Source organism: Lactuca virosa, chromosome 7 (genome assembly GCF_052849685.1).
Source record: "Lactuca virosa cultivar CGN04683 chromosome 7, Lactuca_virosa_CGN04683_v6, whole genome shotgun sequence".
Taxonomy (NCBI): domain Eukaryota; kingdom Viridiplantae; phylum Streptophyta; class Magnoliopsida; order Asterales; family Asteraceae; genus Lactuca; species Lactuca virosa.
Window position 1 is genome coordinate 135561887 of NC_136432.1, and position 72089 is coordinate 135633975.

Consider the following 72089-nt stretch of genomic DNA (forward strand, 5'->3'; position numbering starts at 1 on the left):
AGATTCTCTCCAATGAAGTTTAATCCAGGGTGATCACCAGAGGTGAGAAAATATGGTGACGACACATCAATTGTCTTCCCTGTGGGTGGTGGTGGTGTCGAACCTTCGCCAACAGCCATCGTTCAAACAAAGCTAGGTTTGAGTTCCCAGACTTTGCTCTGATACCATAATAAATTTAGAGAAGTAAAAAACGTGTTTTCATTATTTTCAATCAATTTACACAGGAGAATATATAACCAGGGTCTGAACACTAAACTGAAATCCTAGAATTCAGTAAACATTTAAACATGATAACTATTGAATAAATAAAGATAACTATAGGCAAGATAAAGATAATAACTATCCTTAATCGTAATACTTTTCTTTATTTAAATTATTTGTTTAAATTTAAAAGATAAAAAACATTTCCATTATAATATATCATTATTTTTCTTATTTTCTTATAAATTCAAAGTTCTCAAATATTTTGACTTTTATATTTAACTTTTTTTTTTTAAATTAATCTATGTAATACATGAGTCTCATAACTAGTGATCTCAACAAAAAACTGCACAAACTGATACAGGGGCAGGAGTGCACACAGAAAATGTTACTGAATTCCTTTATTCGACACACAAAAGAAACTACAACCTGATTGCAATTTATAGACTCTATTACATTGAAATCTGAATTAAAGTGCTTTAAAACGACCATAAACTATAATTGAAAACTTTTACTACCAGGTTAGCATAATATGGTAACCGATTATACCATAATAAATTTAGAGAAGTAAAAAACATGTTTTCATTATTTTCAATCAATTTACACAGGAGAATATATAACCAGGGTCTGAACACTAAACTGAAATCCTAGAATTCAGTAAACATTTAAACATGATAACTATTGAATAAATAAAGATAACTATAGGCAAGATAAAGATAATAACTATCCTTAATCGTAATACTTTTCTTTATTTAAATTATTTGTTTAAATTTAAAAGATAAAAAACATTTCCATTATAATATATCATTATTTTTCTTATTTTCTTATAAATTCAAAGTTCTCAAATATTTTGACTTTTATATTTAACTTTTTTTTTTAAATTAATCTATGTAATACATGAGTCTCATAACTAGTGATCTCAACAAAAAACTGCACAAACTGATACAGGGGCAGGAGTGCACACAGAAAATGTTACTGAATTCCTTTATTCGACACACAAAAGAAACTACAACCTGATTGCAATTTATAGACTCTATTACATTGAAATCTGAATTAAAGTGCTTTAAAACGACCATAAACTATAATTGAAAACTTTTACTACCAGGTTAGCATAATATGGTAACCGATTATTCTCTTTATTGTATTAAAATCAAATTCAAATCAGAATTAACTCCAACACTCTCCCCCCTAATTCTGAATAGGGTCTTCAAGCTTCTCAATTCCCAGAAGACTTTTCATCTCAGCAAACTTCACCTAGGGTAATGTTTTGGTCAAAGTATCTTCCCGTTGCTCTTCTCCACTTATATGCTCTACACTAATTAATCCATTTTTCACACACTCTCGGATGAAATGGTATCGAGTCTGAATGTGTTTGCTCCTACCATGGAATACAGGGTTCTTCATGAGCTCTATTGCAGATTTGTTGTCTACATACAACTTGACCTTTCTAACCTCCCAGCTGGTCAATTCCTTTAACAGGTTTCTCAACCACAATGCTTGACACGCCGCTGTTACTGCCATAAATTTTGACTCGCAAGAATACAGAGCCACAGTCCTCTGCTTTTGTGAACTCCATGTGACCAGATTTCCTGAGAGATAAAATGCCATTCTAGTTGTACCTTTTCCATCATCACGATCCATTCCATGACTACTATCACTATAACCCACCAAGTTTCCATCTCCTCCTTGTCTATACACAAGACCATGATTCATTGTACCATTTACATACCTCAAAATGTGTTTTATTGCCTTTAAAAGACTTTCTCTAGGCGACTCCATGTATCGACTGACCACCCCAACTGAGTAACTAAGATCTGGCCTTGTGTGTATCAGGTAACGTAAGCTCCCAATAAGACTCCGAAATTTTGTAGCATCCACCATTTCTTGATCTTCATTCTTGGCTAAGTTTAGTTTTGGTTCTATTGGATATTTTGCCTCATTGCAATCTGCCATACCTACTGCTGTTAGCAATTTCTTTGCATATCCCATTTAACTGATTGCTATACCTTTTTTACATTGTTTCACCTCAATTCCAAGATAGTAGGTTAGCATCCCCAAATCACTCATATCGAATACTTTCTCCATTTGGTTCTTGAATTCAACTATCTTTTCTTCACTCGTACCTGTCACAATCAAGTCATCTGCGTATACACCAACTATTAGTACCACTTTTGAGTTTTGAAGTCACGTGTGAAAACCCATATCCTTGAGTGTTTTGTCGAGCTTAACATTCCACGCTCTTGGAGACTGTCGTAGCCCATAGAGAGCTTTATTTAACTGGTAAACCTCATGTTCCTTGCCTGCAATAACAAAGTCGTCCGACTGTGAAACATATACCTCTTCTTTTAACTCTCCGTTTAAGAAAGCGGATTTCACATAAGATGGTGAACTTTCCAGCCTCTCATTGCTGCAAGAGCTAGGAGCACTCGAATTTTCTCCAATCGTGCAACGGGCGCAAAAACTTCATCAAAGTCAACCCCCTTTCGCTGCACATACCCCTTCGCGACCAACCGGGCTTTGTGTTTTAGTACTTTACCTTCCGCATCCTTCTTTAATTTAAATACCCACTTCAGTCCAATGGGTCTATGTCCATGTGGCAAATCTGTCAGATTCCACGTTTTATTTTTTTCAAGTGAGCTAAGTTCAGTTTTCATTGCTTCTAGCCAGTTTCGATCACCTTTTGCTTCCATATAGGTGGAGGGTTCTTCACCAACAAACATTAGATCTACTTCTTCAACTTCAATGGGGTGAGTTTCAGCATATATCTCAGTTAGAGATTGAAACCCACGCACAGGGGTATTATCAAACATAGAAGGGCTTATTCCTTTGATGTGTTCAAAAGATGAGTTTGAAAAATCAAACGTAAGAGGGGCCGAGTTTGTTTGATTACCTGTGCTCATGCTTGTTGGTGTCGCTGAAGGAGTAACCATCGGCGACTGGAAAGAAGGATTTGCTTCATCACCAGGGTTTTCATATGCTTCCTCTCCGTATGTTGGTGAATTAAAAACACTTCTTAAATACCCAGATTGTTCACCTTGCTTGCCATTTTGGGCTTCAGCCCAATTCCACTTAACTTTCTCTTCAAATATGACATCTCGACCCACCATTATCTTATTCTCTTTAGGGTTGAACAATCTATAAGCCTTGCTAACTGGCTCGACCCCAGATACACCACCTGGATACTTCGATCACTTAGCTTAATTAATTGATTTGCAGGCTTCTTCATGTGTGTAAGGCAACCAAACACTTTGACATGATGAAGTGTTGGTTTTTTTTCCTTTCCACCCTTCATACGGTGTCATGTCCTTTACTCCTTTCGTTGGCATTCAATTTAGAACATACACTGCGTGACAAAGAGCCTCCCCCCACAATCTTTCTAGCACACTCATAATCTTCAAGAATGATCTAGTTTCTTCAAGAACGGTCCGATTTCGACGCTCAACTACACCGTTCTGTTGGGGAGAATATGATGCAGTTAATTTCCCTTTGATGCCTTCTTTACTGCAAAATTCTGAGAAAACTTGGGAGGTGAATTCCCCTCCCCGATCTATCCTGAGTGCCTTCAACTTGTATGGACTCTCATTTTCAACCTGAGATTTAAACTTCTTAAAGGCTGCAAAGGCTTCGTCTTTTGATTTTAGCATATGTACCCACATGTATCTGCTAAAATCATCGACCATTAACATAAAGTATCTATTACCTGCCAAAGTTTGTGGTGTTATCAGACCACAAAGATCATCGTGAATTAGCTCGAGGGGTTTACTTGCTCGCCACATAGCTTCTTTTGGGAATGGTTGTCTGACTTGTTTCGCGACCAAATACCCATCGCAAACTTGTGTCGGGTGTTTTATCCTTGGCACACCTTCTACTAATCCTTTCTCAACCATAGATTCCATAACTCGAAAGTTTACGTGCCCCAAACTCGCATGCCATAGCCAAGCCTCATCATCAATACTAGTTGCCATACAAATCGGTTGTGAAGTATTGAGGGTGATCTTGTACAACCGGTTCTTGGACCGTTGTACCTTCATTATCAATCTTCTATGTTCATCATGTATTCGTAGATACTGATGCAACATCTCAATCTTGTATCCTTCTTTTGTCATCTGCCCTAGACTCAGGATGTTACAATGCGAAGTTGGAATGAAACAAGTATATGATCACCATTCTTACACTCAAACAAGATTGTACCTTTTCCTTCGATCTTCACTTTAGAACCATCACCAAAACACACCTGTCCGGTCACCTTCTCATCGAGTTCAACAAAGAAACTTCTCATGTCAATCATATGATTACTGGCACCATTATCCAAATACCAAAGGTCTTTATCACTGCTTTTCTGTCCCGGGAACACCTTGTCTTCATTTAGTAACACCATGTTGTTTGACTCTTCCCCAAAGACACTCAGAAGAAGTGCTTCTGGTTCATCATCGCGATTTTGAGTTTGAGTCAAGTTTACTTCATCCTTTCTTTCTTTTGGAGCTTTGCATTCTGATGCAAAGTGACCATATTCTTCACAGTTGTAACACTTGATATGACTTTTATCCCTTCCTTTTTGACGATTATTGTTTGAGTCATGAAACTTTATAAAGCTTTCACGACCACCTCTGCCCCATGTGCTTCTTCTACCCCGTCCACCACTTCGACCACCTATGTCATGATGTGATGTTCCGCGTCCCTTACCACTCGAGAAGGAACCCCCCTTTGAAGCCTTTTGACTGTTTTGACCTTTTGATCGGGTGAGCAACAAACTTCATTCCCGGGTTGTGTTATTGCTTCGAAGTTTCAGCCGATCCTCATAGGCATTGAGCCTTCCTACAGCTTCCTCGAATGGCATCTCATCCACATCAGTATACTGTTCTATGGATGCTACCTGTTGCAAGGTAGTTATCTGGGACAGAGTCAATTAACTTTCTTACGAGCACACTATCTTCAAGAGTTGTACCAAGATTGTTGTGCTTCGAGATCATCGCACCTAGCTTTCCTGCTAACTCATCTATAGACTCCCAGTCTTTCATCCGTAAGGCCTTCAACTCACTCTTGAGAGTGTGAAATCTTGCTTTCTGAACTCTATCAGCCCTGAGGAACCTTGTTTTTTAAAGAATCTCACACCTCCTTTGTTGTCTTCTTCTTTGCCACCTGTAACAAGATGTCTTCGGGTATTGCTTGGAAAAGATAAACCCGAGCCGACTTGTTCGTTTTCTCATCCACAGCTTCTCCCCCTGCTGGTTCAGTGATTCCCATACTCCCTGGGCATCCATTATAGCTTCCATTTTGATCGCCCACATGGTGTAGTTCATGCGAGTCAACATCGGACATTGAAATGGCACTCCACCATTCTCTCTTGTAACAAGTTGGCTGGATGACGACATGGATTCGTAGCGGATGTATTTGGTCATGAATCGAAGGCTCTGATACCAAGTGTTGGTAATCAGGCTACAAATGATCTCAACAAAAAATTGCACAAACTGATACAGGGGCAGGAGTGCACACAGAAAATGTTACTGAATTCCTTTATTCGACACACAAAACAAACTACAACCTAATTGCAATTTATAGACTCTGTTACATTGAAATCTGAATTAAAGTGCTTTAAAACTACCATAAACTATAACTGAAAACTTTTACTACCAGGTTAACCACAATATGGTAACCGATTATTCTCTTTATTGCATTAAACTCAAATTCAAATCAGAATTCACTCCAACAACCATATGACCATGTCATTATTAGCCGATTATATTTTAGGATATTATATATTTCAATATTGTATTGTTGTCAATATTTTATGGTATTATTTCCTATTATACCCCCACTGTATTTGGGGATCCGTTTGTATTTATCCCTATATAAATAGGGCATTGTTAATCAATTCAAGAGAGAGATTCAGATCCTATGTTCGCTGTTATGGTATCATAGCCATAAACCCTAAATTTGGCGGCTACCCTTTCATCCAAAGCTACGGCTTTGTCTCATCTGTTTCACTGTTAACTATCAAGAGCTCTTCTCTGTCATCGTCATGGCCAAAGATGATGCTGGATCGAGTGAAGTAAAGGCCACAACGTTACATCCTGCATACACTGTAACGAACATCCAAACCAAGATACGAACTCTGGATGGTGTCAAGGTCACGTACTCTTCATGGACAAAACTGTTCCGTCTTCATGCCAAAGCTTACAAAGTTCTTGATCATATCGATGGCACCCTAGCACCAAAGGAAACCGATCCCACTTATCTTCAATGGATGGAAATTGATGCCCTTGTCTTGCAATGGATTTACAGTACGTTGTCCGACGAACTCATGGTTCGAATTCTGGAAAACAACACTACTGCTCAAGATGCATGGAACAAACTCAAAACAAACTTTCTCAACAATAAGGGATCACGTGCTGCTGCCCTTGAACAAGAATTTTCTAATCTCACCTTGGCTGCCTGTTCATCGATGGAAGCCTACTGTCAAAAATTAAAAGATCTAGCAGACCAACCGGAAGATGTTGACAATCCTGTCACTGAAGCAAGACTTGTTTTGCAGATGGTTCGTGGGTTACCACCAGAATTTGATGTCGTCGGGGCGTATATCAATCAAAGCTCTCCATCATGGGAGACAGCTCGTAGCATGCTACAACTGGAACAACACCGACAAATAGCTCGACAAAATCAAACTCACACAGTCCTCGCTGCTTCTTCTGGTGACCGATCATCTCAAAACTCTACACCCGGTCAACATGGTCAGACTCACACCTTCAACAGCTACTGAGGTAGAGGTGCAGGCAGCCGCGGTCGAGGTCCACCTGGTCGTGGTCGTGGCAGAAGTTTCCGGGGTCGTGGAGGTCGAGGCCAACCAAATTGGAATCAAGTAAATCAATGGCGTCAACAACATTGGAACAACTCACAACCATGGAATCCACCGCCATCTCCATACCCCTCACATGGTCCGACCCAGCCTGCAAGCCATTGGGCTAATCACACATTCAGACCCAGCCTTAGAGTCGATCCAACATCACAACAGAGGCCCAACGCACCACCTCCAATACGACCAACTGTTCCGATTGCTGCTCCCAATCCCCAATTTGCTGGTTATTCTGACTATAATCCATCAGATTTGGCACAAACAATGCAACAAGTCCATCTTAACTCCAATGATCAGTCTTGGTACATGGACTCAGGCGCTTCGACCCATCTCACATCTGACCAGGGTAAGATCTCAAGTCCCATGACTACTTCTCCTGTAACCTCGATTTTTGTTGGAAATGGTTCTAGTATTCCAATTCATGGGTCTGGACATTCTTCTTACACCACCCAATCTCATTCATATGCCTTGAAAAATATTTTGTTTACTCCCTCCATTATTAAAAACCTTTTATCTGTTCGTAAATTCACTATCGATAATCAAGCTTCTGTTGAATTTGACCCATCTGGTTTTTCTATAAATGACCTCAAGACTGGAGCTCTTCTTTCTCGGCATGATAGCACGGGCGATCTTTACCCTTTCACGACACCATCCAATCCATCTGCTCTCCTTGCATCCTCTCACGATCGCTGGCATGCTCGCTTGGGTCATCCTGGCGCTCCTGTTTTAGATTTACTTCGTTCTACATTTTCAATTTCTTGTAATAAACCTACAACTTCAACTTTATGCTATGCTTGCCAACTATCTAAACATACTCGGTTGCCTTTTTATGATTCACAATCTATTACTTATGCACCCTTTGATATTATACATTGTGATCTTTGGACATCTCCAGTCTTAAGCAAATCTGGCTACAAATATTATATGGTCCTCATCGATAACTTCACTCATTATGTATGGGTCTACCCTCTCAAATACAAATCTGACACCTTTCTCAATTTTAAAAAATTTCATAAACTCATCCAAACTCAATTTAACCAAACCATTAAGTCTTTCCAATGCGATCTCGGTGGTGAATTTGACAATAATGAATTTAAGTCTTTTGCCCAAACTCATGGTCTTGTCTTTCGTTTCTCTTGCCCTCAAACATCCCAACAAAACGGACGAGCCGAACGGATGATTCGTCGCCTCAATGACATTATCTGGACCCTTCTCACTCACGCCTCTCTTCCCCAATCCTTTTGGGTTGAAGCTCTTCACACCGCTGCATACCTACATAACATCCTCCCAACCAAACGCCTCAACTTTTCTACTCCTGTCTTCTCTCTTTACGGTCGCCAACCATCATATGATCATCTTCGCACCTTCGGGTGCACTTGCTATCCCAACATCTCTGCCACTCAATCTAACAAACTCCAACCACGATCCGTTAAATGTGTTTTTCTTGGATATCCGGAAAACTTTCGGGGTTATTGGTGCTTTGATCCTTCCACGGGCAAAGTTTATCTGTCCCGTCATGTTACATTTGACGAAACATCTTTCCCATTTGCCAATAGCCCTTCCCCTTCCACCTCCTTCGAGCTTTTCGATGACCAACCTCTTCATGTTTTTCCATACTCCACTCCTACACCATCTACTACCCCTACTCAACCATCAACAACACCATCCCATACCCCATCCACCCCTCAACCACCTATCTTGACCTACTCACGTCGCTCAAAACCAACCACCACCCATCCACCTGCTCAATCAAGCTCTCTCCCTTCCGAAACACCTTCCCCCCATCCAACCCACCTCCATCCACCTCACCTCAACCCCGCCCCCTCCTCCTACTCATCCTATGACTACTCGTGCACGAGCAGGTGTTACCAAACCGATCATCCGTTTAAACCTTCATACCTCATCTACTCCACCCATCTCTCCAATTCCTAAGTCAATTTCTGCCGCCATGTCTGACCCTAATTGGTTGCAAGCCATGGAAGATGAATTTCGAGCTTTACAGGTAAATAAAACATGGGAACTCGTTCCCCGACCGACCGACAGCCCAGTTATTCGGTGTATGTGGTTGTTTCGCCACAAGTTTAAAGCGGATGGATCGCTTGACCGCTATAAAGCACGCCTTGTGGTTAATGGGAAATCACAAACAGTGGGTATTGACTGCCTCGAGACATTTAGTCCGGTTGTGAAACCAGCTACTATACGAACTGTTCTCAGTCTTGCAGTCTCGCAAGCATGGTCGATACATCAGTTAGACGTCAAAAACGCATTTCTCCATGGCGATCTCCATGAGACTGTCTTCATGCACCAGCCCCCAGGATTTGTTGATGCCCGGTCTCCATCCCATGTTTGTTATTTACGGAAATCTTTGTATGGGCTTAAGCAAGCCCCGCGTGCATGGTATACTCGTTTTGCTTCATTTATCACATCTTGGGGTTTCAGAAGTAGTATTTGTGATTCATCGTTATTTATTTATCAAAATGGTCGCCATCGTGCTTACTTATTACTATATGTGGATGATATAATATTGACTGCTTCTGACCCTGCTGTTCTCCGCAGCATTATCACCTCTTTGTCTCAGGAATTTGCTATGACTGATCTAGGTCCGCTTCACCATTTTCTGGGTATCACGGCTAATCGCAATGAATATGGTCTTTTTCTGTCACAAGCCTCTTATACTCGTGATATCCTTCAATGGGCTGCTATGGCCTCTTGTAAACCATGCGCTACACCAGTGGATACGTCCACCAAACTTAGTGCTACTGATGGTGAACCTCTTGTTGATGGCACTCTCTACCGCACTCTTGCCGGTGCCCTCCAGTATCTGACCTTTACTCGACCAGACATTGCATATGCTGTTCAACAAGTTTGCCTCTTCATGCATGCCCCACGTGAGCCACATTTTCAGTTCATGAAGAAGATTTTTCATTATTTACAGGGTACGATTGACTATGGTCTACAGATAGTTGCATCTTCATCCCACTCGCTCACTGCCTACTCCGATGCTGACTGGGGCGGATGTCCCGACTCGCGACGATCTACTTCTGGATACTGTGTATTTCTTGGCAATAATCTTATTTCCTGGTCTTCAAAGTGCCAGCCCAGTATCTCTCGTTCTAGTGCCGAGGTCGAATATCGTGGTGTTGCTAATGCAGTGTCTGAGACTACTTGGTTACGAAATCTCCTTCTCGAGCTTTGTGTTCCCCTTCACAAGGCTACGGTTGTTTATTGCGATAACGTATCCGCTGTCTACCTGTCTCAGAATCCAGTCCAACACCAGCGCACCAAACATGTGGAGATAGACATACACTTTGTGCGAGAAAAGGTTCGTCTTGGCCATGTTCGAGTTCTTCACATTCCGGCCTCCTTGCAGTATGCAGACATCTTCACAAAAGGGCTACCACGTTTCTTATATCAGCAGTTTCGATCCAGTTTGAGCGTTTGTCCTTCCCTGGCTCAAACTGCGGGGGAATATTAGCCGATTATATTTTAGGATATTATATATTTCAATATTGTATTGTTGTCAATATTTTATGGTATTATTTCCTATTATACCCCTACTGTATTTGGGGATCCGTTTGTATTTATCCCTATATAAATAGGGCATTGTTAATCAATTCAAGAGAGAGATTCAGATCCTATGTTCGCTATTAGTCATAACATAGAGACTTTGGAGGTAACTTTCCATGAAACTTCATCATGGCTTGTTCTAAACAAGTACTTTCTTAAACTTCATTTCTTAAAGTGAATCCTAACTTTTGTTGAAATTTCTGATTTTACCTCACCCCTAAAAAAAGAAAAGAAGAACAATACCAGATCTGTAGTTTGGGCATTTAATATTTTGAATGAGAAACCGTACGGCAGAAACCTCAAACATACTGAATATTAATTGAATGTGAAAGGAGAACAAAGACTTAAGAGTCCAATGGAAATCTAAAGTTCTTTTTCTTAACTATAGATGTAAGTTTAGGTAAATTTATTGATACTTACCTGCCATTGTTGAAGATCCTTTGACCTTTTAACAGCAACAGCAACGCCAGTACTTTGTGTTGAAGGTGTGAATGTTTTCTTGTCAATCCAACCTAAGAACACCTCTCCAAAATCATCCATACCCAAATCTTGACTAAAGTTTCTTGTAGCCTTTTTCAAATCAGAAAATTTAAATACTTTCAGATTTGGAATAGCGCTGGTGCAATCAATTTTGTTAGCCCCTAAAGTATCACCTGCAAGTCTATTCTTGGCCTTGTAGTTATCTGATACCTTTGAATCACCGGGGACTGAAATAGATGAATACAAAAAGATTATATAATCATTATATTAACTGTTATACGATGCAATTTTATTCGTACTCATTTCACTGAAATCAACATAAATGTACAATTGCACAGGTCCACTGTCACAAAGGAAGTGTACATGTATTTAAAGGACTTTGAATGAGTTAGGTTGAACATATAAAGAGGTCAAACAGTGTCATATGAAACGACAAGAAAAGAATTGGTGTACATCATGGATGGAATATGAAAACAGTTGGATGAAGAGAAAAGACAAAAAAGTCTGTTTGTAAAATTATTCAGCATAGTACTTAAACTACAAATTTTATCACATTTGTACACAAATCAACATCAATATTCTTTAACGCGTAAGTAATGTTTCGAATTTTGAGGTTGAAAGATGACATTCTTATATTTTCATTAATGTTCTGCTAATATATGCAAAGATGAACCTAGACATATTTAAAGAATCGATATACACAATTAAATGGAAGGTCGAATTAAGTACCCGAGTTCTCTCCATCCAAGGTAGAGGGAAACATATCAAGCATTTTTCCACATATTGTTTTTCCCACACCCTGCGAAGATGTATTGGTTTTCTCTTGTAAGGTCATTAGAGAATCGAGACTGACCACAACCTCAGCCATTGTAGGGCGCTGCTTTGGATTGCTAAGCAAACATCTCTCTACAATTCGAACAAACTCCTTCAAACGTTTTGTGGATATTTGACCCCTTATTTCAGAATCAACTATGTGCTTTAAACTGCCTTCTTTTATAGAACCTTGAGCCCATGTCACTAAACCCCATTGCTCCTCATCAAGACTTCTATCAACTGCACGTTTTCGACATAACACTTCCAACAAAACCACCCCAAAAGCGTACACATCAGACTTCCTAGTCAGCCTTCCAGTTGTGAAATAATTTGGATCCAAATATCCAAAAGTACCTTTCACAAGTGTATTGACAAAAGTAGATGGCTGATTAGTTGGGCCTATTCTAGACAACCCGAAGTCTGAAATTTTAGCTGCCCAACTTTCATGTAACAATATATTTGAGCTTTTGATATCACGATGTATAACCCCGACATCAATCCCTGTGCCAGTGTGGAGATAGTCTAACCCACGAGCTGCACTTATGCAGATCTTGAGTCGTTGAAGCCAAGAAAGAGGGGTACCAAGTTTATGGAGATGATCTTCGAGTGTTCCATTTGGCATATATTCATATACGAGGATCATTTCATTTTCATGATTACAATAACCAAACAAAGACACAAGATGACAATGACGCAACTTTGAAAGCATCTCCACTTCTGCCCAGAACTCGGTTGCCCCTTGAGTCGACATGGAATCCAACCGTTTAATGGCAGCAATGGAAACACTTGATCCATTGATAATGTTACCTTTGTAAACTTTTCCAAAACCCCCCTTCCCAATTACTAATGATTCGTCAAAGTTAGCGGTTGCTAAGAGAATCTCAGGAAATTTGAACTTACGGCATGCTTGTGAGCACTCTGTAGAGGGTTGTGATTCCTTGCCATTGCTATTAGCAGTCAACATGATTATTGATGAAGAAGAAAAGAAAGTAGAAATTGAATAAGAATTTGCAATGGTTCATACTTTATAGTCAATTTGTCAACTTAGAAAATGATAATCTTCTTACCTGGAAAGAGAGATGGACCCCAGGGTGTCTGACATTTGTGATGGATTGATTTGACTTTTATAGTGTAAAATTCGTAGTTGGTCTCTACATTTCGTATGGTAAGGTTTAAAGAAAGTTTCAAGCTATTTTGGGATTGTTTCAACTTGACAGAGTAAAACATTATGAAAGATAAGTAACTTCAACACACTTGAAACTTTCATAACCAAAAATAGTCAACAAAGAATCATCTACATTGTAAAGTGTCAAAGAGTAAAATGTTTGTTTTTTCTTAGGAAATGATAAATATGATACATATTGGGGACCTAAAAAACCCGTAAGCTAGCGATTTTTATTTGCATGGCATTGGAATGTGGCTCCTAATAACCACACATAATTTAATAATAAGAGGTTAAGTTTTATCCATCATATATATTATAAATTCCAATACATTCTGTTTTTTCTACCTTTGCCCCCTCAACAATGGATGCACCTACCAAAATCGGATCTTCCCTCTGAATTGCTGTCTTGCATCTTTCCACCAGTGATATTTATTTTACAAAAGTGTTGCCCTAATGGATCTATAAACGTAAAGGGTGACTAGAACTTTCCTTTCCCATGGAGTTATGAGAATGATAATCAAATAAATAACTGTTTGTGGCGTTTATTGAAATCAGTTATGTGGTGGATTTTGAAGGGTAGAAACAAGCGTTTGATGATGAAGTTAAATATGCCGAGAAGAGTAGCAATCAGATAGACGGTTGTTCAGGTTTATAAAAATTTAGAATATCAAAAGGTGAGATGTCAAAAATCGTATAAAAAGAGGAACAGAGGCACAGAGAAGAGAGGTAATACCAAATCAGAGTGAAGAATCCAAACAAAATCGTCAATGTGTTGTTGTAAATGGCTTCTCCCTTTCCTCCTTTCTTCCCATATATTGATAATGCATTTGTGCTTCGGATTGTGCTTTTGATTTCTGTCTCTAAATTCTTCATCGGAGAAGAGGAAAAGTCCAGTTGTTTAATAAAACTTGAGGACTATCATCGAACCCCATGGGGTCGGCGTCTGGCGAGTATTCGCCGGAACAGCGACAAAGGTCGTCAAGGCCTCAAGGGAACATGGGGTGGCTGGCGAGTTTCTTTGACCAGGACAGTCAACTTTTATTTAAATCAATATTCTGAAACATTTTTACCTTTTTACCTTTTTTTTCATAATTTAAATAAAGAGAAAATTCCAAAATTGATAGTCTTGTCCAATAATAATAATAATAATAATAATAATAATAATAAACTATAATATTGGTACTTAGAGCGTTTGGTCTCGTTCATACTTGAAATATCTTTTATACATTTAGAATTTGTTTTTTTTTTTTTGTTTTTTTCTAGTTTGCCTTAATATTGGTACTTTACCTACCTCCCTCTCTCTCTTGGTTCCTCTCTGTTACTCTCTATGTGTATATGTTTAACCTCTCTTCTCAAGAGAGTACACATTAAGAGAGTACCCGTTCAAAAGTCAACTTCTCAAGATTGAGATAAAAGGCGACGAGTCTTCCATACCCTATCTTACCCGTGCAAAGGAATACACTACTTCCGTGGACAACATTGGAGAAAATGTCAAAGACAAAGATTTTGTCATGCTAGTAGTCATATCAGGGCTTGGGCTTAGAGATGAATATAATGGTCTGAAATCCAACTGTAACATTCCAAAATTTACGACCAAAAATTTCATTTTTAATTTAATAATTATAAAATCATTTGTCTGAAAACATTCATAGTATCAACTCATAATAAACCAATGTATCAATAGTCAAAACATGTCTCGATAAACAACATCAGAGTATAACTCCCAAGAATCTTATGTGCGGAAATCATGGTGTGATGCGCTGCAATCATGCCAGCTCCTTTCCTCGCGAAGAAGAAGTACCTAAAACCAAAAATGAAACTGTAAGCACGAAGCTTAGTGTGTTCCCCATCATACCACATAATCATATACTGCCAGACATATTTGGGTGCCATGCCAACCCACCGTGTCCGGCATATCTGGGTGTCCGACCTACCCTCCGGTTTATTTCAACCGGTTACGAGGTCTATTTCACCCTCCTACCGCTATCACATAATCACATAACATAATCATATTCTCAGGCATATCTGGGTTCCCGACCTACCCTGTCAGGAATATCTGGGTGTTCGACCTACCCTTCGGTTTATTCCAACCAGCTACGGGGTCTATGTCACCCCTACCACTATCACATAATAATATAGCATACTGACACATAATCGTAACATATAGTGGCGTACTAGACAATCATCTAACTAATAACTACTAGTGGTCCGGCCTTAGTGTCGTAGACCCACTGCTACTGGGAAGGTAACTCACCTCGAATATCGGAAGGTAGCTGAAATCCTCGGCTCCCACAATCAACCCCAACTCAAGCTCCTATACATAAAAGATTTCCTTAATTACCCTTTCATACTCATGACCCCTTAAGGGTCCACTTTGATCAAGGTCAAAGTCAAAGTCAACACTCTGGTCAAAGTCAACCTTCTGGTCAAAGTCAACCTTCTGGGTTTACTCAACTCGCCGAGTTGGTCCATCTTCTCGTCGAGTTCCATAAATCATAAAACCTTGAAATCGCGATCCAACTCGTTGAGTTCTTTCACAACTTGTTGAGTTCCTCCTATCAACAGAATCGGGACTTTCCAAACCAGCCCGTCGAGTCCGTCCTTGAACTCGTCGAGTTCGTCCTTGAACTCGTCGAGTCCTTCCTTTTACAGGACCGGGACATTCCGACCCAACTCGTCGAGTTCCTCTATGAACTCGTCGATTTCTTCAGCCTATTAACCTTTCTTAATGTAACAAGCCATTATTCTTCGAATCTAAGCCCCATATTCCAGTTTTGGGCCGAATGCACCTCTAGGAGGGTAAAGTTTCCGACTTTACCCATTAATACCCATTCTAGAAGAAATGAGCCCTAACCCTAGCTCAAAATGGCTTAGTTCCAACTTCAAAAATTATCAAAACTTCAAGATGAGCCATAGGGTCATAGATCTGGACTCTAGGGACAGTTTGGTCACGTAAAGTCCCTATCTTTACTTGCATACCAAAAAGATGGTCTACAAGTTGCAAGGGGCTTCCATGGCCATAAAGTTGGCACCTTTATATCATGAAGTCCCTTAAAGACCTTAGATCTTAAGGGTTTGCCCACATAGGACTTCCACATCCTAAAAATCCACATTCTTGGACCAAAACATGAAGAAAATAACCTAAAACTAGGTCTAAGCAAGATAGGAGCTTTGACCTTAGATGAACCATAAATGAAGCTCAACTTCTGGATCAACTCTTTTCCTATACTTCCTTGCTCCTTCTTCAAGTATCTCCTTCTTCAAAATCACAAAGAATGGACAAACATGGCTCAAAACTCTCAAAAGTAAATTAGGGTTTTGTGGCTAGGGTTTGGGACAATGGAGGCTGTAAATGAGGCCAGCTCAAGGAGGTAAAGGTCTTGAAAAAGGGGGCAAAACCCTGAAAATTAGGGTTTCATTCTGCCAGTCCTACTCGTCGAGTTGAGGCTTCTCAACTCGTCGAGTAGACTTCTTATCCCGCGTCCCAATCCATCTCTACTCGACGAGTTTGGGGCATCCAACTCATAGAGTTTCTATAAAAAATGAATAATTTATGAATTAAATACATACCAGGAACCGGGCGTTACACCAACCTTCTTTCTCGTTCTCCTCCCATTGGTTTTAATGAGCTTTATTGTCTCCTTAGTGATCACGATTTCATGATCAACAAACACAACCATACACAGATTGCAACACCTTAGGCCTTAATGGATTCAACCAACACATCCTCCCTCCAACCAAACACCATTAAATCGCAACTAGCCTCTCTTCAAAAACTTGCTTCATAACTCGGTCTTCATTTAAACATCTCCCCTAATCAATAACAACCTCAAGCCTTCTATATATCTCGCCCCTCAAACAACTTTTGTGGCAATCGACACACCAATCGCAGCAACTCCCACGGGTACTCAAACTGTGGTTGTGATGATAACCATATACCTAATAACAACAACCGTTCATAAATTTCATGGATTCCACTCAAAATACAGTATATGCCTACTATAATCGATGTGTATCAGACACATTCTTTCACAATGTCCAAATCAGTAAACCAACCGCTCTACCCCCTCATAAGCAAACTTTATAACCTTATCGGACATTGGCTCCACCTCGGCTGTATCTTGGTTTCATTATATGGGAGAAAACAACCATGTCACACCCAACCTGTTAAACATTTGAGCATCTTCCATTTGTGTGGCATCAGAGACTGGACACTCTCATCAATGATTCTTTAATTCTATTGTTACTAATTGTTCTTTACCGGTTTCCACAAAACAATCTTTTTGTAGTTCGTGTCATATGGGAAAATCTTCCAAACTACCTTTACATGATTCAAATTCTCATATAAATAATATTTTGGATTTAGTTTACTATGATGTTTGGGGACTGCACCACAACTATCTTTTGATGGATTTCAGTTTTTCCTGCTTTGTGTCAATCACCATTCCCACTACATGTTGATTTTTCCATTAGCTAAAAAAACAGATGTGTATTCCACATTAAGAACTTTTGTCATGATGGTTGAACAACAATTTGAAACTATACTCAAAGATATCCAAACTGATTGGGGGGAGGGGAGGGGTCTTCACAATCTTTCCCCTTTCTATTCGTTTCTTGGAATCATACATCGATGTTCTAGTCCACATACAGGTGAACAAAATGGTATTGTTGAACATTGACATCAACATGTTGTTGAAACTGGCCATACCCTCCTTGCTCACTCTCATGTTCCATAAATATTTTGGCAGTTTGCGTTTGGAACAACTGTGTATCTTATCAATCACATGACATCTCGTATATCCTCCAACAAATCTCCATTTGAGATCAACTTAAAAAAGAAAAATCGGATTACAATTTTCTGCATGCCTATTTCAATGTTTCCCACATCTAAGGCCCTACAATCATCACAAAATGGATTTTAGATCCACATCGTGTGTCTTTTTGGGTTATAGTGCAACTCACCATGGATACCGATGCTTGGATCTAGCTATCGAACGAGTCTACATCGCTCACCATGTGTGGTTCAAAGAAGATATTTTTCCCTTCGAACCTTCCTCTAACCTATACACTACTAACAACACCAATCCATATACCTCCACCTACCCAACACCAACTACCTTCCCACCTTCACCCGACCATCCTATACCACCCAATTCCCCACCAAACCATCTCGACTCCATCTTCCTCACCCCAAAATATTCCTCCAACCTCACCGAGAGCTCCTACCGACTCAACCTCGCCACCCTCACCTCCACCTCCACGTCATCGTTCTCGGTCACCTAAACTTCGGCCATCCCAAGCCCATTCTTCAGCGCCTTTCACTCGGTGTCATCCTCTAACCCAATCCTTGAACCTACTACCTCTATAACCTCCAATAATCTCCTAAATGGGGTCTTGCCATGGTTGAAGAGTTCATTTTTGACCACCAGTCAAAAATGCTAATATCATTGATTAGAAGTGGATATACCAAGTAAAACATGACCAATATGGCAATATCACTCACTACAAGGCCCGTCTTCTAGCCAAGGGTTTTAAACCACAGACGATTATTGATTGTCACGAGACTTTTAGTCTAGTTTTCAAGACAACCACCATTCGTTGATTCTTTCACGTTCCGTCACCAACGGGTGGTCTCTCCGGCAATCGGATATTTAAAACGCTTTTCCTACATGTTAACCTGAACGAATCTGTGTATATCCGTCAACCATAGGGTTTTGTTGATCCCGATATGCATGCTCATGTATGCAAGCTCCACAAGTCTCTTTATGGTCTCAAACAAGCGCCAAGAGCATGGTCGGTTATCCAGAACCTTATAACAACTTAGCTTTAGGGGATCTAAAACTGATCCTTTGCTCTTTATTCGTCAAGATCGGGGCACTCTTCTTTATGTTTTGTCTTATGTTGATGATTTGATCGTCACTAGCAACAACTCTATAGCTATTCGTCAAGTTATCCATAAGCTCAGTACATCATTTGCAGTCAAAGATCTTGACATCTCACTTACTTCAATGGCATTGAAATAGTTCCCATTGGCAAGAGCATTTCGTTTTCTCAACGAAAGTACATCCTATAAATTGTTGCATAAATCTAGTATGACTAACTACAAACGAAAGGCTTCTTCCATGAGCACCTATCAACCACTAAGTCTTGCTGACAACCTATTACTCTCCGATCCCGCACCATATCGTCAAATTGTTGGAGCCCTTCAGTATGTCATTCTTTCCATACTAGACATCACCTTTGTTGTGAACAAATTATGTCACTTCATGCATGCACTGACCGGAAATCAGTAGTCTGAAGTGAAACGGATTCTACAATATTTTGAGGGGTATCACAGGCTACCCTTGTTACGAACGTATTCAGGTGGGTTCAAGTGTGGCACAAATAAGAAGAATGCTATTGAGCCGGCTATAGTTAATTAATTATGGTACATACGGGGGCTTTGTAATAACAAAGTGTTTGGAGATGGTAAGATGCGAAAATATATCTTTTTTTTACTCTATTAGGGAGTTTTTTTTTTCTTTGGGTTCATAGTAGATTTACTAGTCAACTATTAATGGTTTGACCGGATGCAACATCTATTAAACAATTTTTAATGTTTTTGCTTTTTCTCTACCTCCTTGCTAGAGTTTCTCTTTTTAATATATGATTGGAGGTTTTAAAAAAATTGAGTCATACAAATTTAGGGATAATGACTTAAAAGGGTAATGTATTTTTTGATTTGTACACATTTGGTCACTGAATTTTTTCGTCCACATTTACCCCTTCATCTTGTTAAATTGTACACATTCAGTCCTTATGACCGACTATTCCAGGTTATTAGCCGGTAAAAATGACTTAATAGGGTAATATATTTCTCACTTTGTACACATTTAGTACTTAATATTTTTGTACACATTTAGTCCTTAATATATATATATATATATATATATATATATATATATATATATATATATATATATATTGCAAAATAAGTCATTTTTGTTTTTTGTACTTATTAATTACTTATTAATGATTTCTTTATATTTTTCTCACGAAATCTTACGTGGAAAATTCATTAATGAGGTGTTTGGGCATTTTGATGCTTATGTCCATCGCGATCTCGACTACTTGGTTGTTTAGGTCATGTATTCTGAACGTCATAACTTCTTCATACGATCTCGGATTTTAACAATCTTTATATCCATGCGAACGATCTTTATATACATGCGTTCGTATTTTAGTCTACCACAACTTTCATTTAGATTACTCCCATTAAAATAATAATATATTTTTACTTACAATTCTTATATCCATACGCATGGCCAGATTTAGCCCGGTCCCGGTGTTGCACAACAACACCTATTTTTTCTATCCTCAATGGAAAAAATTTCGATTTTTTTTTTCGTTTATACTTATTTTTCATGTATCAGCAACATCTATTTCATCTCGGCAACACCTACTATGTATTCTTGTGTCTGCTCATGTCCATACGTTTTTTATGAATGTATGTATGGATGTTTTTTTTATAAAACCGTAAGTAAAAAATATATTACATTTTAACAGGAGTAATCTTAATGAAAAATGAACACGTGGATATAAAGATCGTTAAAATTTGATACCATATGAAGAAGTTACGACGTTTCAGAATACAATACCTAAGCCAAACCACAAGACCTACGCAACCAAGCAGTCGAGATCGCGTTGGACTTAAGCATCAACAACCTCAAACACCTCATCAATGATTGTCCCACGTAAGATGTTGTGAGAAAAACCTAAAGAAATCAATCATAAGTACTGACTGAGTACAAAAAAAGGACTTATTTTGAAACAAAAAAATGTTAACGACTAAATATGTACAAAAATATTAAGGACTAAATGTGTACAAAATGAAAAATATATTACCCTATTAAGTCATTTTTCCCGGCTAATCTGGAGTAATCGGTCATAAGGACTGAATGTGTACAGTTTAACAAGTTGAAGGGGTAAATGTTGACGAAAAAAACTCAGTGACTAAATGTGTACAAATCGAAAAATACATTACCCTTTTAAGTCATTATCCCACAAATTTATCGTAAGTACTAGATTAGGTCAATCTTATTTTTTTCATTATAGAAAGGCTTGTTTAAAAAGTATACATTTCGTATCAAAATAAATTACAGTAGACTTTGATTTGATGACTTAGATCAACCCTCTTCTTTAGTGAAAAAGTGCTTGCAAGGCTTAAAATCTTGAATTGAGTCATAAAGCAATTTGAAAATTGTTTAAAATGAAATTCTTATATGCTTTCAAACATCCCATCACCAATATTGATTCCTTGTATTGACGTCTGGCCGAACCGTTATAAGATATACCTTTGTTCGTATCAATTCCATTAAAATGATCATACAAGAAGAAGACCACCACATTGCAGAGGAAGAGTATATTTACCGACTATAGAAAAGCATTGATGGACATGTAAGTAGTGGGGGAGCCACCGTGTTAGAGGTGGGGTCCAAGCTCCCCACTTAGAAGAGGATTACAACAATTATATTACAAAATATATATCCTTAAACAAATTTTCTTTTAGCACCAAACCTTCTCCATGGCACCCACTCTTACAAGAAAAGTCCCTCATTGACATTTTTTTTGCTGAAAAAAACAAAAAATATCCAAAAATTTCAAAATGTTGTATTTTTATTTGTTTTTTTTATATATAATGGACTCCGGTTAACTTCCATCCTGATCTACTTACATGATGTAACTGATGCAACTAGAAAAAGTATCCATGAACATGTCATTGATGCAATTAAAAAACATTTTCGTAAAGAGAAATAGATAAAAAGTATGTTTGTTAACAAAATAAGGTTTTTGTGTGTTTTCTGATGGTATGAAGGTAAAAAGGCATGAAGTTGTTGGTAAATCTTTGTTACCATTATTCAAGTAATTTCATGCTAAGAACATACTAGCACATTCATAGACAAATCAACATCAATACTCTTTAATGCATAAGAAGTACACCAAGGGGCCTCAAATACCAGCGTATGGTATTCTTGTGTTTTCATTAGTGTCCTGCTCTTTTATTATCAAACATTCTACCAAAAATTGTTCTGTGTGCAGGCTGCAACGAACTATTCATTTTCTCCTGAATGGTGCGTATATGCACAAGAAGGCCAACAACCTCAGCCATAGTAGGACGCTGCTTTGGACTGCTGTGCAAACATCCTTCCACAAGTCGAATGAACTCCTGCAAACAATGTGGGGATATGTGGTCTCTTATATCAAAATCAATTATATGCATTAAATTGCCTTTTTTGATAGATTGTTGTGCCCATGTTGCTAAACCCCATGCCTCCACATCAAGAGTACTTTTCTTTATTGCACGCTTCCTACAGAGGACTTCTAACAGTACCACCCCAAAAGAATACACATCAGACTTCCGTGTCAACCTTCCCGTTGAGTAATAATCTGGATCGAGATACCCAAAAGTTCCTTTAATAAGCGTGTCGACATAAGTCAATGACTGATCGGCTGGACCTATTTTGGACAACGCAATGCTGGAAATTTTAGCTTCCCAGTTTTCATGTAGCAAAATAGTTGAGGTATTGACATTGCGATGTACAACAAAGTCGATCCCCATTCCAGTGTGTAGGTAGTCTAACCCACGAGCAGCACCTATGCAGATATTGAGTCGCTGAAGCCAAGAAAGAGGGGTACCAAGTTTATGGAGGTGGTGTGCAAGCGTTCCATTGGGCAAATAATTGTAGATGAGGATCATCTCTTTTTCATAGTTACAATAACCCAACAAAGACACGAGGTGCTAATGACGCAAGTTGGAAAGCGTTTCAACTTCCGCCCAAAACACTGATGCCCCTTCACTAGACATGGTATTCAACCGTTTAATGGCAGCAACTTCAGCACTTGATCCATTGATAATGTTACCTTTGTAAACTTTTCCAAACCCTCCTACCCCTATTAATAATGACTCGTGAAAGTTATTTGTCGCTAAGAGAATTTCAGCAAATTCAAACTGACGGCAGGGGTGTGAGGGTTCTCTGAAGCTTGAAATACCAGAGTTCTCTCCCTTGGAGGGGAGGGGGACAACCGTTCTACCTGGACGTTGCAACAAAAAATAATTTTCTCTTATAAATAAAGAATACCATGGTCCACGCCTCAAGAGCACACGCATCTCCCTCAAAACTGTGGGAATTATCAATGTATAAAGCTTGAGAGAAACACTATAAACCAAGGAAAGTTATTGAGAATACTCATTGAGACTAAAGTATATGAATGCAGTTTGGCTTAATTCTAAGGACATATGTGGCAATAGGATCGTTTAATTTTCTTAATCAGGTAACTAATCGAGATAGCCCATAGATGACATACTATATGCTATAATATGATGTGTGCTTCTCGATTGTAGGGGTTAGAAAAAAGCAAAATTTTAAATCAAAGATTCGGTGAGTAAAGCTGCCATTTCGAATGACAAGACAAGCATTAGTGGAAATATCATCAAGGCAATTCAGAAGTCCATTTGTCTAATATTTTAATAATGTTTTTGTGTGGGTTGATATGGGAAGAAGGTCAAAGGCACGAAGTTCTTACAGCATCTTTTTTTTTTCACTATAAAGTTTTATGTCCTCATAACCAAGGGACATCATCTAGGGACAGTTCTAAAAGTCATGAACAGTTATTCAGATTCTTTCTTAATCTACAAACAATCCCATTCCTAGATATCAACATATATACTAATGAAAGCCATAGGCACTCTTTTATTTTTTTGACATTTGGAGATAGCATACAAAGATGAATACACACAAACCTGAAGAACCTAAACACATAATTCAACAGAGATTGAAATACCAGAGTTCTCTCCGTTGGAGGGTAAGGGAAAGATATCAAGCTTTTTTCTGTCGTCAGGAGGCAAGAAACTACTGGTCTTTTCTTCGGAGGCCAGTACAGAATTAAGACCCACCACAATCTCAGCCATTGTGGGGCGTAGTTTTGGATTTCGAAGCAAACATTTCTCTGCAATTTGAACAAACTCCTTTAAGCATTTTGTGGATATTTGACCCCTTATACCCGAATCAATTATATACTTTAAATTTCCCTCTTTGATGGACTCTTGAGCCCACATCACTAAACCCCAATGGTCCTCATCAAGACTTCTATCCACTGCACGCTTCCGACACAACACTTCAAGCAATACCACCCCAAAAGCATACACATCAGACTTCCTAGTCAGTTTTCCAGTCGTGAAATAATTTGGATCGAAGTACCCAAAAGTTCCTTTAACGCCTGTGATGACTGTAGTAGATATCTGATTCGTTGGGCCTATTTTGGACAAGCCAAAATCTGAAATTTTAGCTGCCCATCTTTCATGTAACAAAATATTTGAGCTCTTGACATCGCGATGTATAACACCAAACTCAATCCCTGTACGGGTGTGGAGGTAGTCTAGCCCACGGGCGGCACCTATGCAGATCTTGAGTCGTTGAAGCCAAGTAAGAGGGGTACCAAGTTTATGTAGGTGGTCTTCTAGTGTTCCATTTGGCATATATTCGTAGATGAGAATCATCTCTTTTTCATAATTACAATAACCAAACAAAGAAACAAGGTGACAGTGATGCAACTTTGAAAGCATCTCAACTTCCGCCCAAAACTCTGTTGCCCCTTGAGTAGACATGGAATCCAACCGTTTAATGGCTGCAACCACAAGGCTTGATCCATTAATAATCTTACCTTTGAAAACTTTTCCAAAACCTCCCTTCCCAATTACTAATGATTCATCAAAGTTATCAGTTGCTAAGAGAATCTCCGAAAATTCAAACTTGCGGCATGTTTGTGAGGACTCTGTGGAGGGATGATCAGATTCCTTGCCATCGCCACAAGCTGCCAACATAATTAAGGAAAAAAAAAAAAAAAGCAGTGTAGTATGATTAGAAATTTTCAATGGTTAATCCACCGTATATTATATTGTCGGTTTAAGTCAAGCACAAATTAATAGTCTTGTTCATGACGAGAGAGATGGAGCCCATGGTGATTCTGACATTTGTATTTTTTTGACTTTCGTGTTGAAAATCCATAGTTGTCTTATATATATTGTCTGGCAATGTTTAGAGAAAATTTGTGTTTGTTTTATAATATTATCGTTCTAAGTATTTTGGACTGTTTCAAATAAGGCATTATTAAAGTTGATATTAAGACTACATAACGAAAATGATTAATAGAGAATCTTAGAATATTGTAAAACATCACAGTTTAACTTAATTTTATGTATTTGTTAATATTTTAAATACATATAAAATGTAGACATAAACAAATAAAAGAGTACTCCTGCTCTCTTGCTACTAAATGACATCAATATATATAACGTTTAGTTTGAAGATCATACTTTTATAACATACATTTAATGGTTTTAGAATGTTAGCATAATAAAGTTATTAAACCTTTTTTGGTTTGGCCGTGTTTTGCCCCTTAGCCCTGTAGTTAGGTTTAATCTTTTTAGTTTTTTTATTTATATTATCTTTCTCTTTCTTTTGTAATTGAAATAGTCTATTATTCAATAATGAAACCCTACTAGTATTTTGTTCATTAGTTTACATGGTATCACAGTCGTATTTGGTTCGTCGTTTATGATTGCTGGAAGTGAGTTGTACATAAAGTTATGGCATTTCCCGAATAGAATGTTTGAGGGTTCCGATTATTGCCGGTTTCATTTGATTTTGAGGTTTTCGTCGTTTTCCACGTCGTGATTTGGGTTGCGCCGCTGCAAAATTACCCTTTTCGTTGATATCTCGCCGCAATTTTATTTTCGCGCCACAATTTAAGTTTAGAGAATTGTTTCGGCGTTATCTTGTCGTGAAATTATTATTGCATTGTGATTTTTTGGATAGAAAACATCTTTTTACCATTTTGGTTATTGTTCGAAGTTTAGTTCGTTTGGCTATTGTTGCTATTTGTCGATTTTGAGGTTTTGTTGTTTTGTTTGACTATTGTTGTTCATTATTGGTTTTGACGATTTGTTTTGTTTGTCTATTGTTGATTTAGGATTATTATTTGATTGTTTCCTATCAATATGGATCCAAAGGATAGACCGGTTCGAAGAGCTAATTTTGATGAATGTGTTTACTGCACGCACATAACAGAACAATTGGAAGTCTTAGTGCCCATTGTCATTGAACAAGGTGTTGGGTATTTTGAGATATTGAAACTGATTTGACATTTTTGGTTATTTAGGAAAGCCTTTTTAGGGTTTTATATTTTTGGTAAATATTTTATGTTCCCTATAAATAATCATTAGGTTAGCTTTTCATGTAAGCTTTTTCCCACAAAAGGGTTTTCTTTGTACGTTCCTATCCATATCGATATACACCAAATCTTTGTCAAGATTACTTCAACTTTATGGTGATTGATTCATTATTGTTCTTCAGATTCTGCATTCGTCATCTCGTCGTTATTCTCAACAAGTGGTATTAGAGCGGGTTCTTGTAGATCTCAACGATTATTGCAAGAATCGATTAGATATGGCGAAATTTTTTCATGAATCTCACTTTGTTCTTCAAGTTTTGTAAGTTTTCTGAAAAGAAAAAGTGAAATATCTCGTATTATTGCAAAACCCAATTCAGATATGTTATCTTCTACACATTCTATCATCTGATTTGTACTTAATTCGTATTTTGGAAGTAAAATAGAAGAAGAATTTCGTGTTATTCTCATATTTGTGTTCAGATCTATTTTCTCTCTCGAAAAATCGTCTCAGATCTGTTTTCTCTCTAGAAATCATCTCAAATTCGTTTTCTCTCTGTAGAAATCTTATCAAATCTACTTTCTCTCTCTTCAAGTTCAGTGTCTTGTTGAAGATCTAATGGATGAAACGAATTTATTGTTTGACTCCATTTTAGAACTTGAATTAAAGGTTACTAAACCAATCTATGGTGTTAACAAATCGACTATGTAGCATATTCTTGGTCAATCTACGTTGAAGAACACTACTGAGTTGTATAATCTTTTTGTTGATAAGAAAATATTTGAATACACATGTATTGATATGTGTAGTTTACAAAAGAATGAGAAAATATTAGAGGAATTTCGTATTATCCAAAGACATTTAGATGGAGAAAATAAACAACAGATTTTGGAGATGAAAATAGCTGAAAAGAAAAAGGAAGATGTTCTTGATGTTCTTGGTGTTCTTGGTGTTCTTGGTAAACTTCATAATGTTCTTCATGTTTCTGAAGAAAAGGCAACTCCAGATGTTCTTGTTGAGGGGGGGGGGGGTCAAGTGTTTTAAGTTTTTTCAGAAGTGTTACATTCCGAATCTAGTGTTTCAAATAGTGAATCGCAAAGCAAATCTCCTAAAATCGTGAAAGTGAAAAAGTTTTGTTCTATAAGAACTCAAACAGAAGATTTTTCATGTTCTGATGATGTTTTTGAAGGAATGGTTCCTTATAGAAAGCCAATAATTCAAGATGTTCAGATTTACGAAACTCCAAAAGTTTGTGTACCAAAGGCTGTTGATGTTCAGATTCTAAAATAGAATGAGGTTGTTCAGATCCGAAAATCATTTTTGAAACCTCAAAATCTGGAGAAGAAGAAGAATAAGAAGAAGAAGAAGAAAAGTAAAATGAAGAAGGTTTGGATGCAAAAAGTACAAGTCCCTCAAGCTTGTGAAAATGTTCAGAAAGTTGAAGCCAAGCATGTTCAAAGAAAACTCAATTCTCACTTTTGTTCAAATGAAGATGTTAGAAGTTGGAAAAAAGGGAAAAAGGTTTATGGTTGGTTCAATGAGTTTTTAGGAAATTTTTGTTTTCCAACAAAAAAACGGATATCGTTCTCAGAAGATGATCGGTTTTCTTCAAAGAAATAGCTGTGCAAGAAACCAAATTCAACTTTGAATCTCAAATGGATGTCAAACGTTTCATAAACCTATGTCAAAACAATTGATGAGAAAATGGGATAAAATCTAGCGAAATTTTAGTCAAAATGATGAAATTTTGTTTAACAATTCAATTTTTATTGATTTTTAAGTGGTTGGAATTAACAAAAAGCTAAAAAGTTGAAAGATGGGCTGAAAAATAACTTTTCCTGCAAAAAGGGCTGACAACTAACACATTGCTGCAAATAGTGGGCTGAAGCAGTCATTTAGTGCAAAATGAGGGTTGAATTCGGAATCAAGAGACAAAAAAGGATTACTTTCGGAATTTTGTGTAAAAACTGTCATTTCATTGAAATTGAAGGATTAATTTCGGAAGTATGGTCAATATGGTTGAATTTAGCAATCGGAAGTTTCGGCAGTTTGTCAAAATCGGATTTTTTGAACTATAATCGGAAGAGTTCAGAAATCGATTCAGAAGAAATCGATTAAGTTTGTGTTCAAAATTACGAAATCGATTCAGACGGAATTGCAAAATCGACTCATAGCTATGCAATCGGAAATCAAAAACGGAAATCGGTCTTGAACAGGAGATTGGAGTTCGGAATCAGAATAACTGGAATAAATCATCAAACGGAATTCATTGCAGTTATATTGTCGGAATTCACAATCGGAAGTACTGTTCATATTCCGATCCTCAGAATGAATCGGAATCGGAAATTCAAAGCTTTCGGAATCAGAATCAAATGTGAACTTGTAATCGGAATTTTAGCTTCGCCTTCAGAAGTTTCTGCAATCGGAAATCCTCAAATCAAAAGTCCAATAATCAGAAATTGGAAATCGGAATTTTACATAAAGTCAAAGTTCAGAATTGGAAGCATCGAAATCGGAATTTGTTGCGCTTCTAATATGTTCGTTAACTGATTTTGACTTTTTAGTCAACGAACGTGTTCTTCCCGTTCCATTGAAGAAGACGCTTCAATTTTCATATTCAGTCCCTGCTCTTCCCAAAATCATCAGTTTAACGTCCTATTGTCATCAGTTATACATTTGCTTTAGATTATAATTCATAATATAATAAAACGGTCTATATTTTTACAATAACTTATACAAATATAGAGAATGCTCAGAAGCATATATTTACATAAATTTCACATTGTGTTCTAACATATGTCGATTTTTGATAATTTTAACTATTACCGACAACTTATTCTTATGTTGTACATCATATTATCCGAGAACGAATTTTTGGTTATATGTATTTGTATACATCTTTATATACAATATTAACCATATTTGATATTATACGAATCACTAACGTTATATTTTCATGAAACATTCAATGTGTAATTATATTCATAGTAGTATTTTCTTATAATCTTTTGTAATCCCATGAACATAAATGTCCAGTAGTCCAAACAGTCCAAACAGAATACTACACAGAGCATAAATTTTACATATAGTATTCTAATTATATTTATGTATTTATGAGTTTAATGATTGTGTTCAAACTTGATTCATCTGAACATTATATATATATATATATATATATATATATATATATATATATATATATATATATATATGTTAAGGTGTTTTGACTAAGTATTGTGTTATTGTATGCATCAATGTGGACCAATCAAACTTTAAAATAAAAATAAATAATTAAATAAATAAATAATGGTAAATAGGTAATTTGATAACTAGTTTCCACAAATAATATCTTATAATTATGGTAACCATTGACTCTTCTTAGCTGTATTCCTAATAATCGCAAGAAGCACATATATATTTATAACATTCAATCGGCATCAAGATTCAAAACCCTAAATTGAAGCCAATATCGTTTTTTCCTTCTTCACTTCTCAAATCTGATCGACACCTCCCAAAATCGCACCTCCTCTTCTTCGCGTCTCCTCCCTCCGGTCGACAGAAGCCAAATGAAGAAACAGCGGAGTTTTGCTCGTCTCTTCCGGCTGCGAGGTGTGATGTCCGGCTTCGCAAGGAGCGGCAGTGGCAAGGTGAAACCTTTGCGGCTTTGTGTTCGATGGGAACAGCAGAGGAGGAAGAAAACGAGGGGAAAGGGGGGTCGATGGCAGCCATCTGTCGCAGGTGAGGACCTCGGTGGTGTTTGCTCGAAGATCACGATGTTTCCTTGTTTTGGCAGTTCCAAATCAACCACAGGTAAAATTTTCTTTTTGGATTTTGTTTGTTTGTTTGATAGAAATCGTTAGGGTGTTTGGGTTTGCTGCGAAATCAATGAAAATGAAGGGAATTTGGGTTTGTTGATTCACAGGAAATGAAGAAGGAAGATATTAGTTTTTTTTTTTGTTTTAGCAGCCTCTAGCTGCGTCAACTTCTGTTTCTTAGAAGTAGTGATTTGGGGGTGGTGTGGTATGAACAATTTCTGTATGTTGTTCATCCGAAATTAAAAGTTGTTTTGATGAACACCAAGCGCTCGCTAAAATGCTTCAACTGAATGGTATTTCTTCGTTTATAGTATTCTATCAGAAAAGAATGTTTTTTTATGATAATCATCAACATATTCTATTAGAATGCCCCGAATTAATATAATTATTGGTAAATGAATTCCAATTCTATTAGAATGGAATCACGAATTCCAATTATGTTGGAATGGAATATGGATATTTTCTCACTAATTTATTCATTGGATTTGTTTCCACAGAAGTTGATGCTTGAAGAACGGACCACGAAATTTGAACGACGCCTCTTAGCAACATTATTCTTTTACAATAAATTAGTGTATTTTGTTAGACTTTGATGTCTTTTTTCCCGATTTGAAAGTTTTTTAGTTTTATTCTATAACAATAAATGTAATTCTTAGCAATTGTTACATGTATTCTATAAGAATTAATATAATTTTTGTTTTAATTCTTCAATTGCTGGTTCGAGAATTTGTTATTCTACAAGAAAAATATGTTCAAGAATATTTTTATTATTTTATGGTTCAAGAATTTTTTTATTTTTGAATATATTCAAACATATTCTGTCAGAATGTCCGAATTAAAAACCTAATAATTCGTAAAATCAGATTTTTAAACTTAATAGAATCTATGATCCATTAAAATATGCAAACTTCCTTTATTAAATCTATGTTAATTGACTAAAATACCATTCTAGTTAAATTAGATGGTATTTTTCGATTATTTTTAATTCAATAATATGTATTAATCACTTTCTTAAAATAAGTAAAATGATTGGCCCATATTTATGTATACAATAACACAATAATTAGTTTGAATAGAATAACCTAGGCCTATATATATATATATATATATATATATATATATATATATATATATATATATATATATATATATATATATATAGGGTGAGGTTCAATAGAGAACCATAATTAACCAAGGAACCAATCTTTTTTTCAACTTTTAGAACTTATTTTTTATAAAAAAAAAACTAAAAATACAGAAATTCATAACCTTTTATTATTTTTCCAATGATATCAAATTCGATAAACAAAAAATTTCGTCAAATTCACAATGTGAATCTAAATTCACACGGTGAATCCGAAAAATATATTTAACATTCACAATGTTAAGTTGTGAATTTAGATATTTTTAGTTTTTTTTTCGATAAAGAATAAGCTTTAGAACTTAACAAAAAAATATTTGGTTCCTTGGAGAACCAATAATTATGGTTCTTTATTGAACTTAATATATATATATATATATATATATATATATATATATATATATATATATATATATATATCATGTTCCCATTACGTTGATTTCACACACATATTGCTACATATCGCATAAATTTATTATTAATATGCTTATAATCGATTACCCGTTATAATGTCATTTAAACTTGTTAAATACACAATGACGAAACATAAATTAGGTTTAGTTCTAGTAACGTTCACGCGGATTGACCGAATGCCTTTGACCTAAATTTGACAGTTGTTACAAGAGGACGGGTGATAGCATATGCTTCAAGGCAACTGAAGCCGCACGAGATGAGGTATCCCACGCATGATCTGGAGTTGCGAGCAGTGGTTTTTGCCCTCAAGATTTAGAGGCATTATCTTTATGGGGTCCGTTGTACTATTTACACAGATAAAAAGAGTTTGAGGCATATTATGGATTAGCCGAACCTGAACATGAGGCATCGTAGGTGGCTAGACGTAGTCAAGTATTATGACTGCGAGATCCTTTACCATCCGGAAATAGCGAATGTGGTCGTCGATGCTTTGAGCCGCAAGTCGGTTGGGTCTTCAGATAGGGTATGGTGTATGAGGATATCAATGGATTCTCCACTTTTGGGATTGATTAGGGAGGCTGAGGCCGAGGGTGTTCGGGAAGAGAACTGGAATATTGATAGGATCAGGGGTGAGATCACCAGATTTGTTCTGGATAGTCGTGGATTCTTAACCCGTTGTGGTCGGGTATGGGTTCCTATGTCTGGTGGGGTCAGACAAATTGTGTTGGAGGAGGCTCATAAGTCTCGCTTTTCTATCCATCTGGGGACCACCAAGATTTATTGGGATTTGAGATTCAGCTATTGGTGGTCATGTATGAAGAGGGAGATCGCCTGGTATGTGGAAAGGTGCTTGACCTGTAGGATGGTCAAGGTCGAGCATTAGAGGCCGCATGGCAAGTTGCAGCCTCTGGAGGTTCCCATGTGCAAATGGGAGTAGATTTCGATGCACTTCATCACCAAATTGTCGAGTACGGAAAAGGGTTCCGATGCTATTTGGGTCATCGTGGATCAATTGACCAAGAGTACCCATTTCCTGGCAATTCGGGAGAGTTCTTCGGCCGAGAAGTTGGTCGATGTGTATATTCGTGAGATCGTTGCTCTCCATGGGGTTCCGGGTCTCCATTATTTCAGACAGTGACTTTCGGTTCACCTCCTATTTTTGGCAGAAGTTTCATGAGGAACTGGGCACGAGGTTTCACTTCAGCACATCTTATCATCCGCAGACCGACGACCAAAGTGAGTGGACGATACAAACCCTTAAGGATATGTTGAGGGCCTATATCATTGATTTTGGTGGGAGCTGGGACTCCTACCTACCACTTGCGAAGTTCTCTTACAACAACAGTTTCCACTCCAGCATTGGTGCTCTGCCTTTTGAGCTCTTATATGGGCGGAGATGTCGTACCCCGGTCTGTTGGGGCGAGGTTGGTCATAGGGTTATGGGGCGGACCGAGGTGGTCCTTCAGCCTGTGGAAATGATTCAGTAGATCAAGCAGAGATGGCAGACTGCTTAGAGTCAGCAAAAGAGCTATGCTGACCGTCACCGATCCGAGTTGAAGTTTTAGGTCGGCGGCATGGTGTTACTGAAGGTTTCACCATGGAAAGGTGTGATCCGCTTCAGGAAGAGGGGGAAATTTGGTTCCTAATATATTGGGCCATTCCGGATTATTACCAGGATTGGCAAGGTCGCCTACAGATTGGATCTTCCTGAGGAGGTCTGTCAGATTCATAGCACTTTCCACGTCTCGCAGTTGCGAAAGTGCGTATTGGATGAGGATGCAGTAGTGTCTTTGGATGATATTCAAGTTGATGAGCGCTTGAAATATGTTGAGAGACCAGTGGCTATTCTAGGGAGAAAGGTAAAGGTTTTGCGTAGCAAGGAAGTACCTTTGTCAAAGGTGCGATAGCGGCATCGAAGAGGCTCGCAGTAGACCTGGGAGCCGGAGGCTGAGATGCGGGAGCATTACCAAGATGTGTTTTCTGCAGCAGACTTCGAGGATGGAGTCTAGATAAAGTGGGGGAGAGTTGTAACATCCGGGTTTCAGGTATTTTAAAATCCTTCCTTTTGTTTTTAATTATGTCAGTTTTGGTCCTTAGATTGTAAGGATAAATCCCTAAGAAGCCCTAGTGGCAAAATGGTATTTTTGGAAACAGGAGTTGTACGCTGAGCATACATGTGTGTACGCTTAGCGTACTAGGGCTCGCCCTAATACGCTGAGCGTAGACATATGTACGTTGGGCGTACTTATGTCCGGATGAAATCCTAATTTTTAGGGTTTGGGGGGTATTTAAAGACCTTTATGGATCATTTATCCCCATCCTTTCAGCCTCCAAGCCCTTGAGTCATTTTTTGGCAAACCCTAACCCCATAAGAGAGTGTTTTGAGCTAAAAGTGTGTCTTTTGTGTGCTTAAGGAAGAAAGAGTTTCATCAAGGAGATTAGAAGGGAAAGCAAGCTTGTGGATCTTGGATCATCACCTTCTTGGGAAGCTCCAGAAGGTAAAAAGTTGCTACCTTTATGATTTGTTTGCTTGGATCTCATTTTGATAGCTTTATGATGTTCTTCTTGTCCCAAAAGTCCCAATGTTATGCATGTTTTGTTTTGGACGTTTTGGGTTCTCCTTTCAGACCCTATGAACGGTTACAAGCCATAAAAATGAGGTCCCTTTAGCTAGTTTGGCTCCATGCTTCTTGTAGAAGGTCTTAATGGATTAATACAATGTATTAAGGACTTTTTGGACATCTAAAGTCATAAAGTTGGAGACTTTATGACTCTGGGGTGCATTTGGACCATGGATCTGAAGTTTGGGCTTAAGTGCTTAAGCCATTAAGCACTTATTGAAGTTTTAGGCTCTGTGAGGGTACGCCCCGTGTAGGAGGGAGTACGCCCCACATACTAGGTCAACGTCCCCGTAATGCAGTCAATGCGAGGGTTGCGTACCTCCGTAGTATGCCCCACGTACTCGCATGATTCAACCATTTTCGAGTTAACTCGGCTGCGTTGTCTCGGTTGGGTTGGCTCGACTGGGTAGACTTAGTGGGTTTATGGATTTTGACCAGTTGACCAAGTTTGACCATGTTTGACCAAGTTTGACTTTTAAGGGTATTTTGGGTATTATTAGGTTTTGATGGAATTGGTCACTTGGTGGTTGTAGGCATTTAAGTTGAGAGCTGAGATTCAGAGTCGGGCCTTATCAGTTCTGTGCTACTTGTGAGGTGAGTTTTCGTCACTATACTCTCGGGTCGAAGGCACCAAGGCTGGCCCATTGGTTTGATAACCTGATATTGATGTTATGTTGAGTATGGAATATATATGCATGCTAGTCTTGATATGCTAGTGTGGTAGATCTGTAGAACTACGTGTGATACTGTCTGTTTATCTATACATGTTATTATTTATTATATGTCGACATATTGTGTGGGTTGGGTTGAGGTTGTACTGCTCCGTGTTGTAGCTAACAAACCCTGGAGCATACTAGTTATGAGCTGAGGGCCAGGGAGGGCATGCCAGACTCATACTGAGGGCTCATGAACATTCAAGGTACTAGCTGAGGGTCGGGAAGGGCATGCCAGACTCGTACTGAGGGATTAGTGGTATTCAGTCCGAGGACTGATCAGGCTGGGGAGCAAGCCAAACATAAGCTATGGGCCCAGGGAGCAAGCCAGACTTATGTTGTGGGCTCAGGGGTAATCCAGTATGTTAGTTGTGGACCCATTGCACGTTGTTATTATATTTGTGCTAATTGTTATGTATTGGTACTGTGGGGGAACTCACCAAGCTTTGGGCTTACAGTTTTAGATTATGTTTCAGGTACCTCAGAGGATCGCGGGAAGGCGAATGCATGATCATGCACATCCTCATGTTTTGTTTCATGATTTTGGGATTACTCTGATATTGAACTGGTTTTGAAAACTATTTGTAAACAATGGTGGTTTTTGGATTTATTTAAAAGTTTAAATTTTTCATGAATTTTATGGATGTTACATTTTGGTTATGACTTAATTGGTTAAGTGGTCAAAAAGTCCTTGAAATTCAAAGCTGGAAAATTCAGCAAAATTACCAATCTGTCCCTGTATTGGAAAAATTAGAGAAACATTACCAGGAGTCGGATTAATGATCCGTAAATTCTCAAAGTTTGAATTTTGAGTCTAGTTTGTCCATGAATTTTTCCAGGACCTGTTGTTGCTTCCAACTTAGGTTAAAATCGCTTTTTTCACCAGTCGGTCAGAATTTAGCTGCTTAGATAGGCATTTTTGTAAAAATCATATAAAATTGTAGAATAATCGTTTGGACCTTTAAAAAAACTTTTTGAAAAGCTACGAATCTGAACTTCTGGAATATGAAATAAAAATAGAAATTCTACAGTACCCAAGGGTTCTAAAATAGCTCTAAACATGTGACTTTTTGGGTCCAAAACTAGGAACTTTGCTTGATAGTTGATTTTTGTGTCTGGCTTATGGATTTGTCATCTTTGGCATTGCAGAACTCCAATAACCTTTTGTTTGTATTATAATAGGGGCAAGGGTGATACTTCAACCCTTACAAGACTTAAAGTGTGAGTTGGTCACATCTTTACCAAAGGTGAGTCAACTTCGTGGTTTTTAAAAGTACATTCTTAGGAGTATATCATATCTTAGATGGAATGGGATGAACATAGTAATCTAGGATGTATGTCCCCTTTTGATGATTGAGTGTTGTGCCATGATTGTTGAAACGTTTTATGTGAACGGTATATAGGATTTGCATGCTAGATTCATCTTTGTTTGATATGAGATATGAGTTAGCGTCATGCTAGATTGAGTGATGTGTATGAATATTATATGATGTGAGCATGTTAATTCTTGTTTGAAGATATTTTTAAAATGTTTTACGACAAGCATGCTAGTGTTGTATTATCTTCATATAAGTGTTGTAAATGAAAGTAGTGTGTAATGTAAAATGTAATAACTACATAAAATTACATGTTTGCATGGAATGAACCCTTAAAAGAGGTAATATGTTAATAAAAGAAAATTCATAATATTTACATAATTCCTTGAGAGGGTAAAAGTGTAACTGCTTATTTAATTAGTTATTATTAAATTAAAAATGGGGACACACTAGCGGGGCGAAGGGTAGTAACCTAGTCATAGGTATATACCCTATCCGGATAATATGATGGCCTTGTGGGTTGAAAGATACCTATAGGATAAGTGCTTAAGCCAACTTTGACGCCGAATGGTTTTACTAGACAACCACACGGGACATGGTCCTGGTGTACCTTGGTATACCGGGACTGGAGTGATGTTGGTAAAGCGGTAGGACCGGTGCAAACATCACGTGGGAATTGGGAGGTGTAACTTGATGGAATTAGAACCGCTCGTACCAATACTTAACAACAACGCATGTATACATATGTGTAAAGTCGGAGTAGCGAACGCAACACATTGGGAGCAATGATTACGAGTAAGAGTCTTGCCTTGGGGGTTTGCGGTGAATAAATAGACCCTAACTAGGAGCTATTACTTTAATAATTACAACGATGATGAGAGCTGATTAATTATTAATGTAAAGCGGAGAAAATAAATATTATATATTAATATTTAAGCGGCGAATCGATAAAATGAAATTAGTTACAGCGGTGTTGAGGAGAGTAACTAATAAAAGAAGCTCTAAAAGAAGAACTAAAATAAATTAAGCTAAACCTGTGTTTGTTATGCAGTGTGATGTTATATGTCTTGCTTGTGAGTCTGTGACTGTGTGTTGATGTTTTGTGTGAATCCATCTATGATATGTGTGTTCTCTTAACACTGTACTATATTGACTCACTTAGCTTATGCTAACACTTGTTCTTTGCTTGTTGGTTTTTGTGCATTGGAACAGGTAGCTTGACATGATGCCTTGGTGAGGATGGGAACCTTTGGGTAGTTTAATTTAGTATCTTCATTTGTGATACCATTTGAACATGTTGGGTTTTCATCATTATGTTTTTGTGAACTTTAAATTTTGATGGTTTGTTTTGACATGTACGTAAAATTGGCGATGTTTTTGAAATAATCATAATAAGTCTTTCGCAACGTATTCTGTTAAATAAATGTTTTAAAAATAAAAACATGTGGGTGAGAAATCACGGTGTAACACTACTAAACCCGGAAATCTCCTAATCTCCGAAGGAGTCTTCGGGACCTCCCACTACATAACTACCTCAATCTTGTCTGGGTCGACCAGAATCCCGTTCTAGTTAACGAGGTATCCTAAGAACTGAACCTCCCATAACTAGTACACACACTTTGAGAACTTGACGTACAACCTCTCCCTCCTCTAAACTCCCAGTAGCTCTCAAAGGTGTTGCCCATGCTCTTCCCTAGTCTTGCAATAGACCAGGATATCATAGATGAAAATACTAATGAATCGATCAAGCATGGACTTCAGGCTCGATTTATCAAATCTATAAACATCGCAGGTGCATTGGTGAGCTCAAACGGCATCACCATAAACTCATAATGACCATAACGAGTCTAAAATGTTGTCTTCTCCACGTCCTCCTCTCTATTCCTCATTTGATGATACCCTAACCTTAAATCGATCTTGGAGAACTAAGATGCACCCTGCAGCTGATCGAAGAGGTCATCAATTCGCATAAGTAGGTAATGGTTCTTCACTGCTAACTTGTTCAGCTCCCGATAATCAATACGCATGCGGTGAGACCCATCATTCTTCTTCACAAACAAGATCGGTGCTCCCGTAGGCGAGCTGCTCGGTCTGATAAAATGCTTGCCCAACGGCTCCTGAAGCTGAGAGGACAACTCCTACATCTCTGGTGGTGCTAATCGGTATGGTGCCTTAGCAATCGGGGGTCGCACCGGGGATCAAGACAATCCTAAACTCAACCTGCCTCTCAGGAGGCACACCTGGTAATTCCTTCGAAAACACATCTGGGAACTCTCTGACCATGGACACATCTGAAACCGAAACCTCCTTCCTAACCCGAGTGTCAACCACATACATGAGGTATCCCATACATCCATGTTGCAGATACTGCCAAGTCCCGATAGCAGAACAAAAGGTTGATCCAACTCTAGTACCCTCTCCATAAATAATTAGTTCTCCCCCAATTTGGGTGCGAACTACCATCCTCATACATCCTATACTCACTCTCTCGAGAATGGCTAATCATTCCTCACTGGCCTATACACCCATACACACTCATGAAACTTCCACCAACCCTGCAGTTGCTCGTGCATGCTAATCATACATAACGCTGGATTCCATAGACAGACGAATACTTGATTCTCCCCTAAGCCCACAACCAAAAAAGGAACAGGAAATAAGGCTAAACTGTTCGATTAATGTCTAAGTTCATAACTATATTTGGTATATACTTGACCCGACCCGGCATGGTCCATTTGGGTTGCACTTCACCGACACAATTTATATGGATAGTCTTTTGAGAATAGTATATTTATGATTTATATTAATATATTATAAGTTCTAATATATTAATATATAATCATATTATTTAATTAGTATTGATCAAGAATTAATTTATAATTAATTAAGTGATCAAAAGGAACTAATTAAATATGGACTCTTAGATATATGTGTGTAGTGGGCCAAGTTCATTTAGGTTGGGCTAAGTCTTCATGGATAGTCCATGGAGCTTTTAACCCATGGATCCTATGTAAATGAAAGGTCATGGGTATTAGGGTTTACATAGATGTAACCCTAATCCTCCATAATATATAAAGGGGTCCTTGGCTCACAAAATGGGCACAAGTGTGTGAAAATAAGAGTGGGCCAATTTTAGTGTGCATACATATTCTCTCAAGTTCTTCCAAGGTGTTTTGGTGATTTGTGATTCCATTTGAGGCTTCCACACTATTGGGGCTAAGCTCTTAAAGCTTGAAGACATCAAGCTACATCAAAAGGTATGTCATCTAACTAGAACTTTGTAGTATAGGTGCTTCATAATATGCTAGTTAGGATGAAACCTTGGAATAGTTAATATTTGCATGTATAATAGAGAAAACATAGATCCAAGGTTTATAGGGTTGCATGTACACCATAGGAGTGTTAGAATGCTCAAAACCCAACAGTGGTATTAGAGCAATGGGTTGTTTTCTGTTATATTGATGCAAATGTTTTATTTTCAAGTTGGAAAAAAAAGGAAAAAAAAACATGACGTTTGTCAAATTTTAAGATAATTACTTGTTTTGTGAAAAACGAATTATTTGTAAAATTTGAATCATTTGTTATATGAGTTGAATTAGGTCAAATTTAGTAAAAGATAAAATGATATGATTATTTTATTAGTCTTAAAAGTTTGATCTAAATGTTTTAAGGAGTTACAAATTTTGTCATAAAATTTTGGAGCTCAAAAGTTTTTTTTAAAGTTGTGATCTTAAGGGTTTTTGAAACTTCCATAAGTTATGGATATGAAAGTTTTTTTTAAAAAAAAAAAATTTGATTTAAAGTTTTTATGGAGTTACAAAATTTGGTGTTAATGTTTTAAAGAATTCCATAACTTGTTCTTAAGTTATGGAACATGGAAAGTTTCATCATAAAACACCATTAATTCCATAAGTTATGGAATCCAAAGGTTTTCAAGAATTACAAAACTTGCCCTCAAGTTTTGGAATTTGAGAAAAGTTTTTTATGAAAAAAAGAATTGAATTCTAAAACTCTTGGGTTCATAACTTAAACAATTAATTAAATAGTTTTAATTTTGAGTTTAATAATTGGAATTATGATGTTTTGTTGAATCGTTCAAATTAACTCTTATGGACTTTATTAATAGTTAATTAAAGCGTTTAATTAAAAGAGTATTATTAAATCCATAAATATATGGTTTGAGTTTAATTAAATTAAAAGTCTAGTTTAATTAATAGATTAAACCATCAAGTATTTTAAATGTCTAAAATACACCCTTATACTATTATAATATTAAAAGTTTAATATATTATATGTATAAGAGCAAGTCGTCTTACCATTAGTAGGCCTCATTCACGAAGCCGGTCTATAAGCGGGGTATAAGGTTGTTGCCTATAAAATGGCAGCTTAATGGGTGTCCACTCTCACCCACCGCTTCCTTGACTGGTGGAGGGTCGTTAGCCGAACAGGTAGGACAAGGACTATAATTCTCCCTTCATTAAAAGTATTAATGATAAATACTAAGTAACTAAACCTTTTATTAATTCCCAATCTTAGTTACTTAGGAAAATATGAATAAGGTGCTAATCCATGAAATTACACTTTGCACTTTGTTTAAATCGTTAGTGGAGCGTGTGTGGTTAACCGGCACACTAACCTGGATTTAACAAAGTAGGCAAAGGGTAACTTAATATTTATCATAGTATCGGTGGAGCTCGTGTGGTTAACCGGCACATCGATTGAGGGGTAAATATTAAGGGTACCAAGTATATTTGCATGGTTACTTCACATCTTGTTTTGTGATCCTCGGCATCCCAGTCACAAAACCTGAAGGGCACACTCGAGATTGAAACATGCCATTGAAAAGTTCAATGAATCTCAAAAGATCTAGGAGTTTCAAATCCAAGTAAAAAACCTAATTAAATTATTTCGTTTTTCATGGTGGAAATTGGTAAATCGTCATTTACCTACCTTCAACTATTTTATAACTCGGATTACGGCATCCCTCTTCCAGTTATAAATAGGTTGTTGGATCCTAGCCTTAATATTTCATATTGGGTGTTATATTAAGGACTTTAGATCAACTATCTTGAATATCTCCCAAAAGATGTCGAGTTCAGACATCTATGATCTTCCCAAATCTCTTGGAACTTTACTTCCTCCACCTCCTCCAATTATTCTTCCTAACCCACAAGTTCAAGGTCACTCAAGCCCTAATGGCAAGCAAGGTTTATGTGTGATCACATCTTAGAGATGAAGTCACATATTGACAAGCCGGGAGAGTTGGGTTTCAAAGTCTTGAGAAAGTTGGATGTTCAATCACTTTCTAAGTCACATAGTGAGTTCCTTTGGGACTACTATGATACAGACTATGACATGAACCTTAATGATCATATCTATTTGCTTGGTGCTGCTGAATCAACAATGATTTGGAACGACAGTGAAGCAAATTTGATTAGAAGATCAACTTCCCAAAAACTTTATGGACAGTGACAATGATGACACTGGAAATCCAGAAAAAACATTCTCTTCCCAATGGAAAGGGATTGGCCATAGTCAACCCGGTTGACCAAATGGTAAAGAGAAAGGCTAAGTCTGAGATAGTCCCATTACCAAAGGGTCCATATGTTTATTTTGCCAAAGGAAGGGGCGTTGATTGCAAAGCTGCCAAATTTACCTAAGGATGTTAAAGTCAATAAGTTTGACTCTACATCAGGTAGAGCCCATTATCTAACTCTGTTAAGTTCTATTCTGAGATCCTCATTACATGATGTGACTGGGTCACATGTTGATGTTTTAAGAATCAAAGAATAGAGAGAAATCTTAAAGGAAGTATATGCTGATTCTGATCGCGAAGGTGGATTTCGATCGCATCAGAATTTTGAGCAGTTGCTTAAGAAGTTATGATATATTGCTAAGGAATAGATAACAACAATTTTCCATGTGGATTGTAAGGATAAGTTTTTCCGCAAAGTTTTAAAATAAAAGAAAATTGTTTAATTTTGTTTATTTGAAGTATCCTTACAATGGCATTTGTGGAAAATTGTTGCGTATATGATTCCACTGACAGCAATATTGGAAAATGGATTTGATTCTTTCATTTGTGGTAGTGTCTAAATTTAGAAAATCAGGAAAGATTCTCATTCCCAAGGCTTCAGTTGGATAGAAACTTCGAATCATGCAAGTTAAATAGTATGATGAATGTGAACTTTCAAGCATTGGAAAATTAAGACTTGTTCACATGGATGTGTGAATCAAGTAAAGGACTAAAGGGATCGAGTACACGTTCTTGTGCACTGGTCAAGTCCACCACAAAGATCGATAAGACTATTCGTCATGATTTACTAAAGTTTAGTAAATATGGTTATACTTACAAGATTAAGTATAATTATGAAACATTGGAAAAGTCTCAATGTTCGGCAGAACGAATGAGAAGAATCAAATTAGGCAGAAAGATAAAAGTTTTCTCAAATCTGAAAAGATGGGAGAGTACTTTAGTATCATGTTTTGTGATCATCTTAATGATTTAAGAACCACATCACAATTGGTCTTCTAAGGACATCTTAGTGCATTCTTATGACTAAGAAGAGGAGTCATGAATTGTTGAAATGGTCAAATCAAGAAGATAAGTCATACTTCGTTTCAAAACAAGTCTTAGAGTCACACTCCAAGACTATAAGTTGAGTGACATATCTTAAATAAAGGTTTAAAAACACTTGTCAAATGGAAGAGTAAAAGTGTCCTACTCTTGTACATTTGAAATTGGTAAGTTGTGATGTTTTGGATAAAACAAAGACCAACTAAGGCCAATTGTGTGAAGTGTTTGTCTTGATAAAGAATCCGCATTATCCCTTGAATATTTGGCAAGATAGTCTTATATGTCAAGAGGACAGTGGGAGTCTTAAAGATCCTAAAAAGAATTTCAAGAACTAATCAAGAATAAAACCTGAGGTTCTTCACTAGCACACGACTTGAGGTTTATAACCTATCATGTTGACATATTCTGTGCCCATTCCAGTTAAAGTTGGCTTTGCATAGGAGTTCTAAAAGTTCTCAATTGGTTGCATAACAACTTCGAAGCAATGGCAGGCCCTGTACTGCCAGGTGGCAAGAAGTTAAGATTGCATAAGTTCAGTCCATATGAGTTTGGATTTGTCATTATCCTTGTCTTGTGACTATGGTTTTGACGATTCACATGGATAAGAACACATACACCATAAAATCTAAGGGTCATAAGGTTTCTCTCCGATTCATGAAAATGATGGTGAGGAAACACTTCCACCAAGTAGATTTGAAGCAGATGGCAAAAGGTCTAAACAATTGAGACTATGATTACGGCATCCCTTTTCATAGTTCTGAAATTTTTTAGACACACATGCATGCTATCTAAGGAAAGGTGTATGATTTTGATAAAGTTTTATCAAAGCATCTCGTATCAGAAATCTGAACTTTGGTAAGAAAGTCAATAAAGTATTGATTTCTAGAAGTCCAGCTGATTTCTGAGTACATGTCAAAGCTAGTGGGAGCATAAGTGTTATGCTAATAATAATCATGCTAGTGGGATCATGATAATTATTGTTAGTGTTGCAAGTTAGCAATGTTAATTATAGAAAACAAAAGTTTCAATTCGTGAGGCTGCAGGGATTGAAAAAGTTGTTTTGCTATAATTAAGGGAGAGGATATACTTCATTTCAGTTCTAAAGGCTTAGATTGAGACCTTAATCATCTTTCGTCAAGAATATATATATGAATTTCATGTTGGATTGGTTCAACTTAAGGAAATTCTATATATTGCGTTCTCAAAATTTGATTATGATTACGGCATCCCTCTTCATAGTCAAATTTTGAAAAACATGGCAAATAAAAATATTGTAGCAAAAGACTGGTCTAGAATCATGTCTTTATCTGAGACATCATGAATCGTGTACCATTTGCTTTGGGTACAAGATCGATTTCATGTGCTTTAATATTTATTCTTTCTGAATTTTCCAAATGCCTTAGGGCATTAAGGAGGAAAATGTCTAGAATTGGATATGACTAAAGTGATTAAGCAATTGTCGAGGATAATCTAAGGTTTACCAAAGATTGCTTGCTCAAGGACAGTTGGAAGTATACTGTTAATATTGGAAGGACCATATTGACATAGTCTGAAAAGAGGCAACTCTTGTTCAGAAGTGGTAGTCAAAATGGGAATATAGAGTTGTCTTCATAGGTGGAAGCAATCTATGTAAGGTTAAAGAAACTTAATGCAAGAAGCATGTTCAAAGCAATGCGCTTTGAATTTGAAACATCGTTTCCATGGAATTGCTCTCCATTGGAATACTCTGTAATGATTGTTGCCAAGTCTTTGTGGCTTTGTGCATAATCATTACAAGAGGAACAATGCATATAAGTTTAAAATCTAAACAGATTTCGATAAATGATAGGTGGAATTCTTACATTTAAGACAAGGATTTGGGAGTGTGAAAAGAGAATCATTGAAATTATGTTCAATTGATCTAGTTCACAAAGAAAAGGATCATAGACAAACATAGAGTGCATACTTGGTGTATGGCAAAGCTATTGTTAAGAAAAAACATAGTGTACATGCTTGGAGCATGGGCTAACTAGTGTTTTTAATTCAAGTATAAAGTTGATAAAACCGAAACAATGAATAATGAGTAATCAATATGGTGATAAATAAAAGTGTTTATTTATATTCATAGGGTTTGATACCATATTTGATTCATTTATTCTTGTGTTTCTCTTTGCATGTTTTGACTTCCAGAATAACTAAGTCGCTCTTCCTGAATGATTAAGTTATTCAAACCATCCACAGTCGGTCATATGTTGGAAGTAGATATGAATCAAGACTGTCATGGGTTGGCTTGTAGAGGTCCAAGTTGGTGGACAAAGTTGTGCTACAACACTCATGAGTGCTCATAAGTTCTGAGTATTGGATTCAACCCGCGCTCATTTGAATCACTTCATGGATTTTATCACGAGTGATCATGAGACGATAATATCTTATATTCTTCAAACCTAGAGATATGAGTTGTTACTATGAGTTGGTTGTACATTGATTGCACGAAACCGCATTGGTAAATCGATGTTATAAAACGTGCCTTTGTGTATGATTCAACAAGTAGTAGATCAAGCCATATGAGTCAAAGTTTTTCCATTCCTTTTACATTCGGGATAAAAGCGATATATGTGGGCCCCTCGATGATTTAAGGATGACACATGTGAGTGCTTGGCCAAGCCAGGACTGATTTGATTTGTTCAATCAGTCAGTCGTCATACATCGGAAATCGGGAAACAACAAATGGACAGAGAGAATGATTATAATCCATGTCTCAGTCCATATGATATCTACAATGGAGGAATATATGATCCCTTATCTAATGGACAAGTCATTGACAAAGGTCAGAGTTCGTTGACAGGATCAGAGTTTGACAACGGCTTTAAGAGCAACGATTGCCAGTTGGTTTTTGAAGTCATACTCAATAATAGTTTTAGACTTATCCAAGTGGGAGACTGTTGGATTAATGTCTAAGTCCATAACTATATTTGGTATGTACTTGACCCGACCCGACATGGTCCATTTGGGTTGCACTTCACCGACACAATTTATATGGATAGTCTTTTGAGAATAGTATATTTATGATTTATATTAATATATTATAAGTTCTAATATCTTAATATATAATCATATTATTTAATTAATATTGATCAAGAATTAATTTATAATTAATTAAGTGATCAAAAGGAACTAATTAAATATGGGCTCTTAGATATATGTGTGTAGTGGGCCAAGTTCATTTAGGTTGGGCTAAGTCTTCATGGATAGTCCATGGAGCTTTTAACCCATGGATCCTATGTAAATGAAAGGTCATGGGTATTAGGGTTTACATGGATGTAACCCTAATCCTCCATAATATATAAAGGGGTCCTTGGCTCACAAAATTGGCACAAGTGTGTGAAAATAAGAGTGGGCCGATTTTAGTGTGCATACATATTCTCTCAAGTTCTTCCAAGGTGTTTTGGTGATTTATGATTCCATTTGAGGCTTCCACACTATTGGGGCTAAGCTCTTAAAGCTTGAAGACATCAAGCTACATCAAAAGGTATGTCATCTAACTAGAACTTTGTAGTATAGGTGCTTCATAATATGCTAGTTAGGATGAAACCTTGGAATAGTTAATATTTGCATGTATAATAGAGAAAACATAGATCCAAGGTTTATAGGGTTGCATGTACACCATAGGAGTGTTAGAATGCTCAAAACCCAACATAAACTAAACATTCTCAGACTATAGAATCTTAGTTATGTACAAATATGATGCACACACTAAGCAACTATAGTAATGATGTCAATTTCATCTAACATACAAGAAGTTCCCTTAGGCTATCAGGCATCATACATCAGACAATTCTATCATGCAATTCCTGAAGATCCCTAGCCTACCACTAGCATGTAGTTCTATCATAAACATCATACATAACAAATAACAGTGTGGGAATTTTGGGGTATACTTTCTTGCTCCGACTGATCGTACACATCTCATCCTTCTCTGCTTACCTTTGCAAACGCTTTTGTTAAATAATTTAAAAATTAATTTTGAAAACCTTATAGATCCTTAGTTTGAGTCTGGATTCACACGAGTACTTATCCAATTCCCTCAAACCAAGACTCTGATACCAACTTGTAACATCCCAAAAATCAAGATAATTTTTTATTTATCAAACCAACCAAAAACCATAAATTTTTAGAAAACATAGTTTCCAAAGTGTCAAAAGCACAAATCAGAGTATCCCAAGACCAATCTCATAAAATCTGAAGGATGTGCACGATCAAACCTTCACTTTGCCACCATCATCAGAAGTACCTGAAACATAACACTTAAACTGTAATCCAAAGCTTAGTGAGTTCCCCCAAAGTACCACACACAATCAAAACAATATACATAATTCTTGCTAGGTCCACAGTCTCCCAAATGGATTACCCTGGCCCACTACCTCCCGGTTGGATTGCCACTCTAGCCCATAATCTCTCAATTGGATTTCCATTGGACCACAATCTCCCAATTGGATTGCCACTATGGCCTACAATCTCCCAATTGGATAGCCACTGGGTTTGTTGGCCAACAACACAAAACAATGCAGCCTCAACCCAAACCACACCATGTCGACATATGCAACAGATAAATATATAACAACAAACAGATAAACATGCAGATCTCATCAGATGACTATAGCATAACAACATCCTAAAACCGGATACATAATCTACTGGGCCGACATTGGTGCCTTCGACCCACAATTACAGTGAGGAAAACTCACCTCCCAGTCTTAAAAGATAGCAGAAAAGAACTCTTCTCCAAATGCCAACTCTACAGGTTACCTATACAACAAATAGTGACCTAAAATCAAACTACAACTCAAAAAACCCAAAATTCCCCTAGGTTATACTTTATTAAACCGCATGTCAAAGGTCCAATTCAGAAAGTCAAAAAGTCAAGGAAAGTCAAACTGACTGAGTACGCCCCACGTACTCAGTTAATACAGTGTAGTCGCAACTCATCCAAACCATGGGACTCTAGCCTAGAGCGCGTAACGTACCTCTTGCTATGCTCAGCGTACACCTTCTGAATCCAATCATTCTTATTAAGTGCTTATTCCTTAAGGACTTTTCATCCAAACTCAGATCTAGACCAAAACCATCGTTCTAAGTCATAAAGTTCCACCTTTATGACTTTCCATGGATAGAAAAGGTCCAATAGCTAAAACCACAAGTTAATATTCCATTAAGACATTATAACTCTTGCATGGAAGCGATAAAAGGACCAATATCACATTGGTATGGTTACTAGCACCTAAAAACGTCTGCAAGGACATATCTTCTGGTTAGAGTAATCCATACTCATGAACACCAAGCTAAAGGGACCAAAATTGAACACAAACTCAAGGCTAACAATATCTAAGAAAATAACTCATCAAGTTTCAGACGTTATACCTTCAAAGGATGCTTGAGCGTGAAACACTTTTGGATCCAAGATGCCTTGAGCCTCTAAGATGATACCACTTCCTTCTTCTTCCTTAAAGAAAACAAAAAAATGCACTTTCAAGCTCAAAAAGGCTCACATAAAGGATTAGGGTTTGCTAGGGACGAATTTGGAGATAGGGGCTGATGACAGAAAAGGTATTGTGAAGTTAATGATACTTCAATAGGCCTCAAACCCTAAAAATTTGGGTTTCACCCTCCCAGCCGTGTACGCCCTGCGTATGCTTGGGTACGCCCAACGTACTTAACATAAAAATGCGATAGAACTAGAAAACACATGGATCAAGGTGTTATAATAATTGGGTTAAACTGTTGGATGTGAAATATATAATTAATGCATTTAACTATTATGGGTTGAAAACCCTATGTTCTCACCAGACTTTCTAGCCTGACCCACTCGGTTTCTTTGTCTCACAGGTAGCGGTACGAAGGCACAGAGATAATGATTGTAAATCTTTTGAGAATTTTGTGGAGTTTAAGGCCACTAGTATAATAAACCATTGTAAGCCCTATAATAACTACCTTATGCTTACGTTATTGTATCAATGTTGACATCCAAATTTTTTAATACTAATGAAAAACGTTACTTTGAAAATGTGTTATAAATATTATGGGACAAATTCTGCACTAATTAAAGAATACTTTGTTTTAAATACGCATAAAACAGTTCCAACACACCAATTTTTCCTTTTTTGTTGGAAGATTTATAATCTTTCCCTTTTTACTTCCTCTTTCGTTTAGACTTTTTGGAATTCTTTGATACATCACCTTCCACAATATTCACAGAACAAGAGCCAACTTGGTTCTTTCCATTAGGATTATTGTCAAGTTCTTGAGTCCTCAAAGACTCTTCAATCCTTAAGTGACTTCCAAGTTAAACCAAAGTTAACTCTTCCTTATTATGTTCCAAAGCATGTTTAATCTCTTTCAAGGAAGGTGGTCGTTTATTAATGATGACAACGACGCAAATGGCTTTATCCATCTTCAGATTATGCTGAACCAACTGTCCCAGAATCCTTAAAATTTAAGGGAATTGTTCCATTTTAGGTATGGTATGAAATATCTTGTAACTCATGAAAATAATAACCAGAAACTTCTTACAAGAAGCATCCTCAGCCATGTACATGGATTCCAAAGAATTCTGTAATTCCTTTGCAAATTCGTTTTGATAAACAACAAATAGAGAGTTAGACATACCATTAAGGATGTGGCCACAAAATATGTAGTCATCGTTCTCCCACTTTGATATCCTCCTTTTTGCTTCGAAGGGTTCATCTTCAGCATATTCAGGCATTGGTGTACTCAGAACATACACCACTTTCAAGGTAGTTAGAAGGAAATGAATCTTCTTCTGCAATATATGAAAATCCTACCCTTCAGACTTCATCAACTTATCAAAATAGCTTTTTGTGTCCCTCACAACAATCTCCATTTGCCATTGTCACATAATGCTCTAATCTTTGTTAGAAAATCGAAATTAAGAATGCTTGAGTTATTTTGAGTCGTGAATTACACTTTCAGATTAAAGCATTTCGATGGTACACTAAAAAATCTTTAATCGAATAAAAGTCAGCGTTTGATATCAAGAACATAGAATGATAGATGTTATGTTTTTGTTTTACGTGCCGGTCTAATCTAAAAATGATAAATTAACCGGACATCACTTCCCGTCCAAAAAATTTACAACTTGTAAGTCCCAAATCTGCTTGTGTATCAATCAGATCCAATTGATGGTGCGGAATCCCAATCAATTGGATGATGCAAGATCAAAATAGAGAAGAAGGAGAAGAAGAATAACTTGAATCTATGGTGTATTGATAATAAGAATGTTGCTCCAACATATAAGATTCTCTGACACACACTATTCTTCTCTCTAACTTTCTCTCTCTACAATAAGCTCCTCTCCTATGACTCTCCTCTAGGCCACACCCACTCCTCACCCCTTACTTCTATATATATATATATATGGGCCGCAAACTCAAGGCCCAAACCCCATGCTAGACCGAAAACACATGGGTTTTCGGTCCAAGCTACAAATAATCCAATACTATTTTCGGCCCAAATAATAAAAACAATAAATGCTTAGAAAAGCAGAGTATAAACCATATTTTTGACCCAACAATCTCCCCCTTGGTTTATAGCTTTCTTTTCTAATTGACCAAACAAGCTCCCCCTAAAAAGTAGCTGACTTTTCTTGACAATCTTCAGTTGGAGCTTGACTTCAGCTTTAATCTTCAATTTTCTTCACATCATCAAGATGAACATATGAATCTTCCATGAATGACTTCATCTTGAGCAGTTGGGCTTTTCTTCAAAATTTGACTCTAAACAGACATTGGGTGAGGAGGCTTCTTGAAAAGATTCTTGAAAATTAGCACTTTCAGCTTGAGAATCTTCAGAGAGAACAAAAGAGAGATCTAATCTTCTGGATCACTTCAGCAGGTTCATAGATAGCAGCAAATTGATTGAGGAGGCTTCAATGCAATCTGTCACATAATCTTAAAGTCAGCTTCACCTTGCTTCTGGGGTGGAAATATTGAATGTTGAAAGAATAATCTTCATTTCTTGCTCCTTCGAATGAGAATTCTTCGATGATCACGGATGAAGCCTTGGCTCAGAAATTCTCGATACAGTCTCCATGTGTCTCATCTACATCTGAATTCATGTTTCAAGACAAAGAAAATAGAACTAAAACCAAAACTAAAGGAAAGTTAGCATATAATATTTTTCGATTTTTTATATTTTCTGGAAAAAATTAAAACATAAACAAAAATATTTTTGGATTTTTTTTATTTTCCGGAAAAGAAATAAAATAGAAATAACACTATTTTTTTTGGATTTTTGGTTTTTCTGATTTTTGTTTGGTTTTTAAATTTTTAATTCTCCCCCTAAATTTGTGCATAGAGGAAAACTATGAACAAATTTAACAAAAACAAAAATATTTGTGATCAAAGTTGTGAGACAGTCTTAAGTTTATTTATCAGTACCTTCACCTTCATGAATAGATCTGGTCAATTGCTAGTGTTGTGGTCCACTTAAAAACGAAGAATATTGACAAACTTTTCTAAATAAACCATTTAGCTGACGACAACCACGAGTATTGTTGTCCATTTAAATTAAACATCGAGATCTACAAACAACCTTTTAAATTGTTCAATTTTAGGTTGCACTAGAACGTGTTCCCCACTTCCCCGATATACCCTGGTTATCAAGAACTTCCAAAGAACTCCTTACTTTAGGTGAGTAAACAATTATTAAGGAGGAAGTCAGATTTAGAAATAGGTGCATATGTTGTGTCCCAGGTCAGATCTTTTTCAATCACGCAGAGGGGACAACATATGACTAACTAGGATAGAGGGATTGAGAGGTAGAATGGTGCATATGCTGTGTTCCAGGTCGGATCATTTCAATCACGCAGAGGAGACAGCATATGGCTCACAGATAGGAAGAATTACACAGATAAAGAAGATGCATAGAAATAGAGTTGCATATGTTGCATTCCAGGTCGGATCTCTTCCAATCACGCAGAGGAAGCAACATATGACTGACAGATAAAAAGCAAGAAAATAATTTCCTACAGACCTACTTTATCAGAACCCCCTAGTCGCCCTATCAGAACCAGAATTAAGGACATAAGTCCGTACATCAAGGAAAGGTTGAACCACTATTCTAGATGTGTATTAATTTAGTGTATTCCATGGATTCCCATGTTTATCTCACTGCTCAATCTACTCGAGCGTCGTATGGTCAGTCCAAACAATCCTATCTAAATCCACACTGTCAAATCCTTTGTGCCTACCAGCACATTGAACACAGAGTCTAGACAATTCAGATTCACTCCCTTACACTGTTTTAGACTGCCCGTTATCAATCTCTTGATATCACATCCCTTATAATACCTACAAACGAAAAACTATAAGAAAATAAAAGATTGTCTTCAAAATGAATCAGTGTAAGATAAACTCAGAAGTGTCGAGAAGAAAACTCAAACCGTAAGTCACCGATTGAATCTGCATCTAGAAGGTCTGAGAATGGCATGCATAATCTCAGAACAGATCCGAAAATTCTTCACATCGTTAAGCACAAACCCCATTTGTGATCCTCTCCTTTCTTCCCTTCCCGCAGAGGACACATATTCTCAAACAAGGTTATGAATGTTGTACAGTTGAGATATGTCCCCTACCATGTGCTTGGAACAGCTACTATCAACAAACCAAAGTCTGATGATATGCCTCCATAGCTGCTCCAGCACAGAGCGGAATCACTTGGTCTTTGGAACCCAGTCCATTTTGAAAATGGGTTGACCTTTGTCATCTTTGCAAGGTACTTTCTCCCATGACATATCCTACTTATCACAAACAGAAAATGAAGAAATATTAGAGTCATTGGGTGATTTGGAAGATTGAACCTTTGGTACCCATCTGTAGTTGGGTTTAACCCATTTCTTTTTCGAGCGGATGTGTCACACCCCAAAACCGAGAACGGCGGAATACGTTCTGGGGTGGAGGACGTCATGTACAGTATCATAACAAAGCATAATAGTAAAGACAAGCAACAACATCCATTGCATTAAGATAATAATTGTAATACAAACGTGTTCGGTACAAATGTTAGACACCAAAAATACAATCAAAATAGAGTGGAGTCTTATGTGTGCTCCGTCTTCTCAAAAGCTGCATCCGTACCTGTCTACTGATGACCTGAGAATACAAGTTATTTTGAAAACGTTTATCAGCATAAAGCTGGTGAGTTCATAAGTATTTAGTGTCATTTCCTGTATAAAAATATTCACAATTATACATTGTAAAAGAAAGTTTCGGTGTTTGAAAATAGTATGAGCCCTAGAAAACCCTATGTTTTCCAGAAAAAGTAGTCTTCACCAAGACCCGATGGTTTGTTCGTTCCTTTGATAATGTACAAGTTTTCTCAGTAGTTATTTGTTTGAAAATATAGTTTGACTTTATCCATGTATAGTAATGAGAAAAATGTTTTACCCCAACAGTATCACTGTCGGCCATATGTAATGAAATGCAGGCTCCATGTAGTATTAAATGTACAATACTCCTCAGGGAGTCTGTTGCCTTTAATTTGTAAAGTATTAATTAAAGGTTTGAATGTGAACTTGTACGTAACCATGCTGATTGACGATCGAATCCCTTTGACCCTCCGAGTCATATGTAGATGTGACATTTTGTCACCCCTGGGCCTAGACGGCTCGGACTGTAGCTAGCAGTCGGGATGTGGGAGTGTCTGTCCCGTATAGATCTATACACATAATGTCCGCTCTCCCTCCAGGAGACTCTGGTTACGCGGTGATAGCACAAAGATGTGTCGTATCGAGAAATAGTATGTCACATTCTATTTTAGTAAGTTCTCTTGTATAGTATGTAGTGTTCTCTTTGTATAGTACATAATGTTCTCCTTGTATAGTATATAGTGTTATCTTGTATAATATATAGTGTTCTCTTGTATAGTATATAGTGCTCTCTTGTATAGTACATAGCATATATTGACTCACAACTGAACTGACTCTAGTAGTTGTCATGGCAATAGTAGTATTGAGTAGTATCCCTTAACTATACCCATTATAGTTAAATAGTATTGTTGGTTGCATGTCTTTGATATCCAAAGGCATTGAACTGATATGAAAACTTTTATATCTGACACAAATATATAAGATATATAACTAAGAATTCAACGGAGTCGGACTAATAACAAAATACCCTAAGCCCACAATCAAACAAGAACAGGAAGTAAGGTGAGTTATTAGTCCTAAGTCCTTCAAGTCTTACTTATATAAATATATTGGTGTAGATATGGTTTGGGAATAAAAATAGTTTAAAAGAGTTTTCGAAAATAGTTTGATAGTGATTTAATCATGAAAATGAATTTGGTAAGAATTTGAAAACAGTTTGATTGGCAATCTAGTTGAAAATATAGAAAACCCCTTTCTGGTGGTAAAAACAGTTAATAGTGTATAAAATCCTTTTGGTTGCAAGTTGTAGTTCACATGCGATTGTTACTATAACTTATTTGGTTCAACTTGTATTCCCCCCCATAAAACAGTTAAAAACATTTAAAAAGGTTCATTTTGGGGTATGAACTCACCTGTAGTGAGTGAAGTGGATGGAAACGCCGGGTAGGATGCTAGGTGTCAAGTGAGGACTTGAACACACACACGGATCCTATGTAACATGTAGTGATGTATAAAGTATCTAATTAGTTGTGTAATCACTAATTAAGTGAGTAAAGGCACTTTAATGTATGAAAACACTTGGTTTCAAGTGTTAGGAGTGCTAAGGGTTGCATCTAAGGAGTGTATGGCCTCACTATGGAGTTTACACTTCACTTGGCCACACTTAAGTGTGTTTACGGTTGGGAGACCATTTCCCCCATGAGTTTACGGCCGTAAACTCATGGAAATGGTGAGTTTGTGTGTCTAAAGGTCTCATGTATCACAAGGAAGGTTCCTAGGATCAATTCGAGGGCTTGGGAAGTGATTAGGGTTCAATTGGGTACTCCCTTGGAGTTTACGGTCCTTGGACCACTCCTTGGGAGTTTACGGTCGTAAACTCTAGGGTTTACGGCCGTAAACCCTTGACCACTTCAACCATTTCATGTTTTTGGGTCCTAAGCTCATCTACACTAGTTTCTAGTTCATCAAACAAGCTAAGGAAGGGTTTAGGGGCATCAAAACACCATTTGAGGTGTTTACGGTTTTGGGTTTACGGTTTTTGAATGTTCAAGAACCGTAAACTCAAGTTTATGGCCAGAAAGTCATGATCTTGGGTTCCTTAGTCCATGCATGCAAGTATCTAAGCTATACCTAAGCATTAGAGAAGGTTTGGAAGTGTTTTGGGGCTTCAAAACCCTCATATAGGAGTTTACGGTTTTGGGAGGCTCCCCAAACCGTAAACACATGCATGTTGGGGTATTTGGGTGATCCAACTCGAAATAACATGAATACCAAGCTAGAAAATCAAGTTAGGAAGATTACCTTTGATTTTTGAGGCTTGAAAGTGGTGTTCTTGAGCCAAACCCGAAAAGAAAGTAGAGAGAGAAAGCTCCAAGGTGGGAAAAGGCTCTAAAGGTGGACACTCCTCCTTTATATATGGCTGCCTAGTGGGGACCCACCATACACTGTCGTTTAAACGGAGCTAAATGTTTTTACCGGGTAAACTAACCGTAACCCGACTTAGTTGTTTTTATTCCGTCATTAAATATATATTATTTTAATAACTCAAAATGAATTATTTTAATAAATAAAAGTTAACGGAAAATTTTAATAGAACTAACTTTTATTAACGGAAACGGGTTACAGTGACGGAGTAAATTTCGGGTTGTCACATCATCCCCCCGTTAGAGGGAATTTCGTCCCGAAATTCAGAATTCAAGCAGTTACGTTATTACAACACAACTAAGCAAAGAGATGAGGATAGTTAAGTTTCATTTGATCCTCGCGCTCCCAGGTGAACTCTGGTCCTCGTTTGGCGTTCTAACGAACCTTCACAATCGGGATGCGGCTTTGCTTCGTTCGTTTGACCTCTCGGTCCATGATCTCCACAGGTTCTTCCACGAAGTTGAGGCTCTCATTGATCTCGATTTCATCGAGTGGAATTATGAGAGTCTCATCGGATAGGCACTTTTTCAAGTTCGAGACGTGGAAGGTAGGATGCACATTACTAAGTTCGCGGGGTAGATTGAGTTTGTAAGCTACGGGGCCGATTCTAGCGAGAATCTCAAAAGGCCCTATGTATCTTGGATTCAGCTTTCCGCGCTTTCCGAAGCGTATCAAGCCTTTCCAGGGTGAGACTTTCAAAAGGACTCGGTCTCCCACCTGGAATTCCAAGGGTTTCCTCCGTTTGTCTGCGTAGCTTTTCTGTCGGTCTCTTGAGGCTTTAAGTCGTGCTCGGATTTGTACGATCTTTTCGGTGGTTTCGCGGATGATTTCTGGACCGGTGAGAGTGCTGTCAGGAACTCATCCCTTAGCTAATTGAGTGTCGCCTACCTCGGCCCAGCACAGAGGGGATCTGCACTTCCGGCCGTATAGGGCTTCGAATGGGGCAGCTTTGATGCTTGTGTGATAACTGTTGTTGTAGGAAAACTCGACTAGGGGTAAGTGGGTATCCCACACCTTACCAAAGTCGATTACACAGGCTCGCAGCATATCCTCCAAGGTTTGAATAGTTCTCTCACTCTGTCCATCGGTTTGAGGATGGTATGTTGTGCTCATATCCAGCTTAGTTCCAAGAGCCTTCTGTAGTGACTGCCAGAACCTCGAGGTGAATCTGCTATCCCGATCGGAAATAATGGACACAGGTACACCGTGCAGTCAGACTACCTCTTGGATGTAAATTCGCGTAAGTCTCTCCATTTTGAAATTTTCCTTGATAGGAAGGAAGTGGGCGGATTTGGTTAGCCGGTCGACAATTACCCAAATGGTGTCGTACCCACTCGGAGATTTGGTCAATTTGGTAATGAAATCCATAGTAATTCTCTCCCACTTCCATTCAGGTATCTCTGGCTGTTGGAGAAGACCCGAGGGTTTCTGGTATTCGACCTTGACCTTAGCGCAAGTAAGGCACTTATTCACGAAGGTAGCGATTTCCGCTTTCATGTTAGGCCACCAGTACGATTTCTTGATATCCAGGTACATCTTATCTGAACCTGGGTGAATGGAATATCGAGTGTTGTGCGCTTCTTTCATGACCAAGTCTCTGAAGCCACCGTGTCGCGGTGTCCAGATCCAGTCCATGAGGTAGTAAGCTCCGTCATCCTTGACTACCAGATTTTTATCCATTCCTCGCAGGGACTCTCCCGCCACATTTTCCGGTTTCAAAGCTTCAAGCTGTGCTCCCTTAATTTGTGCGGGTAGATGCGAATGGATAGTCATGGTAAGGGACTTGACTCTTCGCCCAGAATATTCCTTCCGACTTAGGGCGTCTGCTACTACATTGGCTTTACCCGGGTGGTAACGAATTTCACATTCGTAGTCATTGAGTAGCTCGACCCACCGTCGTTGTCTCATGTTGAGCTCCTTCTGGTTGAAGATGTGCTGGAGGCTTTTGTGGTCGGTATAGATGGTGCTCTTTGTACCATACAGATAGTGTCTCCATATCTTTAGGGCGAACACGACCGCTCCTAGCTCGAGGTCGTGCGTGGTGTAGTTGACTTCGTGTGTCTTCAGCTGTCTTGAGGCGTAGGCGATGACCTTACCTCGTTGCATCAGAACACAGCCGAGCCCCTGATTGGATGCATCGCAATATACTACGAAGTCTTCTGTCCCTTCGGGGAGGGACAGTATCGGCGCGGTGCACAAGGCTCGCTTCAGGGTTCGGAATGCCTCCTCTTGTTTTTCTTCCCAGTCAAAGGCCACGCCTTTCTGGGTCAATGCCGTAAGAGGCTTCGCAATCTGAGAGAAATTCTGAATGAATCTTCGGTAGTAGCCAGCGAGGCCTAGAAATTGGCGAATTTCTGTAGGCGTCTTCGGTGCTGACCAGTTCTCAATAGCTTTAATCTTGGATGGGTCCACGTGGATTCCTTCTTTGCTAACCACGTGTCCTAAGAATTCGACTCTTCGGATCCAAAATTCGCACTTTGAGAACTTTGCGTAAAGCTTCTCCGATCGTAGAGTTTCCAGGACCTGTCGCAGATGATCGCTATGCTCTTCCTCACTTCTAGAGTAGATAAGTATATCATCAATGAAGACGATGACGAACTGATCCAAGTAAGGACGGCATACTCTATTCATCAAGTCCATGAAGACTGCGGGCGCATTGGTCAGTCCGAACGGCATCACTACGAACTCGTAGTGCCCGTAACGAGTCCGGAAGGCCGTCTTCGGAACATGCTCCTCGAGCACTCGCAACTGGTGATACCCGGACCTTAGATCAATTTTGGAAAAGTAACTCGCCCCTTGCAGTTGATCAAATAAATCGTCTATACGAGGAAGGGGATAACGGTTCTTGATTGTCAGCTTGTTGAGTTCTCTATAGTCGATGCACATGCGGAACGATCCGTCTTTCTTCTTTACGAACAAGACTGGTGCTCCCCAGGGTGAGAAGCTTGGTCTTATAAAGCCCTTGTTGAGCAGTTCGTTAAGTTGGCCGGATAGTTCTTGCATCTCAGCAGGCGCTAGACGATAGGGCGATTTAGCTACGGGGGTAGCTCCTGGAATTAAATCGATTCTGAACTCGACTTGACGTTTGGGAGGTAGGCCTGGCAGTTCCTCTGGAAAGAGGTCAGGGAAGTCGCACACGACGGGGAAATCTTTGAGTTCTTTCGTTTTCCGGCTCGTGTCGACAACGTGTGCAAGGACTGCGCGATATTCCTTGCGCAAGTATTTCTGGGCTTGAATGCTCGAGATGATGCGAAGGCTCGTACTGGGTTTGTCTCCGTAGATCATCAATGTTTCATTGTTAGGCAAGTTCAAACGGATGGCTTTGTCGAAACACAGGATGTCGGTACGGTGGAGACTCAACCAGTCCATGCCTATGATGACATCAAAGCTCTTGATCGCTACTGGTATGAGATCGATAGGAAACGAATAATTATCTAGTGTGAGGGTACAACCTATGTAGATTTCGTTAGAACTTTCCGTCTTGCCGTTAGCCATTTCTACGACGAAGGTTTCTTTCAGTGATTGCGGTGATTGTTTGAGTAAGTGTTTAAAGTTTTGATTTACGAAACTTCTTTCTGCCCCACTATCGAATAGGATACAAGCATAAGAGTTATCAAGAAGGAACGTACCCGTGACTATGGTGGGGTCTGCTACAGCCTCATTATGGCCAATAGCAAGTAGTCTACCTGCTCCTCCCGCGTTGCCAGCCTTTGGACAGTCCCTTTTGAAATGTCCGACTTCGCCACAGCCATAGCAGGCCTGGCTCGCTCCCGAACTGGGAATTTGGGAAATAGGTTTGGGAGGTGCTCTGCAGAACCGGATGGTATGGCCCTTCCGGTCGCAATTGGTGCAGTGCATTTCACGGCATGGGCCGTTATGATGGAAGGCGCACTTATCGCACTTGGGTAGATTCCCCGCATATGTTTTGGTGGGCACAGGGGCAGTAGGAGTAGTGACAGCATGGACAGCCACTATTTGCTGGTTACTAGAAGAGGATTTTACTGATTTCCCCTTCTTTCGATCTCCCCGTTTTCTCTTGTTGTCGGAGGCGTGAGTTGGAGCAGTAGTGATGGTTGTAGTTATTGATGGAGCACGGGGAACTTCATGATCGATAAGCATTTGGGCCAACTCCTTGGCACTTTCAAAGGTCGTTGGTCTAGATGATAGAACGTTCCCACGATACGGAGGCACTAGGCCCCCGATGTATCGCTCAATCTTCTTGGCTTCCGAGGGGATCATGTTAGGGTATAGGGCTACCAGCTCGCAGTACCGGGTTGTGTAAGCTACTATATCGGAACCCTGCATTTTGAGATTCCAGAGTTCCTCCTCCAATTTCTGAATTTCTCCCTTTGGGCAGTACTCTGTCATCATTAGGTCTTTCAGTGTATCCCAACCCATGGCGTTGGCTGCTACCAGGGAGAGGGCTTTGACATGGCCATTCCACCATGTTAGGCCCTTTGGGTAAGGGTACAAGTAGCAAACTTTATCTTGCTCCCTTCGGGGCAGGAGCACATTTCGAATACTGCTTCGGTTCTTTCGAACCAGTAGGTGAGGGCAAGGATTCCCCCGGTCCCGTTGAAGTAGGTAGGCTTGCAACTGATGAAATCTTTGTAGGTGCATTCCCGAGCACGGGGGTGGGTTTCACCCTGGCTAGAGTTAGTGCCCAGTCCACCTCCACTGGCACCACCAGAATTGACCTGCGCCAGAGCGGCGGTCACGGCTGCAGTCACGGCTGTTTGGAACAACACCGGGTCGAACTGCGGAGGAACCGGCGGTGTAGGTGGTGGTGGTGGAGCTTGAGTTGCGGGAGTTCTCCTGGTTGGACGCTTGCGAGGCGGCATCCTGTACTGAAAGGTTACGAAAACGATGACAATAGTAAGAATCGATTTGTAAACATGATAAGAGTGTTTCTTGGACTAAATCTATATAGTCCGACAAACAAAAGGAAATGTACTGCTTGGTTAGGGACACCCAAAAGTACAACTTCCCCATCGATCAGATACTGCCAATAGTACTGGTATTACTGATGTATAATGAGTTCGGGAAAGGAGATGACCTAGCAGGAAGTCTTACATCAATCCATCAAGGAAAATGTTGGCAGTTTAGTAGTCTAGCTAGAGTACTTCCAAAGTTAGGAATGTTTACAGGCATGTACTCTATTGACTATAGAAAGAAGGCTATTCCTTAATCAAACGAGAGGGATGAGTTGGCGTCTTTTACTGGCGACGGGGATCTTTTGGGGCAAACCCTAAGATCAGCCAGTTGGCGCACAACTCCCTGAAGATGTCGCTCGTGCGTCTTCTGACGTGCTCGGAGTTCCATGACTTCCGCTCGGGATGCGGTTATGCCATTTACGCGAGAATGGGGAAAGAAAATTGATAGGCGCTAATCTATGATACTTATAAGATGACCGTTATTAGTCGACCCAATATTTGCATAGTGCATACCAATTACATGTAATCGAAGCAGAATAGACCTTCGAATAAGTGACCCTAACTCCAAGCCCACAATCAAACAAGAACAGGAAATGAAGCAAAGGTCACAGATTCTAAGTCTATAACGCCTTAGTCACATGTAACCGTGGTGTATCCACTTAGCAACTATTCCCCTACTAGTAACGACCCTTTTAGTTCTCACATATGTTGTAACTAGAATGCAGAATACTCCTATAGTATTCTTGTTCTGATGTTCTTGTAGCAGTATTGGTAAGTTTTAGACTTGTTGCAACACCACAACCATTCTTAGGCACATGCTAGCCACTCCTAGGAAAATGTAGTTGATCAGGCTACATCCGCCTAGTTTTGGCCATATGTCTCTAAGCCTAACTGTGCTGTTCAACAATCTTAATACTTTTGTTCTGTTCTAGTATGATACTGACCCTTTGTATGAATGAATGTATATATATACTTAGTTAAATATTTTATTATTTAAAAGTATATATTCTTGTTCAGAGTGTTTTAGTCCCGATGTGTTTATAGTTTGTATATCTTTTATGGGTTGATATACTTGATTCACTATAAACAGTGCTCTGATACCAATCTGTCACACCCCAAAACCGAGAACGGCAGAATACGTTCTGGGGTGGAGGACGTCATGTACAGTATCATAACAAAGCATAATAGTAAAGACAAGCAACAACATCCATTGCATTAAGATAATAATTGTAATACAAACGTGTTCGGTACAAATGTTAGACACCAAAAATACAATCAAAATAGAGTGGAGTCTTATGTGTGCTCCGTCTTCTCAAAAGCTGCATCCGTACCTGTCTACTGATGACCTGAGAATACAAGTTATTTTGAAAACGTTTATCAGCATAAAGCTGGTGAGTTCATAAGTATTTAGTGTCATTTCCTGTATAAAAATATTCACAATTATACATTGTAAAAGAAAGTTTCGGTGTTTGAAAATAGTATGAGCCCTAGAAAACCCTATGTTTTCCAGAAAAAGTAGTCTTCACCAAGACCCGATGGTTTGTTCGTTCCTTTGATAATGTACAAGTTTTCTCAGTAGTTATTTGTTTGAAAATATAGTTTGACTTTATCCATGTATAGTAATGAGAAAAATGTTTTACCCCAACAGTATCACTGTCGGCCATATGTAATGAAATGCAGGCTCCATGTAGTATTAAATGTACAATACTCCTCAGGGAGTCTGTTGCCTTTAATTTGTAAAGTATTAATTAAAGGTTTGAATGTGAACTTGTACGTAACCATGCTGATTGACGATCGAATCCCTTTGACCCTCCGAGTCATATGTAGATGTGACATTTTGTCACCCCTGGGCCTAGACGGCTCGGACTGTAGCTAGCAGTCGGGATGTGGGAGTGTCTGTCCCGTATAGATCTATACACATAATGCCCGCTCTCCCTCCAGGAGACTCTGGTTACGCGGTGATAGCACAAAGATGTGTCGTATCGAGAAATAGTATGTCACATTCTATTTTAGTAAGTTCTCTTGTATAGTATGTAGTGTTCTCTTTGTATAGTACATAATGTTCTCCTTGTATAGTATATAGTGTTCTCTTGTATAGTATATAGTGTTCTCTTGTATAGTATATAGTGCTCTTTTGTATAGTACATAGCATATATTGACTCACAACTGAACTGACTCTAGTAGTTGTCATGGCAATAGTAGTATTGAGTAGTATCCCTTAACTATACCCATTATAGTTAAATAGTATTGTTGGTTGCATGTCTTTGATATCCAAAGGCATTGAACTGATATGAAAACTTTTATATCTGACACAAATATATAAGATATATAACTAAGAATTCAACGGAGTCGGACTAATAACAAAATACCCTAAGCCCACAATCAAACAAGAACAGGAAGTAAGGTGAGTTATTAGTCCTAAGTCCTTCAAGTCTTACTTATATAAATATATTGGTGTAGATATGGTTTGGGAATAAAAATAGTTTAAAAGAGTTTTCGAAAATAGTTTGATAGTGATTTAATCATGAAAATGAATTTGGTAACCATTTGAAAACAGTTTGATTGGCAATCTAGTTGAAAATATAGAAAACCCCTTTCTGGTGGTAAAAACAGTTAATAGTGTAGAAAATCCTTTTGGTTGCAAGTTGTAGTTCACATGCGATTGTTACTATAACTTATTTGGTTCAACTTGTATTCCCCCCATAAAACAGTTAAAAACATTTAAAAAGGTTCATTTTGGGGTATGAACTCACCTGTAGTGAGTGAAGTGGATGGAAACGCCGGGTAGGATGCTAGGTGTCAAGTGAGGACTTGAACACACACACGGATCCTATGTAACATGTAGTGATGTATAAAGTATCTAATTAGTTGTGTAATCACTAATTAAGTGAGTAAAGGCACTTTAATGTATGAAAACACTTGGTTTCAAGTGTTAGGAGTGCTAAGGGTTGCATCTAAGGAGTGTATGGCCTCACTATGGAGTTTACACTTCACTTGGCCACACTTAAGTGTGTTTACGGTTGGGAGACCATTTCCCCCATGAGTTTACGGCCGTAAACTCATGGAAATGGTGAGTTTGTGTGTCTAAAGGTCTCATGTATCACAAGGAAGGTTCCTAGGATCAATTCGAGGGCTTGGGAAGTGATTAGGGTTCAATTGGGTACTCCCTTGGAGTTTACGGTCCTTGGACCACTCCTTGGGAGTTTACGGTCGTAAACTCTAGGGTTTACGGCCGTAAACCCTTGACCACTTCAACCATTTCATGTTTTTGGGTCCTAAGCTCATCTACACTAGTTTCTAGTTCATCAAACAAGCTAAGGAAGGGTTTAGGGGCATCAAAACACCATTTGAGGTGTTTACGGTTTTGGGTTTATGGTTTTTGAATATTCAAGAACCGTAAACTCAAGTTTATGGCCAGAAAGTCATGATCTTGGGTTCCTTAGTCCATGCATGCAAGTATCTAAGCTATACCTAAGCATTAGAGAAGGTTTGGAAGTGTTTTGGGGCTTCAAAACCCTCATATAGGAGTTTACGGTTTTGGAAGGCTCCCCAAACCGTAAACACATGCATGTTGGGGTATTTGGGTGATCCAACTCGAAATAACATGAATACCAAGCTAGAAAATCAAGTTAGGAAGATTACCTTTGATTTTTGAGGCTTGAAAGTGGTGTTCTTGAGCCAAACCCGAAAAGAAAGTAGAGATAGAAAGCTCCAAGGTGGGAAAAGGCTCTAAAGGTGGACACTCCTCCTTTATATATGGCTGCCTAGTGGGGACCCACCATACACTGTCGTTTAAACGGAGCTAAATGTTTTTACCGGGTAAACTAACCGTAACCCGACTTAGTTGTTTTTATTCCGTCATTAAATATATATTATTTTAATAACTCAAAATGAATTATTTTAATAAATAAAAGTTAACGGAAAATTTTAATAGAACTAACTTTTATTAACGGAAACGGGTTACAGTGACGGAGTAAATTTCGGGTTGTCACAGGATGGGTGCCTCGGCACTTGATTTTGAACTTGAAGTCGGCTGCCGAGATGACTTTGACCTAACCGGTCTTGGATTCACTGGAGCATCTCTTGAGCTTGGCTTCTTGGTTGGCATTCCCTTATTGACCTTGGGAGCTGGATTCTTGGCCTTGTGGGCATTCTAGTCATTATTGCGCGATTGTGACCTGGAAGGGTTTCTTTTGGTGAATCTCCCACTTGGCGCATTTTTTCAGCCTTGTGCGTACTAGGGAACATATGCGCGATTTGGACAGTTTCTGGCAATGTGTCCAGGTGTTCCACAGTGAAAACATGCCTTTTTCTTCACTGGGAAATTGTTTCTTCCTGCCCCTGGTGGCGTATCCTTGCCTTTTTCAAATTTATTATTCTTAGCAACTCCCTTTCTCTTTCCACATGAGCAAGTGCATGATTCAGGTTGTGTGACAGGTGTAGGTGCAGTGGGTGTGCTAGTAACAGAAACATCAGAATTATTAGACACATCACCACAAGCAAATTTTGAAGCATTAGAATTAGACACAGAATCATCACCAATCAAATCATCAGTTTTAGAAACAATATTATCTGAAACAGAAACATCATTTTTCAAAACAGAATTATTATTAGCACAATTCTCTCCAGACTCCTGCTTTCCCTGGCTTACTGAGGAATCTGCATGGGAAGTAGAAACGTTAGTATCTAATTTCCTAGCACTAGGTTCTATTGCCTGTTCAGCAGCTAGTTTACCGTATACCATAAATGGTTCTCGGTCAATCTATTCCTGAGTCAAAGGTTTAGCAATGTAGTTGTGATTGAATGGAGGAGGGACACTCTCATAACCTATTCCTACTTGCTTTTGGTCCTTCCATTTCATTAGTTTTTCAATCATTGTTGCCACTTTGTCAGTTGACACATCGAATTTTTTAAAGTTGAAATCGGCATTTTCAAAACGTATTTTCCATATTTCAAGTTCCTCAATGACAACAGCAAGTTCTTTCTAAAGATATTTATAATTGACACACTTATTGCTATAGTCCTCCTATAGTTTCCTGAAGTCCTTAGTTTTGGCCTCTAGTTGTTCTTTCAATTGTTTCTGGCCTTTCCTAAGTTGGTACCCCTCATATTTCAAATCCTCTATTTCTCTACGCATCGAATCAACCCGGTCACGTAAAAATTTGATAGTTTTAATGCAAGTTTGAGAACAAGAAACTTCATTGATCGGAATGTTTGAGGAACTCATTTTTTTTAAATTTCCCTTTGACTTAAAAACCGAGAAAGTCAACCTTAAAATTCAAGTTCAAAAAGTCAAATTTAAAAGTCAACTTTGAAAAGTCAAAGTCAAACTCAAAGTTTAAAGTCAAATGTCAAACTTGAAAGTCAAAGTCAAAACTTTAAGGTCAAAAGTCAAAAATAAAAGTCAAAAATTAAAAACTAAAATTTTTGGAAGAAAATGAAATTTAAAAATTTTGAAAATTTTAATTTTGGGCAAAATATGTCAAAAATACGAAATTAGGTTGCAGCAGCGAGTCTTTATGAATTAAATCCGGAAGGCATATACCATCTAGCAAGCTAGATCAAGCGGTAAGGCGGAGGAAGGGTTAAGCAGGTGACCAGGGTTCGAAACCTGGAAACCCCATTTTCCCTTTGAATATTTGCTGCTGTGAAGCTATATGATTTAAACGAGCGAGATACTTAACGTGTGGCTTGGTAGCTCAACTGGTAAGGCGCTGAGTTAAAAAATCAGGCGACCTGGGTTCGAATCTTGTAACCCCCATGATTTTTGAATAAACGCTTATGTGAGGAGTGTTCGGACACACGGGTCTAGCCGTACACGGATTTGCGGCCGTACACTCTAGCCGCACACGGGTCTACGGCCGTACACCTTCAACTGATGCGAAGAAAAACGGCGTTTTTCTCAATTTTTGCTCCAAAACTCGATCAAGAACTCGTTTTTATGAAAAATGCAAAGAAGAAACCCCCCTAATTTGCCAAGATCTATCCAAAAACGCAGAAATCCTTCAAAAATAAGATGAAATACGCTCCAGATCTGACAAAATTGATTGATACAATCCAAGCTCTGATACCAATTGTAAGTCCCAAATCTGCTTGTGTATCAATCAGATCCAATTGATGGTGTGGAATCCCAATCAATTGGATGATGCAAGATCAAAATAGAGAAGAAGGAGAAGAAGAATAACTTGAATCTATGATGTATTGATGATAAGAATGTTGCTCCAACACATAAGATTCTCTCACACATACTATTCTTCTCTCTAACTTTCTCTCTCTACAATAAGCTCCTCTCCTACGACTCTCCTCTAGGCCACACCCACTCCTCACCCCTTACTTCTATATATATATGGGCCGCAAACTCAAGGCCCAAACCCAATGCTAGACCGAAAACACATGGGTTTTCGGTCCAAGCTACAAATAATCCAATACTATTTTCGGCCCAAATAATAAAAACAATAAATGCTTAGAAAAGCAAAGTATAAACCATATTTTTGACCCAACACAGCTCGACCCTATTCAAGGCCTCTGCCCCTTGGAACCCTCCAGGGGTTGTAGCTAATGAAGCACCAAGACAAACTTAAACAAACGTCTATTCCGCACCACCCCTAACTTGTTTAATATTTATCAAGTCAACATTGATCAACAAATCAATCCCATTACACTTAAATAATATTAATTCTAGAAATTACCAACAAAAATGGAGGAACAATAACGTGGAAAAGTTCCAAGTAGAAGACGGTGGAAGACTCAACGTGCGAGTCAGCGTATGTTGTAGCTAATGAAGCACCGAATGAAGCTATATGATTAAAGAACTTTATTGGTGATCTTGGAATTATACCAAGGATAAAAGAATTAATGGCGATCTTCTGTGATAACAAGGGTGTAGTCGCGTTCACTAAAGAACCTAAGGATCATGGAAACTCAAGACATATAATACAAAAATAGCATGTTTAGAATAGAGTTAAGGATGAAGACATTTTCGTGAGTAGAGTATCATTTGAGGAGAATCTTGATGATCCTTTCACGAAGCTGTTATCAAGAGTCAAACATGATTGTCATGCTAGGACCATTGGCATCAATTGACAGTGATATGTTGTAGTAGTTTAGTTGTTAGTTTGATTTAATATTTGAAACATATAACAGTATGAATTGTATCAGTTTTGATGTTTGTTTCGTGGTGACTTAATAAAGAGCTCGTGTTGTTATCAAATTTGTGTTCTTTCATTTCTGTCTTTCACTTTTGCATGTTTTGAACCCACTTCCAGAATATCAAAATTAACTATATTCAAACCTTGTCAATTACACTATAGAAATGATTGAGTGATTTAATAATGTCATGAGTATTAGTAGATTAGCCATTGAGATTGGACATTACATATAGATTGTGCACAAGTACTTGAAATAGAGATTTAAGTATTGGAAAAAACCGCACTTTGATATTACTTCATTGATCAATTCATGAGTAATTCTAAGATGATAATAGATTTTATTCTTCAAACCAAGATACATATGGGGTTTTGTTTGCAAAATATGTTGTGCATTGGTTTGCTCCAACGCTATCTGTCACTAGTTGTTATAAAGGGTATGTTCATGTATGATATGACTAGTATATAAAAAATATGTAGTCGATGTTTATTTGTTCCTTCTCATAACTTGGAATTGATATCTATGGGCCCCTCGATGATTTGGTGTTGACATTTGAAGTGTTTGGCTGAACCCTAACTAAATTAGTGTGTTTGATTTACAAGTCAGACATGATCATCAAAAAAATTATTGGGAAACATAACTTTAAAAACTAAGATTGACCCATATCCACATCTTATGCAATATATCAGGAACAAAAGAATAGCTAATCACTTATCTAAGGACTAAACTTTGATTGAGTTCAAAGTCTGGCAGTTGCATTGGATGACTAGTCTCTGTTGATTGCTAGGGAAATATTTGACCTTAAAGGTTAATCATTTAGCCAAGTGGGAGACTGTTGGAGAATGTATCCAAGGTCATTAAGTATTTGGTAATATTACTATTAATAACAGGGTCCATTGGGGTTGGCCTCATAACACAATTAACAATAAGGAAATGGAGAGAAATAAGTTATTAATTTATTAAAGGATTAATAAATTAATTGGAAATTATTTTGGAATTAATTATATTGTTTTAATTAATTAATGAGCTTGAATATTAATTAAATCCTAGAGATTAATTGGACTATTCCCGAACCTCATGTAAAGAAGCCATGCACGGATTTGACCTATCCCTGATAGGGATAAGGTAGGTTTTGAATAAGGTAAGGATTATCTTGAAGAATTTGAATTGCTTAAGGATTTATCTACTGCCTATAAATAGACTGTTAGGGATCAAACCCTAGCTGCTGATCCCTCTCTCTCCTCTCTCCTATTATCTAAATTCTAACCTCTCTCCTAGGTTTAGTGATTTTCAATTAAACCCCTCAAAGGGTTTTTAATTTTTAGAGTTTTGTGTTTGACTAAATAATAGGGATTCTACGTTGGGTCCTTCAACCGTTGCAAGAGCTGGAAGCTAAGAGGTCTTAATCAAGAGGTCAAGAGGTTAGTATTTTATCCTTATTTAGTTCGTTTTTAAAGTAGGTTGCAATAATTTGTAAATCCTAGATCCTAGGATACATGTACACTTAGGGATGTTTTGATTATTCTGATGTGCTTATCCTTAGTATATAAATGTAATAAAACCTGTAAGTCCCCAATCTGCTTGTGTATCAATCAGATCCGTTTGATGGTGCGGAATCCCAATCAAACGGATGATGTCAGATCAAATAGACGAGAGGGAGAAGAAGAATAATATGAATCTCAATGTATTAATGAATAGAATGATGATCCTTTACATGAGATTCACACACACTAACACACACTTGTTCTTCTCTCTAGTTTCTCTATCTAGAACACCTTAGAATACACACACTTAAGCTCCTCTAGTGTTCTTTTTCTCCTCACCCCTTACACCTATATTTATACATAAGAAACATGGGCTTGGTGAACATGGGCCGTGAATGAGTTTACGGTCGTAAATGGGTTTACGACCGTAAACACCCATTGGGCCATAAACAGGGTTTACGGCCGTAAACCTGTTTACGGCCGTAAACACCGAGCTGTTTACGGTCCTAGACATAAAAATACAATTTCCTAGAAAAGCAAAGTATAAACCATATTTTTGACCCAACAATCTCCCCCTTGGTTTATAGCTTTCTTTTCTTTTCTTAAATGACCCAACAAACTCCCCCTAAAAAGTAGCTGGCTTTCTTGTTCATCTTCATTGTAAGCTTGGCTTCAACATTTATCTTCAAATTCTTCACAACCTCAAGATGAACTTGATGAATCTTCAATGAATGACTTCATCTTGAGCACTTGAGCTTTTCTTCAGAATTTGGCGTTGAACGCTCGTCGGGTGAGGAGGCTTGATGTACTGATTCTTGAAAGATAGCGCTTTCAGCTTGAGAATCTTCAGAGAGAACGTCAGAGAGAACAAATCTTCTGGATCACTTTAGCAGGTTCAAGATAGCAGCAGACTGATTGAGGAGGCTTTAATGCAATCGGTCACATCATCTTCAATTGCAGCTTCACCTTGCTTCTGGGGTTGAAAGATTGAGTGTCAAAAGAATAATCTTCATTTCTTGCTCATTCGAATGAGAATTCTTCGATGATCACGGATGAAGCCTTGGCTCAGAAATCTTCGACACAAACTCCATGAGTTTCATCTTCACCTGAATTCACTATTCAAGACAAAACAAAACTAAAAGAAAATTTAGCACACAATATTTTTGGATTTTTGATTTTTCTGAACAAGAAATAAAACATAAATAACACTATTTTTGGATTTTTAATTTTCTGATTTTTGTTTGGTTTTTAAAATTTTTAATTCTCCCCTAATATTTAAATTAGAAGAAACTATGAACAAATTTAACAAAAATAAAATGATATCTAACTTTAAGAGTGATTTGAGATCAAAGTTTTTAGACAGCCTTTATCCGTTTATCAGTACCTCTCCCTTCATGAATAGATCTGGTCAATCGCCGATATTGTGGCCCATTTAAACACGAGAGATTGTGACAAAATTAGGACATACTATAAGTGACAAGACAATGTGGTCCTATGTTCCTAGATAATATTCCTAAAGGACCATTCAGCTAACGACGACCAAAGATATTGTTGTCCACCTAAATTGAGCAGCGAGATCTACAGACAACCTAGTGATTGTTCAATTTTAAATGTACTAGAACATGTTTCCCGCTTCCTGACATACCCCAATAATCAGGAACTTCCAAAGTACTCCTTACTTTAGGTGAGCAGACAATTATTATGAGAGAAGTCAGATTTAGAATGCATATGCTATACACCCAGGTCGGATCTCTTCCAATCTCGCAGAGGGTGAAACATATGACTAACCAGATTTAGAGGGATAAAGAAAAAGAATGATCATATACTGTGTACCAAGTCGGATGGTTAATCACGCAAAGGAGACAGCATATGGCTAACAGGCAGGAAGAATTGCATAGATAGAAGATGCATAGAAATAGAGCTGCATATGTTGCAGTCCAGGTCGGATGTATTTCAATCACGCAGAGGAGGCAACATATGACTAACAGAAGGAAAGCAAGAAAAGAATTTTCTACAGACCTACTTTATCGGAATTTCCCAGTCGCCCCATCAATACCGGAATTAAGGACAAAGTTCGTACATCGAGGAAGAGTTAAACCACAGTTCTAGATACGAATAACTTTAATGTGACCGGTGGATTATCATGTATATCTCCCTGCTCAACCTATCTGAGCGTCGTATTTTCAGGCTAAATGGATCTATCTAGGTCAAGATTTTTCAAGACTCTAGATTCCTTAAGTTCACCAAGCCTAGTCAAGTCCATTTTAATCTTTCGTGCCTACCAACGCATCAAACCCAGAGCATAGACAATTCAATTTTGGGTACGTTACGCAGACTCAGATGGCCTGTTATCACTTGATAATATCACTTCCCTAAACATCTCCCTCAAGCACATTTCATAACCAACATATTTTTTTTTGATTTTCTGATTTTCTAATGTTTTTGGATTTTTTAAAATTTTCTAATTTTTGTTTTGTTTTTATTTCTCCCCTAAAATTTGTGCATAGGAGAGAAACGAAAGTAAATGCACAAATTTAAACTATCCTAAAACAAAAATTAGTCTTTAAAGCGAATCAGCTTAAGAAAAACTCAGGAGTATAGAGAGGAAAACTCAAACCGTAAGTCACCGATTGAATTTGCATCTAGAAGGTCTGAGAACAGCACGCGTAATCTCAGAACAAATCCGAAAATTCTTCATGTCATTAAGCACTAACCCCGTTTGTGATCTCTTCCTTTCTTCCTTTCCCGCAAAAGGACACATACTCTCAAACAAAGATCTGAATGTTGTACAGTTGAGAGATGTCCCCTATCATGTGCCTGGAACAGCCACTACCAACAAACCGAAGTCTGATGATATGCCTCCATAGCTTCTCCGACACAGAGCGAGATTAGTTGGTCTTTGGAACCCAGTCCATCTTGAAACTGGGTTGACCTTTGTCATCCTTGCAAGGAACTCTCTCCCATGACATGTCCTGCTTATCACAAACAGAAGATGTAGAAATATTAGAGTCATTAGTTGATTTGGGAGAGTGAGCCTTTGGAACCCATTTGTAGTTGGGTTTAACCCATTTCTTTTTCGA

The 72089-nt window shown here is 38.0% G+C and overlaps 2 protein-coding genes and 3 pseudogenes across 3 annotated transcripts; 1 reads left to right on the plus strand and 4 right to left on the minus strand.

Annotated features, from left to right (window-relative positions):
* Positions 1-1455: 1455 nt before the first annotated feature.
* LOC145127176 (secreted RxLR effector protein 161 pseudogene) lies at positions 1456-2190 on the minus strand (annotated as a pseudogene).
* A 4030-nt stretch (positions 2191-6220) lies between these two features.
* Positions 6221-6958, plus strand: LOC145127178 (uncharacterized). Its single transcript, XM_079062418.1, has one exon. The coding sequence runs from the start codon at positions 6221-6223 to the stop codon at positions 6956-6958; it is 738 nt and encodes a 245-aa protein (XP_078918544.1).
* Positions 6959-10917: 3959 nt separating this feature from the next.
* On the minus strand, positions 10918-12877 carry LOC145127179 (receptor-like protein kinase FERONIA pseudogene; annotated as a pseudogene). The gene is made up of 3 exons (XR_013716433.1): positions 11828-12877; positions 11039-11325; positions 10918-10926 (listed from the first exon to the last, which is right to left on the minus strand). The product of XR_013716433.1 is annotated as a receptor-like protein kinase FERONIA pseudogene (transcript).
* Positions 12878-21946: 9069 nt separating this feature from the next.
* Positions 21947-24980, minus strand: LOC145126217 (receptor-like protein kinase FERONIA). The gene is made up of 2 exons (XM_079061620.1): positions 23898-24980; positions 21947-23147 (listed from the first exon to the last, which is right to left on the minus strand). Exons 1-2 carry the CDS (start codon positions 24934-24936, stop codon positions 22855-22857), a joined length of 1332 nt encoding a protein of 443 aa, XP_078917746.1. The 5' UTR covers positions 24937-24980; the 3' UTR covers positions 21947-22854.
* Positions 22099-22812, minus strand: LOC145127180 (receptor-like protein kinase ANXUR2 pseudogene; annotated as a pseudogene).
* Positions 24981-72089: the final 47109 nt, after the last annotated feature.

What these genes read in the sequence shown, in the direction of transcription:
- LOC145126217 (XM_079061620.1), bottom strand. Translation starts at nt 24,936, where the DNA reads ATGTTGGCAGCTTGTGGCGATGGCAAGGAATCTGATCATCCCTCCACA. An exon ending in CTCCAACGGAGAGAACTCTG is followed by an intron (nt 23,148 to 23,897) that starts GTATTTCAATCT and finishes TGCAACGTCCAG; the next exon opens with GTAGAACGGTTGTCCCCCTC.
- LOC145127178 (XM_079062418.1), top strand. Translation starts at nt 6,221, where the DNA reads ATGGCCAAAGATGATGCTGGATCGAGTGAAGTAAAGGCCACAACGTTA.